The 69,272-nt window shown below is 43.2% G+C and overlaps 2 protein-coding genes across 5 annotated transcripts; both read left to right on the forward strand.

The window, feature by feature from the left end:
* The first annotated feature begins 4,310 nt into the window (after positions 1-4,310).
* Positions 4,311-42,902, forward strand: LOC129819778 (F-actin-uncapping protein LRRC16A). Of its 3 annotated transcripts, XM_055876359.1 has the most exons (39): positions 4,311-4,400; positions 4,558-4,773; positions 9,632-9,729; positions 12,686-12,736; positions 22,875-22,934; positions 23,028-23,149; positions 24,178-24,275; positions 24,378-24,448; positions 24,712-24,785; positions 24,898-24,973; positions 25,530-25,618; positions 26,480-26,574; positions 26,788-26,874; positions 26,959-27,062; positions 27,357-27,434; positions 27,855-27,931; positions 28,102-28,206; positions 29,943-30,012; positions 30,297-30,378; positions 30,470-30,569; positions 30,667-30,721; positions 30,825-30,997; positions 31,113-31,181; positions 31,292-31,385; positions 31,543-31,641; positions 33,113-33,241; positions 33,551-33,685; positions 34,051-34,226; positions 34,776-34,863; positions 35,063-35,203; positions 35,329-35,395; positions 35,543-35,733; positions 35,847-35,965; positions 39,266-39,638; positions 40,565-40,607; positions 40,914-41,051; positions 41,222-41,338; positions 41,660-41,812; positions 42,146-42,902. In XM_055876359.1, exons 2-39 carry the CDS (start codon positions 4,734-4,736, stop codon positions 42,325-42,327), a joined length of 4,119 nt encoding a protein of 1,372 aa, XP_055732334.1. In that variant the 5' UTR covers positions 4,311-4,400; positions 4,558-4,733; the 3' UTR covers positions 42,328-42,902. The 3 variants fall into 3 exon arrangements, with proteins under 3 accessions (XP_055732334.1, XP_055732333.1, XP_055732335.1); XM_055876358.1 differs by having other exon boundaries at positions 4,355-4,773; XM_055876360.1 differs by lacking the exons at positions 4,311-4,400; positions 4,558-4,773; positions 9,632-9,729; ... (3 more) ...; positions 24,178-24,275; positions 25,530-25,618 and having other exon boundaries at positions 24,432-24,448.
* A 7,680-nt stretch (positions 42,903-50,582) lies between these two features.
* On the forward strand, positions 50,583-60,849 carry LOC129819779 (secretagogin-like). Of its 2 annotated transcripts, XM_055876361.1 has the most exons (11): positions 50,583-50,853; positions 51,041-51,111; positions 51,451-51,543; positions 52,089-52,178; positions 52,331-52,387; positions 55,531-55,608; positions 56,825-56,880; positions 56,984-57,029; positions 57,184-57,243; positions 58,696-58,764; positions 59,070-60,849. In XM_055876361.1, the coding sequence occupies exons 1-11, from the start codon at positions 50,784-50,786 to the stop codon at positions 59,196-59,198; spliced, it is 819 nt and encodes a 272-aa protein (XP_055732336.1). In that variant the 5' UTR covers positions 50,583-50,783; the 3' UTR covers positions 59,199-60,849. The 2 variants fall into 2 exon arrangements, with proteins under 2 accessions (XP_055732336.1, XP_055732337.1); XM_055876362.1 differs by lacking the exon at positions 58,696-58,764.
* Positions 60,850-69,272: the final 8,423 nt, after the last annotated feature.

A 69,272-nucleotide genomic window follows, 5' to 3' on the forward strand; every position in this document is an offset into this window, starting at 1 on the left:
ACATGTAACATATTACATGTAATCCATTACTCCACAACCCTGGCCATTGTATTCACAGCCCTCCTTTAGGACTGCACATTCAGCAAATGACCAGCAGAGGTAGTTCCCTTTGAATCCATTTTCAGATTTACTGTGTTGGTGGTGCCCATAAAACAAATCATACCTTCAAAATTAGCAGAGAGCCCACTCTGGAAATGCGATGTACTTGTAGAGTATATTGGTCCAAACAATATGTCTTAAAATTAACACAATCAAAATGGGTACTTTTGAGATATTCATATTTTTTGTGAATGTGAATTTTTTTATTTCAGAATCAAGACATACTCCATATTTTAGAGCACACTGTGACTATAAGGAGTAAAATGACATCAAGATGTCTGTTTCACGTATGGTTCACAGATTATAGGGTTTTACAGGAAGCATGTATAGGTCAAAAAAGGGTTTAAAATGACCAATCACCCCCCCCCCCCCACCATAAAAACTGTTATTTGTCGCACGCTTCGTAAACAACAGTTGTAGACTAACGGGCCCTACTTATGGGCCCTTTCCACCAATGCAGAGAAAAATAATCTAAAAAATAACAAAGAATAAATACAGAATGAGTACGATAACTTGGCTATATACACAGGGTACCACTACAGAGTCGATGTGCAGGGGTACGAGTTAATTGAGGTAGATGCTGTACATATACTGTAGGTAGGGGTAAAGTGACTAGGCAACAGGATAGATAATAAACAGAATCAGCAGTGTATGTGATGAGTCAAGAGTTGTGCAAAAAGGGTCATTGCAGATAGTCCGGAAAGCTAGTTGGTTAACTGTTTAGCAGTATTATAGCTTGGGGGTAGAAGTTTTCAGGATCCTGTTGGTTCCAGACTTGGTGCATCAGTACTGCTTGCTGTGCAGTAGCAAAGAGAACCGTCTATGACTTGGGTGGCTGGAGCCTTCCTTTGACACTGCCTGGTATAGAGGTCCTGGATAGCAGGGAGCTTGGCCCCAGTGATGTAGTAGGCCGTACGCACTACCCTCTGTAGGACCTTGCGGTCGGATGCTAAGCAGTTATCATACCAAGCGCTGATGCAGCCAGTCAAGATGCTCTCAATGGTGCAGCTCCAGAACTTTGAGGATATAAGGGCCCATGGCAAATAATTTCAGCCTCCTAAAGAGAAAGACGCATTGTCGTGCCTTCTTCATGGCTGTGTTGGTGTGTGTGGAGTGGACCATGTTAATTCCTTAGTGATGTGGACGCCGAGGAACTTGAAACTCTCTCGACCCGCTCCCCCTACAGCCCCGTCGATGTGGTTGGGGGCGTCCTCAGCCCTCTGTTTCTTGCAGTCCACGATCAACTCCTTTGTCTTGCTGACGTTGAGGGAGAGGTTGTTGTCCTTGCACCACACTGCCAGGTCATTGACCTCCTCCCTATAGGCTGTATCATCGCCGTCTGTGATCAGGCCAACCACTGTTGTGACGTCAGCAAACTTAATGATGGTGTTGGAGTCGTGAGCGGCCACACAGTTGTGGGAGAACAGTGAGTACAGGAGGGGGCTAAGCATGCAGCCCTGAGAAGCCCCTGTGTTGAGGGTCAGCGTTCATCATGATTTTCATTTTTTAAAATTGTGATACAAATGTAAAAACCATGTCAAACAAATTAAGTTTCTATTTGAGAATTGCCAGAACAATCTGAGATATCAAACATATTTTCAGGCTACGGTGGCATGGAATCCCCCAAGGACTATGGAAGTGTAGTTAATAATTGTTTATGTAAAAATGTCGCTTGAATGTTTGTTGTATGGTTATATATAATATTCATACATTTTTTAATCTAATAAAAACACACAAATCCCTAGGTAACAATATGCTTTTGCTCATGGGTGTGGGAAGGTGTGTCACTTTCTATTCAATGTCATTCTATTCAATGTCAAGTCCATGGAGAATAAGAGCACCTCCTCCCAGCTGCCCACTGCACTGAGGATAGGAAACTCTGTCACCACCGATAAGTCCACTAAAATTGAGAATTTCAATAAGCATTTTTCTACAGCTGGCCATGCTTTCCACCTGGCTATCCCTACCCCGGTCAACAGCGCTGCACCTCCCACAGCAACTCGCCCAAGCCTTCCCCATTTCTCCTTCTCCCAAATCCAGTCAGCTGATGTTCTGAAAGAGCTGCAAAATCTGGACCCCTACAAATCAGCCGGGCTAGACAATCTGGACCCTTTCTTTCTAAAATTATCTGCCGAAATTGTTGCAACCCCCATTACTAGCCTGTTCAACCTCTCTTTCGTGTCGTCTGAGATCCCCATAGATTGGAAAGCTACCGCGGTCATCCCCCTCTTCATAGGTGGAGACACTCGAGACCCAAACTGCTACATCTATCCTACCCTGCCTTTCTAAGGTCTTCGAAAGCCAAGTCAACAAACAGATTACCGACCATTTCGAAACCCAACGCACCTTCTCCGCTGTGCAATCTGGTTTCAGAGCTGGTCATGGGTGCACCTCAACCACACTCAAGGTCCTAAACGATATCCTAACCACCATCGATAAGAAACAATACTGTGCAGCCGTATTCATTGACCTCGCCAAGGCTTTCGACTCTGTCAATCACCACATCCTCATCGGCAGACTCAATAGCCTTGGTTTCTCAAATTATTGTATCGCCTGGTTCACCAACTACTTCTCTGATAGAGTTCAGTGTGTCAAATCGGAGGGCCTGTTGTCCGGGCCTCTGGCAGTCTCTATGGGGGTGCCACAGGGTTCAATTCTTGGGCCGACTCTCTTCCCTGTATACATCAACATGATGTTGCTCTTGCTGCTGGTGAGTCTCTGATCAACCTCTACGCAGACGACACCATTCTGTATACCTCTGGCCCTTCTTTGGACACTGTGTTAACAACCCTCCAGACAAGCTTCAATGCCATACAACTCTCCTTCTGTGGCCTCCAACTGCTCTTAAATGCAAGTAAAACTAAATGCATGCTCTTCAACCGATCGCTGCCTGCACCTGCCCGCCCGTCCAGCATCACCACCCTGGACGGTTCTGACTTAGAATATGTGGACAACTACAAATACCTAGTTACACATATACCTAGTTACTCACACATGCTGCCAAACATACCCTCGTAAAACTGACCATCCTACCGATCCTCGACTTCGTCGATGTCATTTACAAAATAGCCTCCAATACCCTACTCAATAAATTGGATGCAGTCTATCACAGTGCCATCCGTTTTGTCACCAAAGCCCCATATACTACCCACCACTGCGACCTGTACGCTCTCGTTGGCTGGCCCTCGCTTCATACTCGTCGCCAAACCCACTGGCTCCAGGTCATCTACAAGACCCTGCTAGGTAAAGTCCCCCCTTATCTCAGCTCGCTGGTCACCATAGCAGCACCCACCTGTAGCACACACTCCAGCAGGTATATCTCTCTGGTCACCCCCAAAACCAATTTTTCCTTTGGCTGCCTCTCCTTCCAGTTCTCTGCTGCCAATGACTGGAACAAACTACAAAAATCTCTGTAACTGGAAACACTTATCTCCCTCACTAACTTTAAGCACCAGCTGTCAGAGCAGCGCACAGATTACTGCACCTGTACATAGCCCATCTATAATTTAGCCCAAACAACTACCCCTTCCCCTACTATATTTATTTATTTATTTTGCTCCTTTGCACCCCATTATTTCTACTTTGTACATTATTCCACTGCAAACCTACCATTCCAGTGTTTTACTTGCTATATTGTATTTATTTCACCACCATGGCCTTTTTTTGCCTTTACCTCCCTTATCTCACCTCACTTGCTCACATTGTATATAGACTTATTTTTCTACTGTATTATTGACTGTATGTTTGTTTTACTCCATGTGTAACTCTGTGTTGTTGTATGTGTATAACTGCTTTGCTTTATCTTGGCCAGGTCCCAATTGTAAATGAGAACTTGTTCTCAACTTCCCTACCTGGTTAAATAAAGGTGATATAAAAAAACATTTAAAAAACATTTCTGTACAATATTTCTGTCCATGTTGGACCCGTTTTGCCCCAAAAGCACTCCAAGAGGCAAACGTTGTGTATAGCCTGCAACTGTAGCCTATAACTTCGAAGTTGTATTTAAATGTCGGCTGCATATGACAGTGTGTCAGATATTGTGTTTTGAGCATTATTGCCGACGTAAACGTAATAAACCATTAATGGAAGTTGTTGAAGTAGTAATCCGCTGTTGTATTAACCTACTCTAACAATTTAACTGTATTTGTGGTTGCCTTCTCTTTAGTGGTCTTTTAACTGTTACCTGCACAGTAACACAGATGTTGTATAATGCCACCAGGTGTCACATGTTTCTTACTTGACTTCGTTGAGTAGCCTACCTTTTTTGAGGGCGAGAGGGATCATCGATGAGTTTACTGAAGGTATGTGCTTCTTTCTGCAACAGACTCGTTGAGCTGGCTAATCCTTGGCATTTAAAAACGGTGTATTTTTTTCTGCAACAGACTCGCATAGTGGGCTAGTTTTAGCATTTAAAAATGGTGTCTTCAATTTCCTCGTCATTTTATTCGTTCATTTCAGAGCTTGAGCTCCAAGACTGTTGAGATGCGTCGATAAAGGGGCATTGCTCTGACGCACTCGAGGATGAATGGAGAAAGTAGAACCTGGACTAGGCTACTCGTCGCTGGATTACATTTTAATCCATGTCTTTGTTGTTGTGCCTTTTTAACTCTACACAACTCTCCTAATTCTTAAACATGGCTGAAGAAAATACGGAGTTTCCTAACGAGTTGCTGGGTAAGAAACGTTTTAACAGTAATGTTATTTATTTTGGTTAAAATGACTACTCTTGCATTGAAATTGTTCATTTCAAATTGATTAATGACTATTGGAAAAACGTGTGTCTACTGTGCTCAAATTTGAGGTGCACCTGATAGAGCCCCACAGTGGAGGTGTCATAAAACCTAGCGGTCAAACAGGGAAATGGTTCCAATCGTTTTTCCACCATTCATTTTTTCCCACGGGGGATTTTAGAAGCCCTTAAAATAAGGGCTGTGTAGGCTTATCCTGGTGTGACATTTTCATAACCATGTAAATCTCTCTCAGGCAAGGTGACCTTTATGAATATATTCAGCTCTATTTACTCTGATTCGAAAATGCTAATTAGCATCAAAGTAGACATCATGCAAAACTACAAATCCCGGCAAGCTCCCGCACATCATCTCCAGTTGACACCTTACAACAGGTATGGTTCATTTAAAACTTGCACAAGACAGTTCATAGAATTGTCCATTTAAATAAATGTGACCGATTTAGTCATTACTACACTGAACAAAAATATAAACGCAGCATGTAAAGTGTTGGTTCCATGTTTCATGAGCTGAAAATAAAAGTTCCCAGAAATGTTAAAATATTCACAAAGCTTATTTATCTTAAATATTGTGCACACATTTGTTTAGTGAGCATTTCTCCTTTGACAGGATAATCTATCCACCTCAAAAGTGTGATATATCAAGAAGCTGATTAAATGGCATGATCATTACACAGGTGCGCCTTGTGCTGGGGGACAAGAAAAGGCCACTCTAAAATGTGCAGTTTTGTCACACAGGGACAAAACTGAGGGAGTGTGCAATTGACATATTGACTGCAGGAATGTCCACCATAGCTCTTGCCAGAGAATTTATTGTTCAATTCTCTACCATAAGTTGCCTCCGACGTAATTTTAGAGTATTTGGCAGTACGTCCAACTGGCCTCACAACCGTATGCCCACATGTGTGGCGTCATGTGGGTGAGCAGTTTGCCGATGTCAACGTTTTGAACAGAGTGCCCCATGGTGGCCGGTGGGTTATGGTATGGGCAGGAATAAGCTACGGACAACAAACACAATTGCATTTTATCTAGGGCAATTGGAATGCACAGAGATACCGTGACAAAATCCTGAGGCCCATTGTCACTAGACATTTTGGGATGCTCTGGATCGACGTGTACGACAGCGTGTTCCAGTTCCCAGGAACTTCGCACAGCCATTGAAGAGTGGGACAACATGTGTAATCTTTATTTACCTAGGCAAGTCAGTTAAGAACAAATTCTTATTAACAATGACGGCCTACCTCGACCAAACCTGGATGACGCTGGGCCAATTGTGTGCCACCCTATGGGACTCCCAATCATGGCCGGATGTGATGCAGCCTGGATTCGAACCAGGGACTACAGTTACGCCTTTTGATGCAGGGCCTTATACACTCGGGAACATTCCACAGACCACAATCAACATCCTGGTCAACTCTATGTGAATGTAACAGATGTGAAATAGCTAGCTAGTTAGCGGTGGAGCGCGCAAATAGCCTTTCAATCGTTGTCACTTGCTCTGAGACCTTGAAGTAGTGGTTCCCCTTGCTCTGCAAGGGCCGTGGCTTTTGTGGAGCGATGGGTAACGATGCTTCGTGGGTGACTGTTGTTGATGTGTGCAGAGGGTCCCTGGTTTGCGCCCGGGACGGGGAGAGGGGACGGACTAAAGTTAATACTGTTACACGAAGGAGGTATGTCACTCTGCATGAGGCTAATGGTGGTCACACCAGATACTGACTGGTTTTCTGATCCACGCCCCTACCTTTTTTTCTTAAGGTATCGGTGACCAACTATGCATATCTGTAGTCCCAGTCATGTGAAATCCATTGATTAGGGTCTAAGGAATGTATTTAAATTGACTGATGTCCTTATATGAACTGCAACTGAAATTGTTGCATGTTGTGTTTATTTTTGTTCAGTATGCATTTAGCTGACATTAGATAATTCATCCAGAGATTCTTACCTTTGCCTCAATTCAGCAGTCTCATCCAGATCATCAGGGCATTTGTATTTCTTTATGATAGCCACATTAGCAGCTAATTAGAATTTCATTTTTTGGGGGGGGAGGGGTAAATATAGGCGAATACAGTGCATTTAGAAAGTATTCAGACCCTTTGACTTCCACATTTTGTTACGTTATAGCCTTATTCTAAAATGGATTTTAAAAAATCCTCATCAATCTACACACAATGACAAAGCAAAAACAGGTATTTGGTATTTTAAAATACCAATCACATCATATTTACACAAGTATTCAGACTGTTTACTCAGTATTTTGTTGAAGCATCTTTGGCAGCGATTACAGCCTTGAGTCTTCTTGGGTATGACACTACAAGCTTGGCACACCTGTATTTGGAGAGTTTCTCCCTTCTCTGCAGATCCTCTCAAGCTCTGTCAGGTTAGATGGGGAGCGTCGCTGCACAGCTATTTTCAGGTCTCTCTAGAGATGTTTGATCGGGTTCAAGTCCGGGCTCTGGCTGGGCCACTCAAGGATATTCAGAGACTTGGCCCAAAGCCACTCCTGCGTTGTCTTTGCTATGTGCCTTGGGTCCTTGTCTTGTTGGAAGGTGAACCTTCGCCCCAGTCTGAGAACCTGCTCCAGAGTGCTCAGGACTTCATCATCTGTACTTTGCTCCGTTCATCTTTCCCTCAATCCTGATTAGTGTCCCCACAGCATAACATCCCCACAGCATGATTCTGCCACCACCATGCTTCACCGTAGGGATGGTGCCTGGTTTCCTCCAGACATGACGCTTGGCATTCAGGCCAAAGAGTTCATTCTTGGTTTCATCAAACCAGAGAATCTTTTTTCTCATGGTCTGAGAGTCCTTTTAGGTGCCTTTTGGCAAACCAAGCGGGCTGTCATGTGCCTTTTACTGAAGAGTGGCTTCCGTCTGGCCACTCTACCATAAAGGCCTGATTGGTGGAGTGCTGGAGCTCTGTCTGAGTGACCATTGGGTTCTTGGTCACCTCCCTGACCAAGGCCCTTTTCCCCTGATTGCTCAGTTTGGCCGGGCGGCCAGCTCCAGGAAGAGTCTTGGTGGTTCCAAACTTCTTCCATTTAAGCATGACGGAGGCCACTGTGTTGTTGGGGACCTTCAATGCTGCAGAAATGTTTGGGTACCTTTTCCCCAGATGTGTGCCTCAACACAATCCTGTCTCTGAGCTCTATAGACAATTCCTTTGACCTTATAGCTTGGCTTTTCCTCTAACATGCACTGTCAACTGTGGGACCTCACAGTATATACTGTAGACAGGTGTGTGCCTTTTCAAGTTAAATCCAATCTGTTGAATTTACCACAGGTGGACAATTTGACAAAATGTATAAAAATAACATGTTTTACTTTGTCATTAGGGGGTATTGTGTGTCGATTGATAAGGACATTTTTAAAAAAAATCAATTTTAGAATAAGGCTGTAATGTAACAAAATGTGGGGAAAAGGAAGGCGTCTGAATACTTTCCAAATGATAAGTCACCTTGTCCTAGAGAAATTTAGACGGTTATCAAAACATCACACCAGGGTAAGCCTACACAAAACAAAATCCCCTATAGGGAAAAACAAATGGTGGAAAAACCGTTGAAACCATTTCTGGGTTTATGGGTATAATGACTCGTACTCTATACCCACATACTTCTTCTGTACACAAAGTTTGGGAGAAGAACTGGAGGCGTGTCTTGCGGAATTCCCTCAAAGTGGGATGACAACCAATGCTGCGTTCAAACCAACTCGGAACTTAGATATGTCTAACTTCAGTGTGTTAAAGACAACTGGGAAAAAACGACTGGGGAAAAATTGTTTTGAGCGGTCATCCAATTCGGAATTCTAACTCTGGCCTCTTTCTTGAGCCCTGACTTTCCGAGCTGAAGATCACTGACGTCATGATTTGAGAGTTCCCAGTTGTCTTGAATGCACCAACTCAATGGGCCTCCTCTAGGATAGACCAGTGTATGGATGGACCATTGTCATATTATGTAAAACCCAGGACATGCAGTACAACAAGCTTAAACAGACATGTTCATTTTTTTCATCACAGTTCTTTCAAAATGTATCATTTTTGTTTTGAGAATGTACACTGATAAAGTTATGGAACCACCACAAAAACGATAACAACTGCAACAAACTGTTTTCAGAAATGATTATTTCAGAGAACTGTGGATACATAAATAGATGTTGTTCAAAGCAGTCTGGGCCACATTTGGAAATCTCCCTCTGTAAGTGTTTTGATCTCAGTTGTCCAGAGAGTGGAGATTTCCAGATTGATCTCAAGAGTTTCCCCCACTCTTGCCAGGATTCCATGAAAAACAAGACTACACAAATTAGAAGTGACTCACCAAAACAGACCGCCTCCCTCTTAATATAAATTTGACAAGTCATGAAAACTGTAAGAGGCCGGAAGCTAACAAAAGCTGTGTTTGGCATGAAATTAAGCAATAATATTACACTGACTGCTACTAGATGGGAGAAAAAGTGCACCAATGTTGAATTACTAACCACCCTGACACTGCCATATGGCCAGGTGGAAACCTACTGCCTATGGAATGTGTGGTATTTTGACTACTTATGAGGATTCTGAGTGTGGTGCTGACATTAGGTCCACACTTGATGCAACAACTGTTTGAAGAACACCCCAAAGCAGGCAAAATGTATCCCAAGTTTGGTTGTTTTCCTCTCAAAAAGAAAGACCAGGCATACATGGGTTATATTTTGAATTGTAAAGGCCTCCAATAATCCAAGCCCTGCACATGCACTAGACGAAACGATAGCATACTCGTATCAGTGCTAATCTTCCCAATGTTCCTTCTAGAGAGTGTAAGAGATGCCGTGGGAGGGAAGATCAAGCTCACCCTGAAGAAGAGGGTGAAACTGGAGGTCAAAGGTGACAAACTGGAGAACCGAGTCCTGGTAAGACATCAGGCTTGCTTTCTTGGCACTCATATAATTGGTTTCTCATTGTGCAGTTCCTTAAATGTGCAGACACAACACGACCCTTTTATTTAGGAGAAAATCAACTTGTCTTTCCGAGCACCCCAGTGTTTGTCATTTTCCTCATTCTCTCAAGGTTCACATGCTTCTCAGCAAAACCTTGTTCCCGTGCCTCATTCGCATAACAGGAAGCCTGCAGTCGACTAGTCGACTGGTTGACAATAGAAAGTTTGAAACAGCCTCACCACTTTCTGCGTACTTGACAGACCGAAATGTATTGACTTCCTGAAACCATTTGTTGTCTGCTGAGTAATATTCATGTTGCGTTGTATGCAGAGTAATAGATTTTGAAAGTTGAATGTTTATATTGTAACATTTAAAATGTGACCCTCCGCAACTGTCTTAATTTTGTTAGCAGCCTCAGATTCCCTTCAAAAGGTAGCCAAAACTTATTGGGTTTCAATTGGAATGTCAGTTGCCTCCATCAAACCTATTTTTGGAGGATCAAGGAAGAACAGACATTTTCCAAACAAACTTCTTTATATGGTGTTGGTTCTTCTTTAACCCTGAGCCCTGGGCAGTGTTTATTAGGCATTGAATGGAAGAAAACAGACTGAAATGGGGAGGGACTAACTGGACTTGTCCAATAATAATAAAACATTTTGGTGTGTGTCTTTCAAGATACCCAAGGACACTTACCAAATTTTAATTGTCCATTGTAAAACGTTTTCCATTGCATGGCCTGATGAACACAGCCCTGTATACAGAGGCTATTCAGTCTTGGGTTCTGGGGCCCCTATTGGACACACTGTGGGTTCTGGGGCCCCTATTGGACACACTGTGGGTTCTGGGGCCCCTATTGGACACACTGTGGGTTCTGGGGCCCCTATTGGACACACTGTGGGTTCTGGGGCCCCTATTGGACACACTGTGGGTTCTGGGGCCCCTATTGGACACACTGTGGGTTCTGGGGCCCCTATTGGACACACTGTGGGTTCTGGGGCCCCTATTGGACACAGTGTGGGTTCTGGGGCCCCTATTTTCTTTGTAAAGTTCCACAATTTGGTGGTATTTATGTTTACTGTCTCCTTTCTTGACTTGACAGAACACTTCCCCACAGGGCACTGACTGAGAGCATCAGACACTGATAAACACATTCCTAGGCCTTGCTAGAGTAGAGATGTAATCTGTCTATATTAATCGACCAAACTCAGTAGTCAAAATTTGGTTAAGCAGTCTTTATCCGTTAGACACAATGGATAAGTGGGCTTTACCTGTAGGAACTATTATGGGATTGTGAAATGTCTGTCTGTTTCTGTGTGTGTACGCGTGCATGATTTGTGTGTGTGTGAACATACAATACCCCTTCCCCTCTTTTTACACCTGAGATACTATAAAATAAAATGCAGGAACAGATTGTCCAGAGCAGAGAGGGGCGGGGTCTCCTGTCTCACACCCAGCCATTGGTTGACTTAGCCATTGGTTGATGCTCATATTTGGCCTTGAAGAGTGACCTCACTCCACACAAAAAAACACATACCACAGCTATCTGATCCACAGTCAGTTTTCTCTCTTTGTCCTTCCAGCTATAACTGTGTGTTCATCTGTACTCACCATGGTACTATTACATGTCTCTTTTTAAATAGAAATTAATTAGCTACTACTGTGTGATTTACAATTGAGTTTGCACCTGTGTCATTGATAATGGAAAGGTTTAAAACAGATAAATGAAAGCAAAGACATTAAACAATGTTCATAACACAATTTCACTGCAAACCTCTAAACCTTTGCCCCACATGTTGTATATATATTTTTATTTTATTTACCTAGGCAAGTCAGTTAACAAATACTTATTCACAATGACGGCCTACCCCGGCCAAACCTGGATGACGCTCGGCCAATTGTGCGCCGCCCTATGGGACTCCCAATCACGGCCGGATGTGATACAGCCTGGATTCGAACCAGGGACTGTAGTGATTCCTCTTGCACTGAGATGTAGTGCCTTGCCTTAGACCGCTGCGCCACTCGGGAGCATGTTCCTTCCATACCAATAACAGCTGCAAACCGCTGGTGGAACGGATTAGTAACTTTGTCAAGTTTGATTTGGGCCCAAATCAACCTACACTGAACAAAAATATAAACACAACATGTAAAGTGTTGGTCCCATATTTCCTGAGCTGAAAAAGAAGATCCCAGAAATGTTCCATATGCCCAAATTTCTCAAGTGTTATGCACAAATTTGTTTACATCCGTTAGTGAGCATTTCTCCTTTGCCAAGATAATCCATCAACCTGACAGGTGTGGCATATCAAGAAGTTGATTAAACAGCATGATCATTACACAGGTGCACCTTGTGCTGAGGACAAAAGGCCACTCTAAAATATGGCACTTTTTAATCTCAAATAGAATATTCTATAATTGTGGTACAACAAAGGTAAACTATTTTAACCAATGGCTAAGTCAACCAATGCCACAATTTACTAAAGTTTGAAGCGTGCAATTGGCATGCTGACTGCAGAAATGTCCAACAAAGCTGTTGCCACAAGCTGCCTCAAACATTGTTTTAGAGAATTTGGCAGTACATGCAAACGGCCTAACAACCGCACACCACGTGTATCCAAGCCAGCCCAGGACCTCCACATCCGGCTTCTTCACCTGCGGGATCGTCTGAGGGGTGCAGAGACTATTTCTGTCTGTAATAAAGCCCTTTTGTGGGGGGAAACAAATTCTGATTGGCTGGGCCTGGCTCCCCCACTCATGGCTGCTTCCTTACCCAGTCATGTGAAATTCATAGATTAGAGCCTAATGAATTTATTTCAATTGACTGCTTTCCTTCTATGAACTGTAATGCGTGTTGGGTTTATTTTTGTTCAGTACACATAGTACAGTTTGTTGACTTCGTTATGTCTCTCTGATCTGTTGCTCTCCTCTACAGGCTTTGGCATCCCATCGGGGCTTTCTGCTTACTGTGAGGGTCCCCACCAAGGTAAGAAGTGAGAGTGAGTACATGCACATGAGACACTGTGTGTGTTTGATTGTGTGTGCTATTGTATATCTTGATCTTCCTATGAATCAAATGTTCTATGTATACAAATATATGTGGAAAACCTTTCAAATGAGTGGATTCAGTTATTTCAGCCACACCCGTTGCTGACAGTTGTATAAAATTGAGCACACAGCCATGCAATCTCCATAGACAAACATTGGCAGTAGAATGGCTCACTGAAGAGCTCAGTGACTTTCAACGTGGCACCGTTGCAGGATGTCACCTTTCCAACAAGTCAGTTTGTCAAATGTCTGCCCTGCTAGAGCTGCCCCGGTCAACTGTAAGTGGTGTTATTGTGAGGTGGAAACGTCTAGGAGCAACAACGGCTAAGCCGCGAAGTGGTAGGCCACACAAGCTCACAGAACGTGACCGCCGAGTGCTGAAGCGCGTAGCCCAACCTGTTGAGGACAGAGGGCGCTGTTTTCACTTTGGGGAAAATCGTGCCCAATTTAAACGGCCTCGTACTCAATTCTTGCTCGTACAATATGCATATTATTATTACTATTGGATAGAAAACACGCTCTAGTTTCTAAAACCGTTTGAATTATATCTGTGAGTAAAACAGAACTCATTTGGCACAAACTTCCTGACCAGGAAGTGGAAAGTCTGAAATCGAGGCTCTGTTCTAGGTCCTGCCTATAAATGGGCATGATACCTATTAGTATACATGCATGTCATACACCTTCCCCTGAATGTCAAGAGGCAGTGAGAGAAGAAATGGAGTGTATCTTAGTCTGAAGTGGAATAAATCCTCTTGGAATGACGTGTCACCCATTTCCTGTTTTCAGGAAGGCGCGAGAAGGAACCGGGGATTGCCTTATGAAAAGCTGTCGTTATAGGCGACTACTATCTCCGGCTTTGATTTTATTTGATACATGTGACCATATCATCGTAAAGTATGTTTTTGCAATATAGTTTAATCAGATTATTGAAATTTTTCCGGGAGTTTTGCCGTGTTCCGTTCTCTTCCGTTTGTTGACATGGAGAGATTCGTGCCACTTGGCTAGTGTGCTTGCTAAATCGAGAGGGAAAAAGGCCGTTCTAAATCCAAACAACGATTGTTCTTGACAAAGGACCCCTTGTCCAACATTCTGATGAAAGATCAGCAAAAGTAGGAAACATTTTATGATGCTATTTCATATATCTGTCGTACATGTGAACTAGTCGTTGGCGCCCAGCTTTTGGGTACTCTCTAGCTATACCGAAGCTGGATGTCGTAATGAAGTTATTTTTAGAATTCTAACACGGCGATTGCATTAGGAACTAGTGTATCTATCATTTCCTATACAACATGTATTTTTTAGTTATGTTTATGAATAGCTATTTGGTCAGAATATGTGTGTCAGGAAAAAGTGTCAGAAAAATATCCGGACGTTGTCGGAAAAAGTAGCTACGTTAGCACAATGTATAACCACTGATTTCAGCTCTAAATATGCACATTTTCGAACAAAACATAAGCGTATGTATAACCTGATGTTATAGGACTGTCATCTGATGAAGCATATCAAGGTTAGTCAAAAATGATATATCCTTTGCTGGTTTGTTACGATCGCTAACTTTTGCTACTGGGAAATTGCTTGTGTTTCTGGCTATTGTGGTAAGCTAATATAACGCTATATTGTGTTTTCGCTGTAAAACACTTAATAAATCGGAAATATTGGCTGGAATCAAGATGCCTGTCTTTCATTTGCTGTACACTATGTATTTTTCAGAAATGTTTTATGTCTGAAATTATTATGGCTGCTTTCGTGCAATTTCTGATTGTAGCTGCAATGTAAACTATGATTTATACCTGAAATATGCACATTTTTCGAACAAAACAGATTTATTGAATAACATGTTAGACTGTCATCTGAAGTTGTTTGGTTGGTTCTTGGTTAGTTAGGTTGGCTTTGTGCATGCTACCTGTGCTGTGAAAAATGTCTGTCCTTTTTTGTATTTGGTGGTGAGCTAACATAAATATACGTGCTGTTTTCGCTGTAAAACATTTAAAAAATCGGACATGTTGGCTGGATTCACAAGATGTGTACCTTTCATTTGCTGTATTGGACTTGTTAATGTGTGAAAGTTAAATATTTCTAAAAAATATATTTTGAATTTCGCGCTCTGCCTTTTCAGTGGAATGTGGGAGGAGTTCCACTGGCGGAACGCCAGAGCAGTACAGGTTAAAAACCGTCTGTCCTTAGTTGCAACACTCGCTACCAAGTTCCAAACTGCCTCTGGAAGCAATGTCAGCACAAGAACTGTTCGTCGGGAGCTTCATGAAATGGGTTTCCATGGCTGAGCAGCCACAAACAAACCTAAGATCACCATGCGCAATGCCAAGCGTCGGCTGAATCTGGGTTTGGCGGATGCAAGGAGAACGCTACGTGGCTCGATGCATAGTGCCAACTGTAGACTTTGGTGGCGGAGGAATAGTTGTCTGGGGCTGTTTTTTTACGGTTCGGTATAGGCCCTTAGTTCAAGTGAAAGGAAATCTTAACTCTTCACAGTGGGGCCTCCCGAGTGGCGCAGTGGTCTAGTGCCCCTAGAGGTTCTGGGTTCGAGTCGGGCTCTGTCGCAGCCGGCCGCAACCGGGAGACCCATGGGGCGGCGTACAATTGGCCCAGCGTCGTCCGGGTTAGGGGAGGGTTTGGCCTGCAGGGATGTCCTTGTCCCATTGCTCACTAGCAACCCCTGTGGTGGGCTGGGCGCAGTGCACGCTGACACGGTCACCAGGTGCACGGTGTTTCCTCTGACACATTGGTGCGGCTGGCTTCCGGGTTAAGTGGGTATTGTGTTAAGAAGCAGTGCGGCTTGGTTGGGTTGTGTTTCGGAGGACGCACGGCTCTCGACCTTCGCCTCTCCTGAGTCCGTACCGGAGTTGCAGCGAAGAGACAAGATTGTAACTACAAATTGGAAACCACGAAATTGGGGAAAAAAGTAACAAAAATGTATAATAAACTCTACAGCGTACAATAACATTCTAGATGATTCAGTGCTTCCAACTTTGTAGCAACAGTTTGGGGAAGGGCCTTTCCTGTTTCAGCATGACAATGCCCCCGTGCAGAAAGCAAGGTCCATACAGAAAAGGTTTGTCGAGATCGGTGTGGAAGAACTTGGCTGCCCTGCACAGAACCCTGACCTCAACACCATCAAACACCTTTGTGATGAATTGGAAAGTCAACTGTGAGCCAGGCTTAATCACCCAACATCAATTCCCGACCTCACTAATGCTCTTGTGGCTGAATGCAAGCAAGTCCCCGCAGCAATGTTCCAACATCTGGTGGAAAGCCTTCCCAGAAGAGAGGAGGATTTTGGAATGAGATGTTCGACTTTTGGTCGTGTAGTGTATCTTCGTACTACAGTAGTTTGAAGATTAGCTTACCAGTGTACTGCATGGTGCTACATTTGTTAATACTAATATTACTAAAGGACAATTAAGTTATTGTGAAGTTGAAATCACTGCAGTCACTGTTACTCCCTTTTTATGTGCGGTGTAATAATGTAATGAAGATGACGGACAGGAAATTCACTCCATTACAACACATAGAAAGTAGAGGTTTGAGTATGGGATGACTTCTGTCTGGATGCATTGAGAACTTAATTAGACTGACTGTCTTCCTATGGCCCCCAGTCATCCCAGATGGTCCTCCTTGGGAATGTTTGGTTAGTCAATCTCCGGGCGTGCCCCAGCTTGTTTTCGAGGACCGCTTCTGGAATTCTTTCTGGTAGAGTGGCTGGCCCAAGGAGCAAGTCCCTGCAGATTTTTCTCTCCCTTAAGGTTTAGGTTTTTCAGAAAGTATTGACTGTTTTTCTTTCCTTCAGGCTGTGTGTTCACAGCTGCATTGTGGGTAGAAATATCAAATGTCATGGCATATGGTGGGACCTGCTCACTTGTTCCGGGCGGTAATGTACTGGTTAATGAATACCAGTAACTGCACATTTTATGAATGGGGTGATTTGCAAATATAGTGACTTCAGAAAGTATTCACACCCCTTGACTTTTTCCCACATTTTTGTGGGATTCAAATGGATTTAATTCTCATTGTTTTGTCAACGATCTACACAAAATGCTCAGTAATGTCAAAGGGGAAGAAAAATTTGAACATTTGTAAAACATTTACGAAAAATAAAACACTAATAGGGCTCTCGAGAGGCACAGCGGTCTAAGGCACGGCATCTCAGTGCAATAGGTGTCACTACAGTCCCTGGTTCGAATCCAGGCTGTATCACATCCGGCCGTGATTGGGAGTCCCATAGGGTGGCGCACAATTGGCCCAGCGTCGTCCAGGTTTGGCCAGGGTAGGCTGTCATTGTAAATAAGAATTTGTTCTTAACTGATTTGCCTAGTTTAAAAAAATATATATATGTATACAGTATACACTATCGTTGAAAAGTTTGGGGTCACTTAGAAATGTCCTTTTTGAAAGAAAAGCAATTTTTTTGCACATTTTTAAAATGACATCAAATTGATCAGAAAAACAGTTTGTTTTGATATCTTAATAGACTTAAAAATAAAAAATAAATTAAACAAGGACCCCAAACTTTTGAACGCTAGTGTGTGTGTGTGTACATACATACATACATACATACATACATACATACATACAGGGGGGCAAAAAAGTATTTAGTCAGCCACCAATTGTGCAAGTTCTCCCACTTAAAAAGATGAGATACCTGTCATTTTCATCATAGGTACACTTCAACTATGACAGACAAAATGAGAAAAGAAAATCACATTGTAGGATTTTTTATGAACTTATTTGCAAATGATGGTGGAAAATAAGTATTTGGTCAATAACAAAAGTTTATCTCAATACTTTGTTATATACCCTTTGTTGGCAATGACAGAGGTCAAACGTTTTCTGTAAGTCTTCACAAGGTTTTCATTTACATTTTTAGTCATTTAGCAGACGCTCTTATCCAGAGCGACTTACAGTAGAGTGCATACATTTTATTACATTTTTTACATACTGAGACAAGGATATCCCTACTGGCCAATCCCTCCCTAACCCCTAACCCGGACGACGCTATGCCAATTGTGCGTCGCCCCACGGACCTCCCGGTTGCGGCCGGCTGCGACAGAGCCTGGGCGTGAACCCAGAGACTCTGGTGGCGCAGCTAGCACTGCGATGCAGTGCCCTAGGCCACTGCGCCACCCCGGAGTTTTTCACACACTGTTGCTGGTATTTTGTCCCATTCCTCCATGCAGATCTCCTCTAGAGCAGTGATGTTTTGGGGCTGTTGCTGGGCAACACGGACTTTCAACTCCCTCCAAAGATCTTCTATGGGGTTGAGATCTGGAGACTGGCTAGGCCACTCCAGGACCTTGAAATGCTTCTTACGAAGCCACTCCTTCGTTGCCCGGGCGGTGTGTTTGGAATCTGGGATCGGTTTTCACTCAAAATCTCACGATACATGGCCCCATTCATTCTTTCCTTTACACGGATCAGTCGTCCTGGTCCCTTTGCAGAAAAACAGCCCCAAAGCATGATGTTTCCACCCCCATGCTTCACAGTAGGTATGGTGTTCTTTGGATGCAACTCAGCATTCTTTGTCCTCCAAACACGACGAGTTGAGTTTTTACCAAAAATGTATATTTTGGTTTCATCTGACCATATGACATTCTCCCAATCTTCTTCTGGATCATCCAAATGCTCTCTAGTAAACTTCAGACGAGCCTGGACATGTACTGGCTTAAGCAGGGGGACACGTCTGGCACTGCAGGATTTGGGTCCCTGGCGGCGTAGTGTGTTACTGACGGTAGGCTTTGTTACTTTGGTCCCAACTCTCTGCAGGTCATTCACTAGGTCCCCCCGTGTGGTTCTGGGATTTTTACTCACCGTTCTTGTGATCATTTTGACCCCACGGGGTGAGATCTTGCGTGGAGCCCCAGATCGAGGGAGATTATCAGTGGTCTTGTATGTCTTCCATTTCCTAATGATTGCTCCCACAGTTGATTTCTTCAAACCAAGCTGCTTACCTATTGCAGATTCAGTCTTCCCAGGTTGGTGCAGGTCTACAATTTTGTTTCTGGTGTCCTTTGACAGCTCTTTGGTCTTGGCCATAGTGGAGTTTGGTGTGTGACTGTTTGAAGTTGTGGACAGGTGTCTTTTATACTGATAACAAGTTCAAACAGGTGCCATTAATACAGGTAACGAGTGGAGGACAGAGGAGCCTCTTAAAGAAGAAGTTACAGGTCTGTGAGAGCCAGAAATCTTGCTTGTTTGTAGGTGACCAAATACTTATTTTCCACCATAATTTGCAAATAAATTCATTAAAAATCCTACTATGTGATTTTCTGGATTTTTTTCTTCCTCATTTTGTCTGTCATAGTTGAAGTGTACCTATGATGAAAATTACAGGCCTCATCTTTTTAAGTGGGAGAACTTGCACAATTGGTGGCTGACTAAATACTTTTTTGCCCCACTGTATGTATATGTGTATGTATGTACAGTTGAAGTCGGAAGTTTACATACACCTTAACCAAATGCATTTAAACTCAGTTTTTCACAATTCCTGACATTTAATCCTAGTAAATTCCCTGTTTTAGGTCAGTTAGGATCACCACGTGATTTTTAGAATGTGAAATGTCAGAATAAGTGGAGAGAATGATTTGTCAGCTTTTATTTCTTTCATCACATTCCTAGTGGGTCAGAAGTTTACATACACTCAATTAGTATTTGGTCAAACGTTTCGGATAGCCTTCCACAAGCTTCTCACACTAAGTTTGGTGAATTTTGGCCCATTTCTCCTGACAGAGCTGGTGTAACTGAGTCAGGTTTGTAGGCCTCATTGCTCGCACACGCTTTTTCAGTTCTGCCTACAAATCTTCTATAGGATTGAGGTCAGGGCTTTGTGATGGCCACTCCAATACCTTGACTTTGTTTTCCTTAAGCCATAACTTTGGAAGTATGCTTGGGGTCATTGTCCATTTGGAAGACCCATTTGCGACCAAGCTTTAACTTCCTGACTGATGCCTTCAGATGTTGCTTCAATATATCAATATATAGCCAGCAGCATACCACCCTGCATACCACTGCTGGCTTGCTTCTGAAGCTAAGCAGGGTTGGTCCTGGTCAGTCCCTGGATGGGAGACCAGATGCTGCTGGAAGTGGTGTTGGAGGGCCAGTAGGAGGCACTCTTTCCTCTGGTCTAAAGAATATCCCAATGCCCCAGGGCAGTGATTGGGGACACTGTCCTGTATAGGGTGCCGTCTTTCGGATGGGACGTTAAACGGGTGTCCTGACTCTCTGAGGTCATTAAAGATCCCATGGCACTTATCGTAAGAGTAGGGGTGTTAACCCCGGTGTCCTGGCTAAATTCCCAATCTGGCCCTCAAACCATCATGGTCACCTAATAATCCCCAGTTTACAATTGGCTCATTCATCCCCCTCCTCTCCCCTGTAACTATTCCCCAGGTCGTTGCTGCAAATGAGAACGTGTTCTCAGTCAACTTACCTGGTAAAATAACGGTAAAAAAAAAAAATTATAATAAAAAAAAAAAAATATCCACATAATTTACCTGCCTCATGATGCCATCTATTTTGTGAAGTGCACCAGTCTCTCCTGCAGCAAAGCACCCCCACAACATGATGGTTCTTCACGGTTGGGATGGTGTTCTTCGGCTTGCAAGCTTCCCCCCTTTTTCCTCCAAACATAACGGTGGTTATTATAGCCAAACAGTTCTATTTTTGTTTCATCAGACCAGAGGACATTTCTCCAAAAAGTACGATCTTTGTCCCCATGTACAGTTGCAAACTGTAGTCTGGCTTTTTTATGGCGGTTTTGGAGCAGTGGCTACTTCCTTGCTGAGCGGCCTTTCAGGTTATGTCGATATAGGACTCGTTTTACTGTGGATATAGATACTTTTGTACCCGTTTCCTCCAGCATCTTCACAAGTTCCTTTGCTGTTGTTCTGGATTGATTTGCACTTTTCGCACCAGAGTACGTTCATCTCTAGGAGACAAGCGGTATGACGGCTGCGTGGTCCCATGTTGTTTATACTTTGTACTATTGTTTGTACAGATGAACATGGTACCTTCAGGCGTTTGGAAATTGCTCCCAAGGATGAACCAGACTTGTGAAGGTCTTGGTGGATTTCTTTTGATTTTCCCATTATTTATTTATGTATATGTATGTAAAAAGTTCTTCAAGCTCTGTCAAGTTGGTTGTTGATCATTGCTAAACAGCCATTTTCAAGTTTTGCCATAGATTTTCAAGCCGATTTAAGTCACAACTGTAACTAGGCCACTCAGGAATATTCATTGTCATCTTGGTAAGCAGTACTGTGTTTTAGGTTATTGTCCTGTTGAAAGGTGAATTTGTCTCCCAGTGTTAGTTGGAAAACGGACTGAACCAGGTTTTTCGATTTAAATTTTGCCTTTGCTTAGCTCTTCGGTTTATTTTTATCATAAACTCCCTAGTCCTTGGCGATGACAAACATACTCATAACATGATGCAGCCATCACCATTCTTGAAAGTACTGTGTGAAAAGTGGTACTCAGAGATGTGTTGGATTTGCCCCAAACATAACGCTTTCTATTCAGGACATAAAGTTAATTTCTTTGCCACATTTTTTGCAGTCTTACTTTAGTGCCTTTTTGCAAACAGGATGCATGTTTTGGAATCTTTTTATTCTGTACAGGCTTCTTTCTTTTCACTCTGTCAATTAGTTTAGTATTGTGGAGTAACTACAATTGACAGTGTTGTAGATCCCATCCTCAGTTTTCTCTTATCACAGCCATTCAACTCTAACTGTTTTAAAGTCATCATTGGCCTCATGGTGAAATCCCTGAGTGTTTTCCTTCCTCTCTGGCAACTGAGTTAGGGAGGACGCCTGTATCTTTTTAGTGCGTGGGTGTATGAATGCACCATCCAAATTGTAATTAACTTCACCATGCTCAAAGGGATATTCAATGCCTGCTTTTTAAAATGTTTACCCATCTACCAATAGGTGCCCTTCTTTGCGAGGCATTGGAAAAACTCCCTGGTCTTTGTGGTTGAATCTGTGTTTGAAATTCACTGCTCGACTGATGGACCTTACAGATAATTATACGTGTGGGGTACAGAGATGAGGCAGTCATACAAAAACCATGTTAAACACGCAACGTATGTTATGCAACTTATGTTATGCAACTTATGTTACTTCTTATTCAAATGTTTACTCCTGAACTTATTTAGGCTTGCCATAACAATTCCACTTTGACCTTATGCGGTATTGTGTGTAGGCCAGAGACCAAAAAATCCAATGTAATCTATTTTAAATTCAGGCTGTAACACAACAAAATGTGGAAAATGAAAGGGGTGTGAATACTTTCTGAAGGCACTGTACTTCTTCAATTGCTAGTCATTAAAACCCCTTAAAGCACTTAAAGAGAAGTTACAGTATTTTCAGAGCCCTAAAACAATTTATGTTATTTCCTCTTTCTCCTGGATTTTAGTGTTACACTCGTAACCTCTGAAAAGGTACAACACTGAGGTGATTTTGCTAACACTAAGCTACATGCTTATTTCAAGTTATACACTTAATCATAAAGCATTCCTTCAGGCTGAAGTGTTACCATTTATTGTTCCTGTATCCTGTAGTAAATGCAAGATAAAGTGTGTTTAGATTATTATACGCTCTGGTCTGTGTAAGACAGAGGCTCAGTTTTTCCTGGGAGTAAATTTTGCCTGTGGAATTCTGGGTGCCGAGCGAAGACAATGGAGGGATTCAACAGCTGGAGGGGGAGGCTTTCTCTTTAACCCTGGGCCTTTGGCGTCAGGTTGATAGCAGCTCTGGATTAGTTTGACCTCTTTACCCTCTCTCCCCTGTCATCCTGCCAGCTGTGTATGTGTTTTTGTGTTGGGTTATTTTGGGGGTTTGTCCATCTATTGCAGGGCTCGTTTGTGATTTTGTGTTTGTCTGTGTTCGTGTTATAGCTGTGAAAGACAGTGTCCTTGTGTGTGTCATTTTTTTTTTTTTTTTATCAGTATGTTTTCCAACATGTTCAGATTTGGATTAGACGATGTCCACCGTTTTTATGATTCAATACCTTTTCTATTTCTGGTGGAGTATAGTGCAGATATTTTTTTTGTGTGTGTGTTGTTTCAGATTGAACAGACCTTCAATTACCTGGATATACAAGGGATCACTAGTAACAAGCCCACTCAGGTAAGATAGTCCTGGCTTTAAACATGAAACAACCTCTGTTCAAGCCAAACATGTTACAGACTGTGTCAGTTGTCACTGTTGCGCCCCCTACAGTTGTTGTTGAAGTATGACCGAGGCCAGCTGTCCCTGAAGCTTGGCTCTGTGGAGGATGTGGATGAGGTGGTGGCCCACATTGGGACCTGTCTACACAGGATCTGTCCAGGCCTGTCCCCAGTGTAGGTCCCCTCTGTCCCTCTCTCTTTGTTAATGGTAGCTAGCGAACTTCCGTACATTGCAGTGTTCTGTACACTTGACCTTATTTTAGTCCCCATAAAATGTAATATTTCCAGGTATTTAAAAAATGGCGGAGGGGGAAGCTACTGAGTGATAGTGAAAGGGGAGATATGTCGTGTGGGGAAACGGCTTTTTCACACGATTTGTCCAACTTATCACCTCTAAAATGTAAATGAAACACTATAAAGAGTTTATATAATGTCTCATTACTACATCCCTCTTTGAAGGTTTGTGTCGTATTTGAATAGGGGTTGTAGTTGTCGTCACAAATAAACCGCTGCTGTCACGGCTGTTAAGCGTCCTGACGGCTAGCAATGATGACGCGAAAAATTTAACTATTGATTGAATGAACTATTGATGAACTCCCGAGTAATTAACTTTAATCTCACCGTTACACTCACCATTGATCATTTCTTGTTTTTAATCTGCGTGAGAAGCGCTACCCCTGGTGTAAAGAGGCTGTACAGCACACAATGAGTTGCATCATGCGTGCCGTACGTTACGTTGTGACACGTCACGATGTAACATACCGCATCAGAGGGGTCAAGTTGGTTTTTTCCCCCCATGTTTTCTCGAATACTATTAGACCATTACCATGTCAATCAACGCTTGAATAGAAACGTAGTTCACACCCCGGATTTTGAAGTCAACACAGTCGCTACAGTCCCATTTAGTTTTCGTTGCAGCCTCGTTTGAATGCCGCGGTTACTCAAAATGTGTACGGAACAGTATTAGTTACCAGTGCTTTCTTTATTGTCAGTTCTTTATTCTTTCACTCATCCAGGCACATGTATTAGCGACTGACTCGTTCACTCACTTGTGTACTTCAGTCGGTCATTCCCTCTCACTTTACTCATGTCCGACATGATAAAGTGACAGTGTGTGCTTTGTCCTTTTGGGATGACACGATAGTGACCGAAGATGACCTGGTAAAGTGACAGTTTGTGGTGTGTCCCCTGCACTGTGAAAGGAAGGCGATGAAGAAGTTAACCCTGATGCCTCCTGAGAGGACGGCCGCCCTACAGTCTCTCTGGGAGGACCAGGCCACCACAGACCTAGGACCATGTGGTGACGTTATAATAAAGAGCTTATTACACACAAAAAAAATAACAGAAATCCCATCTATAACATAGTTGACTTTCTGTCTTCATCTCTCTCATTCTCTCGTAGGTGGTTTCTCCCACATGTACTGGTGTCTCTGCGACCAGCTGGGTCTGCCATTCAGAGAGGAGGTGCAGTGGGTTAGTATACACAAATGTAGTCTCCTTCCATTTCAGTTAATATTGCTAATTTGATTATAATGTAGCAGGGGTAGTTCATAGAGCTACAGTAGCTTGAATTTCCTTTCGTGTAGACCGGAAACTTTAGCTCAGATGCCTAACATGGTCTTTCTTGAAATATGTTGACCTGGATTTACATCGTGTCGGTTACTTTAGCTATATCAACTCTACTTTTGCCATTGTTTGAATCATTCCAACCTTGGGTTCTCCATCTTGCCCAACAGGATGTGGACACAATCTATCAAACCCAGGACACCAGAGAACTGAACCTGCAGGATTTCGTACATCTTGAGAACAGGTACCTTCACTTTTCCTTTTTTCACAGCTGCCATATTTCTAAATTGTGTGAACAATAGTGTCTTTATACCATTCTATTTTTGATAATCCAATGCTATTTCCTTCTTCTTTAGAGATGTGGTGGCCATCATTCTGGTCCTGGAGTATAACCAATGGTTTACTAAGCTCTCCTCAAAGGACTACAAACTGGTACATTTCATTCTGAACCATACTGGTGACAAAATGTTCCATTTTAGGTTACACTTGTGAAGGGAAGAAATATTTGTAATCTTACAGTTCAACTGAGATACATGAATTGGAGAAGCAGGCATGCCACCCGTGGAGAAAGGTGGATGAGTTAGATGAAAAGTGTAGGAACTTAAAACCTGTACTGTGGGTATAATGCATTGAAACAGTTCTTTATTAAATAACTTCCACTGTGCTCGAGGAGTGACCGAACACTCTTTGTAAAGGGCACACTGGCCGCCGCAGGAAGAGGACAGCTGTGTGTGTGTATAAAGGAGTGTGTGTTCTGGTGGTGGCAGGGAGAGAGGAGGCATGAGATGTCAACAAGCGCTTTATTAGTCAGGGATGGTGTGACAGCTGCTGATACTTAGTCATAGGAGGTGTGTGTGTGTTTGCTCAAGCACTGTGTGTGTGTGTTTATGCGTTTACAGGTTCGACTTTTTTTTGCACAGTAAGTTATGCATCTGTGTTTACACAAGCCTGAGCTTGCTGCTTTTCACACTAAAGTGTTTGCTTGCAGTCCACAGATGTATGTGAACAAATCCTGCGAGTTGTGGCCCGCTCTAGTCGCTTAGAGGAGATGGTTTTAGAGAATGCAAGTCTCAGAAGGTGAGCACTAAGCACTGGTAATAGGTTAGACTGGGTTCATCTTATCCACCACACACACCCAGATGAGGGTGCGCACACACACACACACACACACACACACACACACACACACACACACACACACACACACACACACAGTTTCATAATGAATTATGCTCTCGACCGCAGCTACATTCCATACATGCTGTCCAGTGTGAAATTAAGGGAGCAAGCTCGCGCGGTAGTTAAACACATGACTCTGACTATTATCAGAAATGCACTTCCTGTTGAAAATCCTGAGGTAACTTGAGTAGAGCTGTGGAAAAAATATATACCAAAACACCCTTCAGCCCAATTGAAAAAGGGTGTATCAGGTGCTCGACTGAGGGACCCCAAAACATACCTTACCCCAGGATACTACTGGTGACTATCAGCAGAATAAAGAAAAAGGAGCACTCTGTTGCTGTGTAAATCTGATTGATTTATTGACGGGACAAACAAGGCTTTCAATAGGCTCTGAGGTAGGGGATTCATGCCGAAATGTAAGCCTATTTGTTTGTCCTGTCAATAAATCAATCACATTTATTTATAAAGCCCTTCTTACATCAGCTGATGTCACAAAGTGCTTTACAGAAACCCAGCCTGAAACCCCAAACAGCAAGCAATGCAGGTGTAGAAGCACGGTGGCTAGGAAAAACTCCCATGAAAGGCCAGAACCTAGGAAGAAACCTAGAGAGGAACCAGGCTATGAGGGCTGTCTACTGGCCACCCCAAATCGATCAGATTTACGCAGCAACAAAGTGCTCCTTTTTCTTTATTCTGCCGAATAGTTACCAGTTGAAGTATTTTTGAGAGCTGTGTCTTTTTTTGATATTTTCACAGTGATTTTGCACAGAAGTTAGCCAACGCTCTGACCTGCAACCCTGCCTCTGTACTTCACACCCTCAACCTCACAAACAACTCCCTGGAGGACAAGGGTACAACAAACTCCCTGCTTTCAAAAAATATATTTAAAGATTTTCAGTGATATTCAATGATACAGGATACTGCACTAATCTAGAATTCTAGCTTCTAGTATTCTGTCCTACATTGGCATGGATCGTATCAATGGCAAAATGTGCGTCTCAAAGCTTCAAGTTCATGAGAGGTTATACGTTTGTTCATAAGTATGTGATGTATTTTTTTCCTAGGTGTATCTGCTCTCAGTGCACAGCTAGCCAAACTCCCAATGGGTCTCAAGCATTTGAACCTCTCAAAGACCTCCATATCACAGAAAGGTATTGTAAATTCATGACCAATTTACTTGCCAACTGACATGTGTGATGTCACCTCCTCTGAACTTCCTGTGTTTGTGTGGTTAGGGGTTAACAGTCTTGCCCAGGCGCTGAGTGCCAACCCTGCTGTCCCCACTACCCTCACACACCTGGACCTCTGTGGGAATTCATTCCGAGGAGACGACCTCCCAGTATGTACCTATCCTGGTAGAAGTTGCTAGGCACAGATCAAGGATCAGCTAACCCTCCACAAAGCCTAACCTTAATCAAGGGAGGGAGTGCAAAATTGATCTTAGATCGCTGTTGTATTGGCAGCAACATCAAACACTTCAACGTTCTGTCCTGGCTTTCATATGTTTCACACAGGCCACAGAACTGGTGTGAAATAAGATTTGAAATATTAACTGAAATCCATAGATCTAATTCCCCCTTCATTGTACTCTGTGTTTTCTGTTGTTCTCCATAATTTCTGACTCTTTTCACAGAATCTGTACAATTTCCTGGGTCAACCTAACAGTCTAGCACTTCTGGACCTGTCCCACAGCGACTGCTGTCTGGACCAAGTGAGTGAACCCTCATCCAATGCTAAGACAAATTCACACTGCTATCGCTAGGCAATGATTGGACTTTAACCCTCTTTATGGGCACATTATACAGCTATTCCTAACCTAACCAATAATCGACATTAACTAGATTAGTATAATTGTAATAATATGCATGAAAGTGAACATATCATGTCTGGACATCATGTGAGCACTGTTTTATAAGTAGCATACCGTCTGCTTTTGATATCACTATTATTAAATCGGGAAATAACATAATTTAAATTAGCTTTTTATACAGTTATATTTGTGGAGCTTGTCGTTATAGTTGTTGCTAAGCAAATGGCCAGTCCCTTTCATAAGATATTGTCTTTAGCTCTCTAGACTGAGATGTCACTTTGCTGGCCTATGTTATTCAAATGCTCAACTCCTGTCTTCAAGGTCTGCACTTCACTTCTACGAGGTTCTCTCAAGCACCTCTCAGTGCTCAACATGTCTAAGACCGTTTTCTCTAGCAGGTGATCCATACAACAACAAAATCACTTGCTTATGCTCAATAGTTGTGGCTCAATAGTTTCTGTTGATTTCTATGTCTATGTGTCCTGTACAGCTCAAAGTATCTGAGTGAGAACTCCTGATAACTCCAGAAGACATAACCAAAGTGCTGGTTTTCTTTTAAAACCCACAGGAGAAGTAAAGATGTGCCGCATTCCTTCAAGCAGTTCTTTGGCACTGCCCTGGCTCTGAGAAGTGTCAACCTGTCTGGAACCAAACTCCCCCTGGAGGCGCTCAAGTGAGCTTGCAGTGTACTCCATTCATGGCATTTGCTCCAATTAACTGTATTATACCTAGAATGAAAATATGATATAGAAAACTGGAGAATATTCCTGTAGAAAATGTACAGTACCAGTCAAAATTTTGCACACACCTACTAGTTCTTTATTTGTACTATTTTCTACATTATAGAATAAGACTAAAGACATCAAAACTATGAAATAAGACATAAGGAATCATGTGGTAACCAAAGAAATGTTAAACAAATCAAAATATATTTAAATGAGATTCTTCAAAGTAGCCACCCTTTGCCTTGACGACAGCTTTGCACACTCTTGGCATTCTCCTAACCAGCTTTATGAGGTAGTCACCTGGAATGCATTTCAATTAACAGGTGTGCCTTGTTAGGGGTGGTATGCAGAAGATAGCCCTATTTGGTAAAAGACCAAGTCCATATTATGCCAAGAACAGCTCAAATAAGAAAGGAGACACGACAGTCCATCATTACTTTAAAAGTTTCTTCAAGTGCAGCAGCAAAAACCATCAGGCGCTATGATGAATCTGGCTTTCATGACGACCGCTACAGGATAGGAAGACCCAGAGTTACCTATGCTGCAGAGGATAGGTTTATTAGAGTTACCAGCCTCAGAAATTGCAGCCCAAATTAATGCTTCACAGAGATCAAGTAACAGACAAATCTCAACATCAACTGTTCAGAGGAGACTGCAGCAATTTAACCATAAAGGCCTGATTCACACAGATAAAGGACACCCATAAGAAGAAGAGGGTCAAGAAACTTGGGCCAAGAAACACGAGCAATGGACGTTAAGCTGGTGGAAATCTGTCCTTTGGTCTGATGAGTCCAAATTTGAGATTTTTGGTTACAACCGCCGTGTCTTTGTGAGACGCAGAGTAGGTGAACGGATGATCTCCGCATGTGTGGTTCCCACCGTGAAGCATGGAGGAGGCGTGGCGGTGCTTTGGTGGTGACACTGTCTGTGATTTATTTAGAATTCAAGGCACAATTAACCATTATGGCTAGCACAGCATTCTGAAGAGATATGCCATCTCATCTGGTTTGCACTTAGTGGGACTATTATTTGTTTTTCAACAGGACAATGACCCAACACACCTCCAGGCTGTATAAGGGTTATTTGGCCAAGAAGGAGAGTGACGGAGGGCCACATCAGATGACCTGGCCTCCACAATCACCCAACCTCAACCCAATTGAGATGGTTTGGGATGAGTTGGACCGCTGAGTGAAGGAAAAGCATCCAACAAGTGCTCAGCAACTTCTTCAAGACTGTTGGAAAGGCATTCCAGGTGAAGCTGGTTGAGAGAATGCCAGGAGTGTGCAAAGCTGTCATCAAGGCAAAGGGTGCCTTTATATTTTGATTTGTTAAACACTTATTTGGTTATTTCATTGTTTTGATGTCTTCACTATTCTACAATGTAGAAAATAGTAAAAATAAAGAAAAACCCTTGATTGAGTAAGTGTGTCTAAACTTCAGACTGGTACTGTACATATCTATAAATGGTGATGTATATTTTAGACAGGATGTCATAGTTGTTCAGTAATTATTTTTGTTGCTTCGTTTAAAAAAAATAATTAAGTAGTTATAGAATCATTACTTAAAGATGCTGTGAACAAGAAAGCAATATAACCACACCAACTCTGTACGGCCTGCATACTTCAGTCTGCTTTGTTCATTTAACTGAATAGAAAAGAAGCTTAATGAATGTCTTTCGCCTCAGGGCACTTTTACTAGGTCTTGGCTGCAATCCTAATCTAAGTGAAGTGTCACTGGATATCAGCAGCTGTGAGGTAAGAGACTGAACTACTGCCTAGATCCTGGCATTTCTCTCTGAGGAAGAAATTAAAAGGGAAGTCTACTCTGAAATACAATTCTAAAATATGATGTCTTGACACCCCTTTATTATTTGGGCTGATGTTCTGAATATACTGATTTTAAAACTACTTAGCTTGACTTATGTGCCCTGAATGGCAATCAAATAAATCAACAAAATACATGTATGGATATTATCCTGGATTGCAATTGCTATCCTTTCTCTAAATGTTTTTGTTTTTATTTCTCCCTTTTACTTCAGCTAAGATCTGGAGGTGCTCAGATTCTGGAGGGCTGCATAGCTGAGATTCCCAACATCTCCAGGCTGGACATCTCAGACAACGGTGAGGCCCGAGTAGACACTGTTTTTACAGTGATTTTGAACATTGTATACCTTGATTTTGACTTGATGTTGTGTTTATATTTTATGCTCAGGTTTGGATTCAGACCTGACCACTCTCTTAGTGTGGCTGGCTAGAAATCGCTCCATCCGCCACCTCTCACTGGGCAAGAACTTCAATAACATCAAGTCCAAGTACGGGTCTTACTTACCTTGTAATTAGAAAAAATGTAAATTAACCATATCCTCCTCTCTGTCTGGAATGTAATGAAGTGTGCATGTCTTTCCACAGAAATTTGTCTCAAGTCTTGGACAACCTGGTGCACATGATACAGGAGGAGGAATCGGTGAGTCGGCTGTTATGGTGACACTTAGCCATAACAGCTTTGCATAAACAAAATGTGTCTAGCCATTCATTACCATTGTTCAACTAACCTGTTTGTCACGTAGCCCCTGACGTCCCTCTCCCTGGCCGACTCCAAGCTCAAGGGGGATCTGTCCATCGTACTGAACGCGCTGGGCAGCAACACCAGCCTGACCCGGGTGGACATCAGCGGCAACGGCATGGGAGACATGGGGGCCAAGATGCTGGCCAAGGCCCTGCAGATCAACACCAAGCTCAGGTAAGAGGTCAAGGCTCAAGAAGATGCCCACTAGGGTCAACTGCTCATGTTTCAATATTGTTTAATATTGATTCTACTGTGTTCTATTGCTCTTTATTGTAATGCGTTTGTACAGGACGGTTATGTGGGACAAAAACAATGTCAGCCTACAAGGCCTCCAGGATGTGGCATCTGCTTTAGAAAAGTATGTATCTGTGTGTGTCACAATTCATTCTATTCATACTCTTCTTCACATGGATATTTTGATTAGGATATGTGAGTAGGCATACACTTAACTACATGTGTCTCTTTCAGGAACCAGACCATCCGCTTCATGCCTATCCCCATCATCGATGCTGCCCAGGCACTCAAGGCCAGCCCTGAGAAAACAGAGGATGCCCTACTAAAGGTTAAAAGTTCACATTTGGCTGCATGGTAGATATTAACTGATGACAGAATTTGAGATCAATTCTCACTGATAACAATGCATCGATAGCAGGGTCAAATGCAAAAAAACGTCACATTTCCTGTATAAACTTTTTTTATTTTTTTATTTATCTCTACAGATGGAGCGGTATGTACTAAGGAACCACGAGACTCGGAAATACCTCCAAGAGCAAGCTTACCGTCTCCAGCAAGGCATTGTCATGACCACCACACAACAGGTGACCCGTCTGTTTAAATGTTTGACCTGTAACTTTAATTTTCATGTATCAGCACTTGTTTGGATAAATGTTTCCACTGGAGAAATGAAAGTTGCATACAGTGTCTTCGGAAAGTATTCAGACCCCTTGACTTTTTACACATTGTGTTACGTGACAGCCTTATTCTAAAATTTATGAAATTGTTATTTTCCTCTCGTCAATCTACATACAATACCCCATAATGACAAAGCAAAAACAGAAATATCACATTTGCATAAGTATTCTGACCCATTACTCAGTACCTTGTTGAAGCACCTTTGGCATTGATTACAGCATAGAGTCTTCTTGGGTATGACACTACAAGCTTGGCACACCTGTATTTGGGGAGTTTGTCCCATTCTTCTCTGCAGATCCTCTCAAGCTCTGTCACGTTGGATGGGGAGCTTTGCTGCACAGCTATTTTCAGGTCTCTCCAGAGATGTTCGATCGTGTTCAAGTCCGGGCTCTGGATGTGTCGCTCAAGGACATTCAGAGACTTGTTCCGAAGCCACTCCTGCGTTGTCTTGGCTGTGTGCTTAGGGTCGTTGTCCTGTTGGAAGGTGAACCTTCGCCTCAGTCTGAGGTCCTGAGCGCTCTGGAGCAGATTTTCATCAAGGATCTCTCTGTACTTTGCTCCGTTTATCTTTGTCTCGGTCCTGACTCCCAGTCCCTGCCGCTGAAAAACATCCCCACAGCATGATGCTGCCACCACCATGCTTCACCATAGGGATGGTGCCAGGTTTCCTCCAGACGTGACGCTTGGAATTCAGGCCAAATAGTTCAATCTTAGTTTCATCAGACCAAAGAATCTTGTTTCTCATGATCTGAGAGTCTTAAGGTGACTTTTGGCAAACTCCAAGCGGGCTGTCATCTGCCTTTTTTCTGAGGATTGGCTTCCGTCTGGCAACTCTACCATAAAGGCCTGATTGGTGAAGTGCACAGAAATGGTTGTCCATCTGGAAGGTTCTCCCATCTTCACAGAGGAGTTCTAGAGCTCTCAGTGACCATGTTCTTGATCACCTCCCTGACCAAAGTACCCTTCCCCAGATCTGTGCTTCGATGCAATCCTGTCTCGGAACACTACGGACAATTCCTCATCTCAAGGATGATCAATGGAAACAGGATGCACATGAGCTCAATTTTGAGTCTCTCAGCCAAGGGGCTGAATACTTATGTAAAGAAGGTATTTCAGTATTTTAAATACATTTGCAAAAATTCTCAACCTGTTTTTGAGTTGTCATTAATGGGTATTATGTGTAGATTTTGGATATTTTTTATTTAATTGAATCCATTTTAGAATAAGGCTGTAATGTAACAAAATGTGGAAAAAGTCAAGGGCTCAATACTTTCCGGAGGCTCTGTACCACATCTTTTAAGTGTTGAATGACCATAAACCATTACATGACCTCTCCCATTGAATAGTGAATGACCTCTGACCCCTCCTGCTGCTCAGATGATGGACAGGATCTGTGTGAAGGTGCAGGACCACCTAAACTCCCTGAGGTATACGGAGACCGATGTCGTCCAGGAGGACATGAAGGTGGCCAAGAACCTCATGAAGGACGCCAGGAACTCCAAAAGAGTGAGCTGAGAACCACACATATTGTTCTCATAGAACCGCTGGAACAAATTAACTTAGAAAAGATAGACTGTGGATGTCAAACTCTGCGCTAGGAAGAAAAAAAAAGTGATCAACATTAACCTCAAATTCTACATGGGACTTCCTGGTTAAATAACATTTTGAAAAACATGAATACAGAAAGGGAAAACCTCCAACTCAAATGGTTAGATGAGAAAAGAGCACAGTCTAATCTTTTCTCCATTTTTTTCCTCTTCCCTGTTTTCTCTTTCTCTGTCTGTCCCTCCTTCCATACCCTGCTCATCTATCTAGCTACTGCCCAACCTGTACCACCTGAGGGGATCTCCTAGTGGCATGGGCGGCCCCCCTGACATGGGCAGCCCCATTCAGGACAAGCTGGAGTCCATGGCTGGAGAGATAGCCAGGGTCATGGATGAGCAGCTACAGGTACACAACAGTCAACACAGCAGTAAATGCATGATGTATTTACTGTATTTTAACAGTATTTTTCGAACCAGATATGTTGATTTACCTCTGTGAATAACATGGTCTAGTGTTTCTCAACTCCAGTCCTCGAAGTTGGATGTTTTTGCTTTCGTCCCGCACAAGCACACCTGATTAAACGGATCATGAGCTTGATGATTATTCATTGAGTAGTTGAATCCGGTGTGCTTGGACTTGAACAAAACTGTGCAAGTAAAAAAAAACTGCCCTAGTCCTTAAAGCAACTGTGAATTTGAATAACAAGACAACATAAGAAGCTAGTGCAATGCTCTTGCCTACCATTCTTTCTCTCGCTCTCTTTGGTCCAGACGTTGTTACAATCTATGGTTGACACCGCTGAGGGCCTCTGTCCCCACGTGATGAAGAGGAGCAACCTGCATCAGGAGCTGATGAAGGCCGGTGCAGGCAAGATGACCGTCCCCCATAGCTTCATCACCACCACGTTATTGGAGCAGTCAGGAGTCGACATCCTCAACAAGATCAGGTAATCACCGCATGGGCCTGGTCAAGACGGGCCTGGTCAAGATAACTAGCTGACGTTCTCATCCAGAGTGACTTACAACAAGTGCATTCAACTAAGGAAAGGAAAACGACAAAACAAAAGTATCTCCAAAAACAAAGTTCAAAGATTCATTCTGGGGTCTGGTCCAATGAGAGTCCTGCTGATCCCGGACTACGCAATGCCTGCTTGGTGCCTGTCACAAGTGACCTTCAACAGTCGGGCTGGGGGGGGTCTGGATTGGAGGAGCACTTTTAAGACCTAATCAGTAAATTCTTTCAAATGTAGATGTTATCAGTTGATCATGTGAATTCAAACTGAATCGTTCATTGTGATCTGCTCTGTGTATGATGTCCTAGACCTAGTGAAATAATTTATTATGATTAGGTCACATAGCCTCAGCTGCTAACCGTGCAGTGTACGTAAACTTCACTCTCAGAAAACTACTGCAACATATATATGCAGCCCGGTCTTGATACAGTTCAGATAGTAGAGAGGTAGTCTTTGGCTCATGTTCTCCTCTCTGTCACACAGTGAAGTGAAGCTCAGTGTGGCGTCCTTCCTCTCAGACCGTATCGTGGATGAGATCTTGGAATCTCTGTCCCGTTCCCAAAACACTCTGGTCAGTACTGTATACTACAACAGACTCTTTCACTCTATATTTATCTTACACACACACACACACACACATACAAACAATAATGCATTTTTGCTTCAATTGCTTGTAATGCCGATTTAGAGCACTTCTGCCCCACATAAAAAAACAAATACTGGTGAAGGAACACTACCACTATATGCCTTTTCCTCCCTTCCCACACCAGGCAGAACACCTGACCAGGAAAGCGCAGCCTCTTCTTCACCAGGAGCCCAAAGAGACAGAGGTGCTGGATGAGACGGTCCTCCAGCCTGAGGCCCAGACTAAGGAGCCTGCTGAAAGTCTGGAGGAGATTGACACCTGTGTGGTAACTAAGACTAGTCCCTTCTGCTATGAGGGTTATGATTTGGGTTTGTGGTCCTGATCTGCTGTACTGAAGCATAACTCACTGACTGACTGACTTTTTTTTTTGACTGTGTTTGTGACCTGCAGATGACACCCAAGTCCAAGAGGAAGAGCATTCTCTCCAGGATGCTGCGGCCTGTCTCTGTGGCCTTTGGTGAGTTGATGTTCTACATCCCGGGTACAGTAGATCTGGTCAAATAGATTTAAACTACAATACAGTAGTAATGTAGTATTTCAGCCTCTTGGAATGAGATGGGTTTAGGTTTTACCTCGTCTATTGACGGTTGTTCTTGTCCATCAGAAATGGAGTTTGACTTGGACAAGGCCCTGGAAGAAGTGCCTATACACGAGGAAGACTCGCCCCCTCCTCCCCTATCGGACAAGATGCCGACGTACTTTGGCAAGCTGCCCACTATGGAGGCCCGGAAGCTAGAGCACCACACCAAGCTCCGTCCCAAACCAAAAAAGAGGACCAAACCTAGCCGAGCACCAGTAAGGCCTTCCACTCTTTCTGCCATCTTTCTCTATTTCTACATCTAGCTACTATACTCTATGATATTGAGTATGTCATGACGTAGACGTACATATTTTTTTGGTGTTTTCAGCGGGATTCAATCTGCACCTCTCCACCACCAGAAGAAGTGGAGCAGAACCGCCTCCTGGGAAAAGTGGATGAGGGTGTTGATGAATTCTTTCACAAGAAAATCACCCAACTTAGTTTTAAGTGAGTCCTAATTCCTTTTATGGTGAACTCTTTCCAAAAAGTAAATGGAATTACTTGACGTTTAGAACAAATGACTCTAGTTTCGACAAGATTTAAATCACAAGCATGCAGCAGTAAGCTATGTGTAACTACCTACAATGTCTAACTACCTACAGGTAAATGCCTGTAGTTAGGGTCGCCACGAACCACCAGAAGAGCTTCAGTGCGCGTTGGCATAAATTCTACAAGTGTATCAAATTGTATTTGTCATATGCGCAGAATACAACAAGTGTAGACTTTACCGTGAAAAGCTTACTTACAAGCCCTTAACCAACAGTGCAGTTCAAGAAGAAGAAAATATTTACCAGATGACTAAAAGTAATAATAAAAGTAACACAATAACAATAACAAGGGGGTACTGGTACTGAGTCAGTGTGCGGGGTACAGGCTAGTTGAGGTAATCTGTACATGTAGGTGGGGGCAAAGTGACTATGCATAGGTAACAAACAGCGAGTGTACAAAATTGTCCGGTGTCGATTTTATGAATTGTTAAGCATTCTTATGGCTTAGGGGTAGACGCTGTTGAGGAGCCTTTTGGTCCTAGACTTGGCCCTCCGGTACCGCTTGTCGTGCGGTCGCAGAGAAAACAGTCTATAACTTGGGTGACTGGAGTCTCTGACAATTTTATGGGCTTTCCCCTGACACTGCCTATTATATAGGTCCTGGATGGCAGGAAGCTTGGCCCCAGTGATGTATTGGGCCGTTCACACTACCCTGTGTTGCTCCTTGCGGTCAGATGCCGAGCAGTTGCCATACCAGGCGGCGATGCAACCAGTCAGGATACTCTCGATGGTGCAGCTGTAGAACCTTTTGAGGATCTGAGGACCCATGCCAAATCTTTTACAATCTCCTGAGGGGTAAAAGGTTTTGTCATTCCCTCTTCACGACTGTCTTGGTATGTTTGGACCATGATAGTTCGTTGGTGATGTGGACACCAAGGAACTTAACTCTCGACCCGCTCCACTACAGCCCTGTCGATGTTAATGGGGGCCTGTTCAGCTCGCCATTTCCTGTAGTCCACAATCAGCTCCTTAGTCTTGCTCACATTCAGAGAGAGGTTGTTGTCCTGGCACCACACTGCCAGTTCTCTGACCTCCTCCCTATAGGCTGCCTCATCGTTGTCGGTGATCAGGCCTACCACTGTTGTGTTTTCAGCAAACTTAATGATGGCGTTGGAGTCGTGTTTGGCCACGCAGTCATGGGTGAACAGGGAATACAGGAGGTGACTAAGTACAAACCCCTGAGGGGCCCCAGTGTTAAGGATCAGCGTGGCAGACGTGTTGTTGCCTACACGTACCACCTGGGGGTGGCCCGTCAGGAAGTCCAGGATCCAGGACTTCCTGACGGGCATCCGGGAGGATGCTGTTGAAATGAGCCATGACCAGCCTTTCAAAGCACTTCATGACTACCTTGAGTGCCACGGGCGGTAATCATTTAGGCAGGTTCCCTTCGCTTCCTTGGGTACTGAGACTATGCTGGTCTGCTTGAAATATGTACGTATTACAGACTCGTTCAGGGAGCGGTTGAAAATGTCAGTGAAGACACTTGACAGTTGTCCGCGCATGCTTTGAGTACGCGTCCTGGTAATCTGTCTGGCCCCCCAGCAGCTTTGTGAATGTTGACCTGTTTAAAGGTTTTGTTCACATCAGCTACCAAGAGCGTTATCACACAATCATCCAGAACAGCTGGTGCTCTCGTACATGCTTCAGTGTTGCTTGCCTCGAAGCAAGCATAAAATGCATTTATTTAGCTCGACTGGTAGGCTCGCGTCACTGGGCAGCTCCAATCTGGGTTTCCCTTTGTTGTCCGTAATAGTTTTCAAGCCCTGCCACATCCGACGAGCATCAGAGCCGGTGTAGTAGGATTCAATCTTAATCCTGTATTGACGCTTTGCTTGTTTTTGTGGTTCATCTGAGGGCATAGCGGGATTTCTTATAAGCATCCGTATTAGTCTCCCGCTCATTGAAAGTGGCAGCTTCAGCCTTTTAGCTCAATGCGGATGTTGCCTGTAATCCATGGCTTCTGGTTGGGATAAGTATGTACAGTCACTCTGGGGACGACGTCATCAATGAACTTATTGATGAAGCCGATGACTGAGGTTTATTCCTTAATGCCATTGTATGAATCCCAGAACATATTCCAGTCTGTGCTAGCAAAACAGTCCTGTAGTGTAGCATCCGCATCATCTGACCTCTTCCGTATTGAGCGAGTCACTGGTACTTCCTGCTTTAGTTTTTGCTTGTAAGCAGGAATCAGGAGGATATAATTATGGTCAGATTCGCCAAATGGAGGGTGGGGGAGAGCTTTGTATGCAATTTTTCCCTGGTTGCACATGTGACATGCTGGTAAAAATTTGGTGAAACTGATTTAAGTTTGCCTGCATTAAAGTCCCCGGCCACTAGGAGCGCTGCTTTTGGGTGAGCATTTTCTTCTTTGCTTATGGCCTTATAGAGTGGGTTGAGAGCAGTCTTAGTGCCAGCTTCGTTTTGTGGTGGTAAATAGACGGCTACAAATAATACAGATGAGAACTCTCTTGGTAGATAGTGTGGTCTACAGCTTATCATAAGGTACTCTACCTCAGGTGAGCCATACCTCGAGACTTATTTAATATTAGACATCGGGCATCAACTGTTATTGACAAAAAGACACACACCCCCACCACTCGTCTTACCAGAGGTAGCGTCTCTGTTCTGCCGTGGCATTGAAAATCCCGCTAGCTCTATGTTGTCCAGCCATGTCTCGGTGAAACATAAGATGTGACAGTTTTTAAAGTCCCATTGGTAGGATAATCTTGATTGTAGGTTTGGAACTCTATTGGAGGGAGGCGACACCATTCTTACGAGAAATTCCATAAGTTGGTGTTTTGTTGATGGTGGTGCAAAACCAGGCTCCAGAATCTCCCATAAGTGTTTAATTGGGTTGAAATCTGATGACTCAGACCAACACACTTACAGACACCCTTTAAATCCCCTATGCTCCTTTGAGACCCCTCTTTCAAAGTCACTGAGAGCTCTTCTAGCCATGGTAGCCAAAATAATGGGCAATTGGGCCCAAAGCATGATGGGGATAATAATTGCTTAATTATCTCAGGAACCACACCTGTATGGAAGCATCTGCTTTTAATTTGTATCCCTAATTTACTCAAGTGTTCCCTTTTTATTTTTGCAGTTACATGCACCTTCATTCACGTATTTAGAAGTTGTTAATTATAGAAGTTGTGAGTCTGTACTGTACAGCAAAATCATTCTCTAACATTTCCAGACGACCCACCCTGAGGGGCTCCCCCAACATCCAGGAGGGTTCGGAGAAGAAACGGGAATCCCGGAAAAGTGGCTTCCTTAACCTCATCAAGTCTCGCACCTCCAAGTCCGAGAAGAGCCATGGAGCAGCCGCCATCACCACCCCGGCTTCTGCGACCGTCAGCACTGTGACAGAGGTGCACCTGTCCCCCAAGCCTCCGTTGCGGGACCACTCGGAAATGTCTCCTGACCGCTCAGAAAAGCCGCCAACCCATGAACCCACTGTGGAACAGCACTCGGAGAGTGACAGTAAGGGGGGTGGCTGGCACTTTGGGGTCAGCATGGACCTCCTGGCAGAGATGAGAAAAATGCATGGGAAAATGGCCGCCCATAAGGTGGGTAAACTGACCAGTTTTTGCAGCTTTTGACTGCTAAATCTATGAGCCCGTAGAACCCATTAGCATCACTGAACTACTGAATAATTACTTTCTTACAGTGTAACACACAACCTCCTCTGAAAAAGGTTTTTATTTATTTATTTATTTATTATTATTTTTTCTCCCCTTTTCTCCTCAATTTTTGTGGTATCCAATCGCTAGTAATTACTATCTTGTCTCATCTCTACAACTCCCGTATGGGCTCGGGAGAGACGAAGGTCGAAAGCCATGCGTCCTCCGAAGCACAACTCAACCAAGCCGCACTGCTTCTTTAACACAGCGCGCCTCCAACCCGGAAGCCAGCCGCACCAATGTGTCGGAGGAAACACCGTGCACCTGGCCCCCTTGGTTAGCGCGCACTGCGCCCGGCCCGCCACAGGAGTCGCTGGAGCGCGATGAGACAAGGATATCCCTACCGGCCAAACCCTCCCTAACCCGGACGACGCTAGCCCAATTGTGCGTCGCCCCACGGACCTCCCGGTCGCGGCCGGCCTCCGACAGAGCCTGGGCGCAAACCCAGAGATTCTGGTGGCGCAGTTAGCACTGCGATGCAGTGCCCTAGACCACTGCGCCACCCGGGAGGCTGAAAAAGTTTTTTAAAGTTGAATGTACACTGTATTTGCTGTCTTCAACCTTCGATCTGCCAATCATTTGGAAGCCTATAGATCATCATGAGTGGATAACTGTGTGAAGGTGTTGCCCTATAGTGGCTCTGTATGGAACATCCATGTCTCTGCATGGTTCAGACTGTTGAATACGGTCATGCACGAGAGCCCTCGTAGAGCCATGCAGCGGAAAACACAATGGTGCCTATAAAAGCAGGTCAAAGGTCAAACTGAAGACATTGTCCATACTGAAAAGATGTTTGTTTGTTCTTTTGACAGTCTGACTCATCTTCCTCTTCAGACAAGGCAGATGGTAAACAAGGTGAGTGGCCTCTATATCCCAATCAGATAATGATATGTTTTATTCCATTTAGTGATATTTAATCTTTTGTGTACACAAAGATGTCCCAACTCAGTTATGCCACAACGTCTGTCTCGCCGTTCATCTTGCCAGCTGCCATGTGGTGCAATCAAATTAACAAAATGTTGAATTACATTACACTGCTAGATAACACTTTGTTTAGACAGTCCCTTGTAAAAGCTCAATGAACCATCCACACGTTTGCTGTGCATTCTGTTTCTAAGAAGTGTCCGATATGGGTCTTCTTTGTTATGTCTCGCTCTGTAGGAAAGCCAGAGAGTCAAACATCGTCGATATCGCCCAGGTCTAAGCCCACCAGTGTTACACCCAGACTCCCAGCACCCCCGGGCACCAAGCCCCACCTGGGACCTCTGAGCCCTCACACCAGCAGCAGCCACAGCCCAGGTAGGCATATGAATAAGTATACTTTACTGATAGTGATATGGAGATGGGAAATAAGGCCATCAGAATCTAAAATGGATCAAGAAGAAGATTACATTGTTTATTGTGATTTTTGGCTTAATTTGTCCTGTTGTCTGTAACCACTCTTTATTTGTTAATTAATTCACCCTCAGATGACACCCCTGACTCCCCTCTTGGAAACGTATCCCCAAAAGGACCACTTCCCGCCCCTCGCCTGAAGAGGGCGCCGTCAGACTGTGAGAGGGAGGGGGGGACTAGCCCCATTAATGGTAGGTGTATGTATCTATTACCCGTGTACCCTCCACCCAGAAGAACTGTCTTAGGTACAGCTCACGACAGTCCAAAATGTTGATATTGAGAGTTGAGGAATAATCAAAGCTATTTTGCTTCACGTAAAGACAAAGGCATTCATTTCAATTAACTGAGAACATAGTATGTTATACAAATTGTTACTGTGTGAGTTTGGTAGAATTGAAGCATAAAAGGATATTTCACCCTCAGTATGAAAATGTATCCACTGACTACTGTAAGTCCCTCTGGATAAAAGTGTCTGCTAAATTACTGAAATGTAATCTCTCTCTCTATGTCAGTTGAACTCACAGGAGACTCTAGCCCATTTGACTTAGACCATGAGACGGACAGGTCTGTTATTGGCGGGAGACAGTGGTCCTCCCTGAAGAGTTCCACTTCTGTGGTACAGGAAGTAGAGGGTCGAGAGCGCACCAAGTCCCTCCCTGCATCTGGTTAGACTAATTACCTTCTCTCCTTCAGGTCTTTTTTAAACTTAAGACATGTACAGTGTTGTAGTGTAGTTTTGCATCTAGCAACAACTAATGGCAGTAATGTAAGTTTTGGCAGATCCAATTGTGGCCGTACCTTTTGAATAACATGCAATTCTCAGTAATAGTAGTTGTTTGGGTTTCTCCAGGAGCTCTTGTTGTTGGTTTATTAGTACTCACAACTGTGACGTGTTTGTAGTACCAGTAGTACCAGTGGTTATGGTTACCAGTTGTAGCTTCCTCGTTGTTTAGTACCATATCAGCTCACACCGCTGTCTTGTGTCACTGTCCTTGCAGAGAGACCTTCGTCCATGGTGGACGCTGCCCACTGCCAAAGCACTGGCGTGTTTGATGAAGACAACACGGAGGAAGACTTCCCTCCTTCCCCTGACACGGACCAAAGACAGAACCTTATGCCTGACAGCATAGAGGAGGAGGAGGAGGAAGAGGATACCATCAATGACATCGTCCCAGTGTAGAGAGAAAAGATACATCTAGTTTCTCCATACTTTCCTCAAAGTGTTCCATGGAGTGTCCAAGTGCACACTTCGGGAGAATTGTGGAGAATCGTAATTCAGACAAATAGCAAAAACAAAAAAAGCTTATGGACAACCTTACAAATATCGTATTCTTAACAAAGACCATTGATTGGCTTATTCAATCAACCAATAAGCAGTGTTGTGTTCCTATGTCTAATATGCATATAATGTATATTTGTCAATATCTATTAACATACTGAAAGAGATATATGGATGTGTTGAAAAATATGTATGAGATTTACATTGTAGCATGGGCAAATTGATCAAGTAAACCTTATTAATGACAGGCATAATAACTTTGATATATCATGATTTATATGAAATACATTTATTGCGGGGCTTGGTGATTGTTTCCAGTGTTAGGTTTATTGGTTCAATTGATTTATGCTGAAAATACACAAACTCATTTTTCAGGTTTTTTGCAATGTATTGTAACAAAATCCTTTACATGTAACATCAAGTTTGTGTATAATCCTGTATTTGTATATTTGTAACAATAAATAAAAAATATTTCTACTGGCATACTGCCATGCATGATCTATTTTGCCTTCATATAGACCTAATTCATAAAAGGTATGTGTTTTGCATAGGCTTACCCTTGCGTGACGTTTTGTTAACCGTGCAAATATCTCTCGGTCAACATAACATTTTATCAATATATTCGCCTGTAATTACCCCCCCCACCCCCCCCCAAAAAAAACAAAATGCTACCTTAGCATTTTTTTATACCCTCTCCCTGGCCTTTGTACTAGCTAACCTTAGGCCTCTGTCGATCAGAAACAGGGATGGTTTTGTGCTATGTACCGGATTGTAACTACTACTCCGATAAACATTTATAGATTTGGGCTACTACATGATACTCAAATTTTCCCTATAATGAGGTTGCTACAACCTAGCCTATGGATGAAGTTTACAACGTCGACACAGGTCGATTAGAAATATTTGAAATGACAGACCGTGACTCCTGGATAGACAGTGACACATTCAATACCGCCTTGCACACTCTTGCCTGATCTAGGGTGTAATCATTAGTCCAACAGTTGCAAACCAGAGTTTCTATTGGGCGAATACAGGTATGTTATCCCAGTTTTGTTCCATTTATTTCCGTTTAAGAAACTTTTTCAACAGAATCGGTGGAATGAATACACCCCTGATCACACACAAACAGTCCACTTTCAAAGCCACATACAAACAGCTCGTATTCCTTCTCATATCTACGCACTCTCCTCCTCTCACCTTTTCCCTTCGATTGTGGACTTCAATGCAAAACCCATCAGCTGTATGTGACCAGGTGAAAAAACCTTTCCAATCCAAATCATATCATAACCGCTACACACAGGCTACATTCTTGTCACCATATTAACTAAAGTAACATCATAGCTAGTATAACTAACGCGTTAGTAAACCAGCTACAATCATGCAGTACAGTGTACAGTCAGCAAGCAGTTTAGCATCTACACCGGCAGACCCCGGTGGCAATAAATTAGTAAAACCAAAAGCTTACCTTGACTTGGAAGAGTTCCAGTGTTGGATAGTCATAGCCAGCTAGCTAACATATAATCCCTCTATTTGAGCCAGGTGTTTGAGTAGGCTAAACTAGCTAGCGGCATTTGCTAGGTAAGTAAGGGAAATTACGAAATATACTGAAGCTCGCCCTTTCTCTATCTGTTGCTCCTATTTCATTTTTTTAAAGAAATTAATTTGTTCAAAACTGTTCAACTATTGTCTTTCTCTCTCTTTGCATCGCCCACTCACCACATTTTATGCACTGCAGTCCTAGTGAGCTGTAGCTTATCCTTTCAGTACTAGACTAATTCTGTAAACCTTTGATTGGGTGGAGAACAAGTCAGTTCATGTTGCAAGAGCTCTGATAGTTTAGAGCACAGGTGTCAAACTCATTCCACGGGGGGCCGAGTGTCTGCGGGTTTTCGTTCCTCCCTTGTACTTGATTGATGAATTAACATCACTAATTAGTTAGGAACTTCCCACACCTGGTTGTCTAGGGCTTTATTGAAAGGAAAAACCAAAAACCTGCAGACACTAGGCCCTCCGTGGAATGAGTTTGACACCCCTGGTTTAGAGGATGTTCTCCGGAAGTTGTCATTATTACTGTGTTAAGTCTATTAAAACTTCTCTAGGATAGGGGGCAGCATTTTCACGTTTGGATGAAAAGCATACCCAAATTCAACTGCCAGCTACTCATCCTCAGAAGATCAGATATGCATAGTGTTAGTAGATTTGGATAGAAAACACTCTGAAGTTTCTAAAACTGTTTGAATCATGTCTGTGAGTATAACATAACTTATTTAGCAGGCGAAACCCAGAGGACAAACCATTCAGATTTTTTTTTTTGAGGTCACTCTCTTTTCAATGAGTTTTCATTGGGAAACCAGATTTCTAAGGGACCTGCTTTCAGTTCCTACCACTTCCACTGGATGTCAACAGTCTTGAGAAATTGGTTGAGATTATTCCTTTATGTAATGAAGAAGTACGGCCATCTTGAACGAGAGTCACATGAAGTGTCTTGTTAGATAGAAGCGTGTGACCAGAAAGCTAGCTATAGTTGGTTTTAATCCTGTATTGAACACAGATCATCCCGTCTTCAATTGTATCGATTATTAACGTTAAAAAATACCTAAAGTTGTATTACAAAAGTAGTTTGAAATTTTTTGCCAAATAAACTTTGAGATATTTTGTAGTCACGTTTGAGCAAGTTGGAACCGGTGTTTTTCTGGATCGAACGCGCCAAATAAATTGACATTTAGGATATTTATCGACGGAATTAATCGAACAAAAGGACAATATGTGATGTTTATGGGACATATTGGAGTGCCAACAACAGAAGCTCGTCAAAACGTAAGGCATGAATTATATTTTTATTTCTGCGTTTTGTGTCGCGCCTGCAGGGTTGAAATATGCGTCTCTGTCTTTGTTTACTATTGTGCTATCCTCAGATAATAGCATTGTTTGCTTTCGCCGAAAAGCCTATTTAAATTCTGACATGTTGGCTGGACCAGTGTAGCTTTAATTTGGTATCTTTCATGTGTGATTTAATGTTTCATCCGGTTTGGAGCGAGCGGTCGCATTTGCATTCGCTCTGCAGGTAGTATAACTTTTCATTACATTTCATTATAGTACAACGGTTTAATTTGTCTAACCTTAGCAATTTCTTCTTAGCTAGCTACTTAGCCGTCTGTGTATAAAAGATAATTGCGTAATTATCGTATTCCGTCGTCTATCGTAGTCCACACTGCTATCTGCCCAGCAGCTAGCAAACGTCCACCGTCTACCGAATAGTAGTATAACTTTTCATTACATTTCATTATAGTACAACGGTCTGATTTTCATTTTCATTACAGTACAACGGTTTGATTTGTTTGATCTTAGCTAGCTACATAGCCGTCTTTGCATCAAACATAACTGTGTAGTTATTGAGGTTCGCCAGCCAGCTATTTTCGCCCTAACGTAACGCAACGTAGCCAACACTGCTAGCTAGCCAGCTTGCCACCGAATAGCAGCATTGTAGAAACGAGTGCATTACAACGGAACGACTTGATCAGTGTAGTGTTGGCTGACTACACAGTTGTCTTTGCTATCTTTGATTTGTATTTGTTCGATCTTAGCTAGCTACTTAGCTGGCTACATAGCCGTCTTTGTATCGGTGATAATTGTGTAGTTATCAAGGTTCGCTGAGGTTCGCTAGCCAGGTATTCTCGCCCTAACGTAACGCAACGTAACGTAGTCAACCCTGCTAGCTAGCCAGCTAGCCACCGATTAGCAGCACTGTAGAAACGATTACATTACAACGGAACGACTTGACTTGTGTAGTGTTAGCTAGCTACATAGTTTTCTTTGCTATCTTTGTATCTAAGATAATTGTGTAGCTTTGAGTAATTATCGGTTAGCTAGCCGCTATTTTTCGCCTGCCGCGCTGCCGTCCTCCTACCTAGCCAACACTGCTAGCTAGCCAACTTCTACCGAATAGCAGCACTGTAGAAACTTACATTACAACGGAACGACTTGATTAGCGTAGTGTTAGCTAGTTGTCTTTGCTGTCCCTGTATCCATGATAATTGTGTAGTTTAGAGAAATTTAGTGAAATTGTCGAGGTTACCTAGCCAGCTTCACTTTCAACAACGTAGCCACTGCTAGCCAGGCTACTTCACCAGCCAGCAGTACTATATCATTTTAGTCAATAAGATCTTGTATTTTATTTTTATTTTTTTTGCAACGTAGGCTTAACTTTCTGAACATTCGAGACGTGTAGCCCACTTGTCATTCTAATCTCCTTTGCATTAGCGTAGCCTCTTCTGTAGCCTGTCAACCATGTGTCTGTCTATCCCTGTTCTCTCCTCTCTGCACAGACCATACAAACGCTTCACACCGCGTGGCCGCGCCCACCCTAACCTGGTGGTCCCAGCCCGCACGACCCACGTGGAGTTCCAGGTCTCCGGTAGCCTCTGGAACTGCCGATCTGCGGCCAACAAGGCAGAGCTCATCTCAGCCTATGCGTCCCTCCAGTCCCTCGACTTCCTGGCACTGACGGAAACATGGCTCACCACAGATAACACTGCTACTCCTACTGCTCTCTCTTCGTCTGCCCACGTGTTCTCGCACACCCCGAGACCTTCTGGTCAGCGGGGTGGTGGCACCGGGATCCTCATCTCTCCCAAGTGGTCATTCTCTCTTTCTCCCCTTACCCATCTGTCTATCGCCTCCTTTGAATTCCATGCTGTCACAGTTACCAGCCCTTTCAAGCTTAACATCCTTATCATTTATCGCCCTCCAGGTTCCCTTGGAGAGTTCATCAATGAGCTTGATGCCTTGATAAGCTCCTTTCCTGAGGACGGCTCACCTCTCACAGTTCTGGGTGACTTTAACCTCCCCATGTCTACCTTTGACTCATTCCTCTCTGCCTCCTTCTTTCCACTCCTCTCCTCTTTTGACCTCACCCTCTCACCTTCCCCCCCTACTCACAAGGCAGGCAATACGCTTGACCTCATCTTTACTAGATGCTGTTCTTCCACTAACCTCATTGCAACTCCCCTCCAAGTCTCCGACCACTACCTTGTATCCTTTTCCCTCTCGCTCTCATCCAACACTTCCCACACTGCCCCTACTCGGATGGTATCGCGCCGTCCCAACCTCCGCTCTCTCTCCCCCGCTACTCTCTCCTCTTCCATCCTATCATCTCTTCCCTCTGCCCAAACCTTCTCCAACCTATCTCCTGATTCTGCCTCCTCAACCCTCCTCTCCTCCCTTTCTGCATCCTTTGACTCTCTATGTCCCCTATCCTCCAGGCCGGCTCGGTCCTCCCATCCCGCTCCGTGGCTCGACGACTCATTGCGAGCTCACAGAACAGGGCTCCGGGCAGCCGAGCGGAAATGGAGGAAAACTCGCCTCCCTGCGGACCTGGCATCCTTTCACTCCCTCCTCTCTACATTTTCCTCTTCTGTCTCTGCTGCTAAAGCCACTTTCTACCACTCTAAATTCCAAGCATCTGCCTCTAACCCTAGGAAGCTCTTTGCCACCTTCTCCTCCCTCCTGAATCCTCCTCCCCCTCCCCCCCCCTCCTCCCTCTCTGCAGACGACTTCGTCAACCATTTTGAAAAGAAGGTCGACGACATCCGATCCTCGTTTGCTAAGTCAAACGACACCGCTGGTTCTGCTCACACTGCCCAACCCTGTGCTTTGACCTCTTTCTCCCCTCTCTCTCCAGATGAAATCTCGCGTCTTGTGACGGCCGGCCGCCCAACAACCTGCCCGCTTGACCCTATCCCCTCCTCTCTTCTCCAGACCATTTCCGGAGACCTTCTACCTTACCTCACCTCGCTCATCAACTCATCCTTGACCGCTGGCTACGTCCCTTCCGTCTTCAAGAGAGCGAGAGTTGCACCCCTTCTGAAAAAACCTACACTCGATCCCTCCGATGTCAACAACTACAGACCAGTATCCCTTCTTTCTTTTCTCTCCAAAACTCTTGAACGTGCCGTCCTTGGCCAGCTCTCCTGCTATCTCTCTCAGAATGACCTTCTTGATCCAAATCAGTCAGGTTTCAAGACTAGTCACTCAACTGAGACTGCTCTTCTCTGTATCACGGAGGCGCTCCGCACTGCTAAAGCTAACTCTCTCTCCTCTGCTCTCATCCTTCTAGACCTATCGGCTGCCTTCGACACTGTGAACCATCAGATCCTCCTCTCCACCCTCTCCGAGTTGGGCATCTCCGGCGCGGCCCACGCTTGGATTGCGTCCTACCTGACAGGTCGCTCCTACCAGGTGGCGTGGCGAGAATCTGTCTCCTCACCACGCGCTCTCACCACTGGTGTCCCCCAGGGCTCTGTTCTAGGCCCTCTCCTATTCTCGCTATACACCAAGTCACTTGGCTCTGTCATAACCTCACATGGTCTCTCCTATCATTGCTATGCAGACGACACACAATTAATCTTCTCCTTTCCCCCCTCTGATAACCAGGTGGCGAATCGCATCTCTGCATGTCTGGCAGACATATCAGTGTGGATGACGGATCACCACCTCAAGCTGAACCTCGGCAAGACGGAGCTGCTCTTCCTCCCGGGGAAGGACTGTCCGTTCCATGATCTCGCCATCACGGTTGACAACTCCATTGTGTCCTCCTCCCAGAGCGCTAAGAACCTTGGCGTGATCCTGGACAACACCCTGTCGTTCTCCACCAACATCAAGGCGGTGGCCCGTTCCTGTAGGTTCATGCTCTACAACATCCGCAGAGTACGACCCTGCCTCACACAGTCTGGATTACTGCAACTCGCTGTTGGCTGGGCTCCCTGCCTGTGCCATTAAACCCCTACAACTCATCCAGAACGCCGCAGCCCGTCTGGTGTTCAACCTTCCCAAGTTCTCTCACGTCACCCCGCTCCTCCGCTCTCTCCACTGGCTTCCAGTTGAAGCTCGCATCCGCTACAAGACCATGGTGCTTGCCTACGGAGCTGTGAGGGGAACGGCACCTCAGTACCTTCAGGCTCTGATCAGGCCCTACACCCAAACAAGGGCACTGCGTTCATCCACCTCTGGCCTGCTCGCCTCCCTACCACTGAGGAAGTACAGTTCCCGCTCAGCCCAGTCAAAACTGTTCGCTGCTCTGGCACCCCAATGGTGGAACAAACTCCCTCACGACGCCAGGACAGCGGAGTCAATCACCACCTTCCGGAGACACCTGAAACCCCACCTCTTCAAGGAATACCTAGGATAGGATAAAGCAATCCTTCTGTCCCCCCCCCCCTTTAAAAGATCTAGATGCACTATTGTAAAGTGGCTGTTCCACTGGATGTCATAAGGTGAATGCACCAATTTGTAAGTCGCTCTGGATAAGAGCGTCTGCTAAATGACTTAAATGTAAATGTAATGAAAGTTAGATTTTTATAGTAATTTTCATAGTAATTAATTTGAATTTGGCGCTCTGCATTTTCTCTGGCTTTTTGCCAAGTGAGACAGTAGCGACCCTCAGATTTTTGGATATAAATATGAACCTTACCGAACAAAACATACATGTATTGTGTAACATGAAGTCCTATGAGTGTCATCTGATGAAGATCATCAAAGGTTAGTGATACATTTTATCTCTATTTCTGCTTTTTGTTACTCCTCCGTTTGGCTGGGAAAATGGCTGTGTTTTTCTGTGGCTATGTACTGACCTAACATAATCGTTTGGTGTGCTTTCGCCGTAAATCCTTTTTGAAATCAGACATGTTGGCTCGATTCACAACAAGTGTAGCTTTAATTTGGTGTCTTTCATATGTGATTTCATGAAAGTTAGATTTTTATAGTAATATATTTTAATTTGGCGCTCTGCATTTTTACTGGCTTTTGGCCAAGTGGGACATTAGCGTCCCACATATCCTAGAGAAGTTTTAAAGGATGTGAGAACCATGAACCTCTTAGATTTTGTAATGAAGTCAATGTACCTAGAGGAGGACGAAAGCTAGCTGTTCTCCGGCTACAACATGGTGCTAACCTACAGAGTGCTGTTGAGGCTACTGTAGACCTTCATTACAAAACAGTGTGTTTTAATAAATGATTTGGTGACGTGAATATATTTTGTATAGTTTTATCTAAAAAGGATAACTTTTTAAATGTTTATCTATTTAAATGTTTTATGAAATTAACTGAGGAGGATGGTCCTCCCCTTCCTCCTCTGAGGAGCCTTCACTGTTGCACACCTACTTGAGCATCGTAGTCAAGTTGGTCTCCCTCGTTTGTGTTTGGTGGAGTTTAAACTGAACTACAGGGAGGAAACATCATCAATAAACGTCTAGAAAACCTCATCAGTCTTTGCGAGAAATAGACTTATACACACGGATAAAACTCTATCTTTTCACAACTAACATTTTGGATTCACGCTGGTGTATTGGGCACGCATTACCATGGACAGCGCTTTTGACAACCTGGATGCTGCAGGCTTCCTACACATATGGCAACATTTCGATGTTGACAGTAAGATCTTACTCTTGAATAGTTATAACTATGTAGCCTTTTGATTACTATTCATATTAATCTTAGTTTATCAGGCAAGGCTTTCATCGGAATTCAGACTCTGAACTTTGCACCATGTCTTGAAGATAAAACAATACGGCCATTTTTTATATATATTTTTTTATGTTATGCATTTATTTGTTTTTAGATAATGGTTATATTGAAGGAAAGGAGTTGGATGACTTTTTCAGACACATGATGAAAAAACTTGGGATGAGTGTAAGTAAGCTACTGTTCCTTTACCTTGTCATGGCTAATGCATAATGTGTACGTTCAGACCCCCCCCCCCCCCCCCCCCCCCCAAAGAAAAATACTACAGTAGGCTTAGGAAAGTAACATTCTAGAATATTCTAATCAGACCTACTTTGCTGACCTTTGTTGACGGCATTCAACTGGTGTCAAAATTAGATAACCTCTCTGAATCCAATCATCAGTCACGTTTTGTCTTTCATTGAAATGGAATGAATTCCCGAAAGGGATTTTGCACAGGTAACACTGAATGAAATACACAAATAAGTGTAACGAACATGTTCAAAGGTCACTGTGTTGTTCCTAAAGGATGAAATAACGGATGACAAAGTTAGAAGAATGAAAGAAAGGTTCATGTCAGCTTATGACACCACAGCTGATGGTCGCCTGCAAATCCAAGAGGTGCGTTTACTTGTATTCCCTCAAACCTACCTCCTTCCCCCTTTATTCGTCTATATAGTTCATGTAGTATTAAGTATACTTAGAACCCTGCAGGTGTGTTTGTGTCAGAGAGAGAGAGAGAGAGAGAGAAACTGATCAAACAACAAGTGGTAATTGGATTGTAATCAAAATGCCCTAACAACACCTTCTGTGTGGGAAGCAGCCTTGAAACTACATAATTGTTCTGTCATTTGCATCATGTTATTGCCTTGCTTCATCTAACAACATGCAATGAATTAGAATGAGTTTATGTCGAAAATGTAATTGAATTGCATCTCATTTCATCTTTCACATTTCGTTTTCTTTGTCCATAGACTGTATTTCCTTAAATGTTATGTTGACACAGGAGTAAATGCCCGTTGAAGCTGAATGGACACGTACCACCTTAATTCTATCAATTTGTAGGAAGAAAACACACAAGATTTAGTTTGACAAAACATTTCCCATCAGTGACCGAATAATGCCTGTCTGTGAATGTTGATTTTGATTGAACATAAATGTTCCAGTTGGCCACCATGATGCTACCGGAGGAGGAGAACTTCCTACTACTGTTCCACAGAGAGACACCATTGGACAACAGTGTGGAGTTCATGAGGGTAAGGTCAAAGATCACATATGAAGCGTTGCGGTCCAAAAACCTTCAACATAAATGCGAAAAAATACAATCCTATTATTGGTTGGGTAGTGTGTCCTGTATTCTCTAGAACACTTTCATCAAAACTAAATCTGCCTCTCACTCCCCCCACAGTTCTGGAGAAACTATGACACTGACAGCAGTGGATACATATCAGCTATAGAACTCAAGGTACAGTTGAAGAATGCCCTTCTACTAATTTCCATGCGTTCAGTGAGACCACTGCCATGGCCCTCTCAGAGACATTGTCTTAGATAGTTGTTCTAGTTGGTCTTAGCTAGTTGTTTCTAAGTAAACATCAATGAGTGGCTAGAGTTGTTCATGTTTACACAGTTGCTCTAGGTCTATGTTGACACGTGTTGCCTTAAGGGTCTTTCAGAAGGATGCCCCCTGTCCTCTTTTGTGGACAAGGCAATAGGGTTGGGCCTAATCAAAACGGAGACGCTTGGTAAACATGGCCTTGGTCTCCCGTGTCAGTTTTATCAGTTAGTTTATATCAATATGTTGAAAATGAAGTCCAAATGAATGAACTAAGTCTTATTGTTTGCCACGCTAAGGTTATTTAACTAGAATGTGACTATAGTATCGTAAATAAGCACAAATATTGCACTGTCTGGAATAATCTAGCAATTATCGACGCGAAACCATTACATTGGATATCGCGATATTTGGAGCAGCATATCGTAGAAGAATATTGCACCAACCCACAAGGCAAGGCACAAGCACTTTTCTTAGAATTTCCAAACAAACACATGGTTTATAATCCACAGTACATTTACTGAAGAGTAAATGGACAGGATGTACATACAGTACATTATACTATTTGTGAACACTTTGATTCAGAATAACAGACAAAAGTGTTATGGCACACATTTCTCCCCTTTTTTTATTCGGAGTGGCTGCAGATCCGACTTCTCTGTACCCCTCTTCCAGACAGCTAAAGGTCAGAAGCTTCTACGCATTGCAGGATTCTCTACTTTACGCATAGTCTCCACTCTGCTTGTTTAATAAAGCTAGATCAAAGCTGAATCAATGTCTGCAAAATCACGTAATGATAGTATTCTACATACTATATAATGACAGTACTCTACATAACAGAACTGAATATAATAGCATAGTATAACATTACTGTAAGTAAAAAAACACCACCTAATTTCTTATGAGATTTGTGTGAACCGTCGCATTCTTCTCTCATGTGGCCAAAACTCAAAAGTGTACGACACTAGCCAAAACATGTATTTTGATTTAAACTTAACACAGGTATGCTACATTTGTACGTGAAGTAGAGGTGAAGTAGAGGTAAAGAAACAATTGAGCAGAGTGTAATTCAAATCTTCAACTCTGGGGACAAGGGTTCCAGGGAGTAGGACGGGGCGGTTACCTACGGATTTGCAACATCTGACTTTTTTATTTTGTATCTATTTATCCTTTATTTGACCGGGTGACGTCATCTTGAGAGACCACCTTTTTTCACGGGAGACCAAGGCCATGTTTACCAAGCGTCTCCGAGTAGTAGGACTACTTACAGTATCCAGCATCGGTTTTGTCTTTTAGATTATAATAAATGAATCCTAGATCAGGATACTATACAGTTGAAGTCGGAAGTTTACATACACCTTAGCCAAATACATTTAAACTCAGTTTTTCACAATTCCTGACATTTAATCCTAGTAAAAATTCCCTGTCTTAGGTCAGTTAGGATCACCTCTTTATTTTAGGAATGTGAATTGTCAGAATAATAGCAGAGAGAATTATTATTTTCAGCTTTTATTTCTTTCATCACATTCCCAGTGGGTCAGAAGTTTACATACACTCAATTAGTATTTGGTAGCATTGCCTTTAAATTGTTTAACTTGGGTCAAACATTTGTGGTAGCCTTCCACAAGCTTCCAACAATAAGTTGGGTGAATTTTGGCCCACTCCTCTTGACAGAGCTGGTGTAACTGAGACAGGTTTGTATGCCTCCTTGCTCGCACACGCTTTTTCAGTTCTGCCCACAAACTTTCTATAGGATTGAGGTCAGGGCTTTGTGATGGCCTCTCCAATACCTTGACTTTGTTGTCCTTAAGCCATTTTGCCACAACTTTGGAAGTATGCTTGGGGTCATTGTCCATTTGGAAGACCCATTTGCAACCAAGCTTTAACTTCCTGACTGGTGTCTTGAGATGTTGCTTTAATATATCCACATAATTTTCCTTCCTCGTGAGCCATCTGTTTTGTGAAGTGCATCAGTCCCTTCTTCAGCAAAGCACCCCCACAACATGATGCTGCCACCCCTGTGCTTCACGGTTGGGATGGTGTTCTTTGGCTTGCAAGCCTCCCCCTTTTTCCTCCAAACATAACGGTGGTCATTATGGCCAAACAGTTCTATTTTTGTTTCATCAGACCAGAGGACATTTCACCAAAAGGTACATTATTTTTCCCCATGTACAGTTGCAAACTGTAGTCTGGCTTTTATATGGCGGTTTTGAAGCAGTGGCTTATTCCTTGCTGAGTGGCCTTTCAGGTTATGTCGATATAGGACTCGATTTACTGTGGATATAGATACTTTTGTACCTGTTTCCGCCATCATCTTCACAAGGTCCTTTGCTGTTGTTCTGGGATTGATTTGCTATTTTCGCACCAAAGTACGTTCATCTGTAGGAGACAGAACGCGTCTCCTTCCTGAGCGGTATGATGGCTGCATGGTCCCATGGTGTTTATACTTCTGTACTATTTTTTGTACAGACGAATTTGTACCTTCAGGCATTTGGAAATTGCTCCCAAGGATGAACCAGACTTGTGAAGGTCTACAATTTTTTTCTGAGGTCTTGACAGATTTCTTTTGACTTTCCCATGATGTCAAGCAAAGAGGCACTGAGTTTGAAGGTAGGCCTTGAAATACATCCACAGGCACACCTCCGATTGACTCAAATGATGTCAATTAGCCTATCAGAAGCTTCTAAAGCCACGACATCATTTTCTGGAATTTTCCAAGCGGTTTAAAGGCACAGTCAACTTAGTGTATGTAAACTTCTGACCCACTGGAATTGATACAGTGAATTTTAAGTGAAATAATCTATAAACAATTGTTGGAAAAATTACTTGTGTCATGCACAAAGTAGATCTCATAACCGACTTGCCAAAGCTATAGTTTGTTTACAAGAAATTTGTGGAGTGGTTGAAAAACACATTTTAATGACTCCAACCTAAGTGTATGTAAACTTCCGACTTCAACTGTACCTATCCTAGATCAGCACTCCTACTCCGAGACGCTTGATAAATATGGGCCCAGGTTATCTCATCGGCTGTCTTCCTCTGTGTCCTCCTAACAGGGTTTCCTGCAGGACCTGTTCCTCCAGCACAAAAAGACCATCTCCCCCAACAAACTGGAGGAGTACACCAACACCATGGTAACAACAAGCCCCAGCTCCTTTACTCTGTGCCTCCATCTGAGGACTCTTGAACTGTTGTCTCTCAAATGAGTATATGCTACCTTGTTCAATGGGCAATTACATTTGGATGTTAAACTGATTTGTAATTTAAGTTTATTTTCTCGAAAAGGATGATTGGGAGAGCTATACACTGAGTGTACAAAACATTAGGAACATAGACTGACCAGGTGAATGCAGCTGAAAGCAATGATCCCTTATTGATGTCACCTGTTAAATCCACTTCAATCGGTGTAGAGAAAAGGGAGGAGACAGGTTAAAGAAGGATTTTTCTGCCTTGACGCAATTTGAGACGTTGCGTTTGTGTACCATTTAAAGGGTGAATGGGCATGACAAAATATTTAAGTGCCTTTGAACAGGGTATGGTAGTAGGTGCCAGGCACACCGGTTTGAGTGTGTCAAGAACTTCAAAGCTGCTGGGTTTTTCACACTCAACAGTTTCCTGTGTGGATCAAGAATGGTCCACCACACAAAGGCCATCTAGCCAACTTGACACAACTGTGTGAAGCAATGGAATCAACATGGGCCAGCTTTGGACAGCCTTGTAGAGTCCATGCCCCAATGAATTGAGGCTGTTCTGAGGGCAAAAGGGGATGCAACTCAATATTAGGAAGGTGTTCCTAATATTTTGTACACTCAGGGTATATTGTAATGCTACTATGCCAGTCAGTGTAGATAAGGAGTGCACTAAATGAGTTATTTATCATTGAAGCATGTCATTGGCTGTAATAATCTTGCCTATGAATCCCCTCAATAGAATTAGTAATTGGATGGTACTAGACTGTGATGGAAGATGATAAGCTCTGTAAAGATATTCAGAAAGTGATGTGATTTTCACTGTCTAACCATTGTCATTAATTGTGGACCCTTAATTAATTACCTGAGACTGAGAGAAAGTTTGTGTGTGTGAGCACTTTTATATGTCAATGTCCTGTTGAGTTTGGTGTGTACAACATGGGAAATACACAGGAATCATTTGATCTCATCATCTCATCATCATCTTCAGTACTGTTGTACAGTGTTACACATGACGTGTCCCCAAGTAAACCGATCAAGTAAAATGCTGAGTATGTGTAAATGTACTTGGTGAAGAAAGGTGATTCTGATTCTAATGTGAATGTGCTTTGACAAAATGGCTAATGATTCTGATGCTTTATTCTGTTCATTTTCCCAACAGATGGAGATGTTTGACAAAAACAACGATGGCAGGCTGGATTTGAATGACCTAGCCAGGTACTAATTATCAAGCAATTGTATCCCCCACATTGCTAGGTGGCTCTTACTGTGTTTCTAATGGTTTGTGAGTCACGGAGCCCAACTGTTTTCCTTCCCCCAGAATCCTGGCTCTAAAAGAGAACTTCTTGCTGAAGTTTGACATGAATGTAAGTATAAAAATGTTTGATGAATTTCACTGATAACTTTCAGTCAGATAAGACGTTGTCAATTCACACTCCATCTTCAAATACTTACTGCAGTCCTCACTGGCTTGAATTAGAGGAACTAAATTGTGGGTGTTGTGGTACCACTCTGTTTCAGGCTTGCAGTCAAGAGGACCGGAAGAGGGACTTTGAGAAGATATTTGCTCACTATGATATGGTAAGTCATTATACAGTACGTTTAGCCACAACATAATTGCCTTCAACTTCAATTGGAATTGTACGGTTTATTGTGATAAGCATATTTCATGAAATTACAATGCTTATGATTGTTCTTGTTGTTGTGATGCTTCATTGGCCTTAATTATAAAATATAATATCAGTATAAATGAGATACAATCCAGATGTGTATTCTAACGGCTTTCGTTGGTGGAAGGAGAGGGGGACCAAAATGCAGCGTGGTACGTATCTATAATATATTTTAATAAGAATGAATACTAAATACAAAAGAACAAGAGAATAAATGAAAACCGAAACAGTACCGAATGGTGCAAACACTGAAACGGAAAACAGGAAACAATCACCCACACCACACAATGAAAAACAGGCTGCCTAAATATGGCTCCCAATCAGAGACAACGATAAACAGCTGCCTCTGATTGGGAACCACACCAGGCCAAACACAAAGAAAACAAACAACCTAGAAAAAAGAACATAGACTGCCCACCCCAACTCATGCCCTGACCAACCTAACACAAAGACATAAAAAAGAAACTAAGGTCAGAACGTGACATGGATTGAAAGTGGATCAGTACAGGGGCATAGGCACGGGTGGGCCTGGGTGCCCACCCACTGGGGAGCCAAGCCCACTCACTCAGATTGAGCAACATTTAAAAAAAATCTTATCTTTTTACCAAAATATGCAAACACCATCAGATAGAATTCATAGCAAGCAGTGCACTGGTTTAGTCAGATTTAATTTAAACATAACAGAATAGATTACCTTGAATGACATTCACGCTCATGGGAGGGGTTGCCAAAAATGACTAACTGAAAGCCACACCCCCAATAAGCAATGTATATTACTGCATTGAGGCATAATATGTCACTGTGCTTGTGTGGATACATGAACCATGGCACTGCCTGTTTCATTTGTTCATTTGGCAAACAAGACAGCTCATCTAGTGCCTTTATCACAGTCAACACATGCTACATTTTCTCTCAGCCTTTTTGCAAAATATGTAGAATAGCATGAGATGAGCTATAAAACTGCACATTTTCCTCTCTGCCCCATGGCAAAATGTGTATAATTGCAGGAAATTACCTTTAAAACAGCAACATTTTTTCTCAGCCTCATGGCATAATGTGTAGAATAGCATGAAATTAGCTACACATTTCTGCAGGTCCACCCACCAACGAATTCCTGGCTACACCACTGGATCAGTACTAAGATGTATTCACACTACTTAATGAAGTGGTGGTCCTGTTGCAGTGTCATGCTCCTCTGTGCTTCGTGATTGTGGATGTGTGATGTAGTACATTGTCCCATTTAATTAAAAAAATCTGAATTCTAAGCAGAATTGATATGCTGTCCACTTTATAATCTCCCAAGGCATACCAGGTGGTCGTTTTCATTGCTTTATCTGAGGTCAGCCATCTTTTTTGTTATCAGAGTAAGACGGGTGCTTTGGAGGGTCCGGAGGTGGACGGCTTTGTCAAAGACATGATGGAACTGGTCAAAGTAAAAAAAAACATATATATACTATACCTTATCCTACAAATGTAGTTTTGTTATATAAACGTATGTATTAACTAAGATATCTGATGCGGTTATATTGATTATGCATTATTGTAAGTTATGGTCTCTGAAGTGAGGCGTTGGTTCAGATCCCACTTCTGACACCTTGTTACTTTATATTTATATGGGTGAAGCAAAGATAATTGAGTCAAGGTAACAGTAGGTCCAACTGTATTAGACTGAAGGGTTTGAACAGTGATTGGTCTTGAACTAATGGTTTGAATATGCTTTCTTTATACCCAACATAGCCTACCATTAGTGGAACGGACCTGGACAAGTTCCGCAAGCTGCTCCTGGGTCACTGTGACATGAACGGTGATGGAAAGATCCAGAAGAATGAACTGGCCCTGTGCCTCGGCCTGAAATACTCCAGTTAATAGTACTCCACAGGAAGAATGACAGACATTTTCATTACCCTAGTTAGCACCACAGGCTAACCGCTAACTCACTGATAGCACGCCACAATGCAATAGCTCATACCTTTTGGACAACCCAAGAGCATTGCATGATGGATGGTTGGTTAAAAGGAAGTTGTTGCATAGAGTAGACCCATTGGGGAACTTGTTTTGTGATCCTTCATTTTGTTTGACTGGATCTGTTTTGATGACAATTATGATTAGCTTTGAGAGTGTTTGTGTGTGTGTGGTCCATGCACATTGCATACGCCTATAACTTGCAGAAATGTAGTGGTGATGTAAGTCTTTTGGGAAGGAAGTTGTATTGGGATATTTGTGGGATATATGTTGACTTTATTACCATGATGGCTGCATTTGCTTTTCAGAACTGTAATGTTTTTGATGTGCAAGAAAATATGATGAAAACAGCTGTCATTATGGTTTGACATTTCACCTAGTTTAAATGGTATTGGTAGACAACATGTAATGCAATACAGTGTATGATATGAACCACAATCCCTGTGTCCCTGGGCACCTGCATGTTTCTCCATTCTGTAAGAACAGTCTGCAATCATAAGCACATACAGTTCTGTTAATGAACAAACTATTTATATAACCATAACTCAATTAGTAGTACATGTCTGATGTATACCCATTGTATCAGAGCAGACAATGCTGTGAGCCTTGGGCACAAAGGAAATATTGACCCGCAGCCGTGATGATGCCCGGGCTTCCATTCTCCATGAGCTCAGTCCTTTCATGCAATAATGGATTTTCACAGAGTTTCATTGCCTTAATGCTTGGTAACCAGAGCATTTCAAAAGCACAACAGACAAAATGCTATGGAAACGGATTGAACAGCAACTCAAAGCACCCATGGAAGAGATATACAAAGCAAACACGGTCGGTAGTAAGTAGACCAGTATGGCTTTTAAAAGCTTTTCATGAGTTCATTGGGCACTGTGTTATTCTGTGAAACCATAGTACACTGTTATTTGTGTCTAGTTGTAGGCTGATGTCATTGCTAAAAGCCCCACCAGATGCCTGCATGATTATGGCAAGTGAAGTGTCTCTAACTTAACAGCTGCTCACCAGCAGGACAATTACAGAGGACTGCGGTCAAGAGAATAATTATTGTGCCACTTGCTGTGCCTTCTTTGAAACTTGCTGTGCCCTCTAAAATTCCCAACCACAGTATGTATTTTTTGCTCTTAATTCAGTAGGAATACATTAGTCGTGGTACTCAACAATACATGTATTTTGTCTCTTCTCTTAAATCAGTGCTTGTCCTGAGTGAAGAAGCTTTCGAAGCACTTAAAAGAAAAATGTCAACAAATAGATATCGGTCATAGAGATACTTTCTCCTAAAATATATAAATCAATGTACATAGACTGCTATTTAACGAGTCAGTTACTTGGTCTTGCCATTGTTAGAGAAGAGGCCAGCAATTGAGAAAAAGAATCCAGTTCAGATATTTGAGATGTATTCATTCATTACTTCCTGGTTAATCACATTGTGGTTATGCCCTGTTCTTAAGGTGACCCATAGCGGTTTGGCATGTGTGACCAAAGATTGAAACCTGAAAATATCATGTCACAACCCATTCCTTGGATGGATCTTCCACCACATTGCTAGTCAAGATTTTAATAGATTGTAATGGGTGGAATGTAATCGATGGAATGGAGCAAACACATACTGTACAACCAAAAGTTGTGTTCATAATTGTTTTTCCACACTAGAAAAATGAACACACAACTTTAATTTGCATGCGCTTGATACTGTTCTGTTCATTCCATTCCAGCCATTACAATGAGCCCGTCCTCCCCATTGCGCCCTTCAGCCTCAGTCAGTCCATTCTCTCTCCCCCGTTGTCATTACAGGTGATTTCCCCATACAGTCACCTGATTCCTGTTATTTCCTTCAGCCCAGCCGGCACTGAGGGTAATGACACTGTGTGCTCCCTCTCCTGGTGCCTCCCCTTCAGACTAAGCCATTCTCCAATGTATCGGAAGCCTGTGCCAACACAAATCAGCCATAGAGGAAATGAAGACAGCCTCTAATCAAGATGTCTGTATCAAGGGATGATGGGAGGATTATTGGCACGTATTTGGAGTTGAGAGGAAAGAGGGGGATGCCAAAAGAGGGTTGCTGGTTGCAGGCTCTGCAGCTGAGCCACAGAAGAAACAGAGTTGGTGGGGTCTGATGGCTAAATTAAAGACTATGTAATATTCGCTGATGGCCTATAGCCTGGAGCTAATAATGTGCCCTTAGGTTCTCTGGGGTTCATAATCAAACCGCCCCTTTTCACATGATTGTCGACCTCTTGCCAGGGTCCTGTTTATATGTGAAGATGCTCCAAAACTATTCAAACCTGTCCAATAAGGAGTGTTTCATGTAGAAAAACATTTTTGCTACAGTGTGCATTAATGAACAGAACCAGGTGTTGGGATACTGACTTTCAGAGGGTAGTCTGAGTGTATATTGATCACACATTTCCTGCTGTGAGATAAGTTGAGTTATCTGTCTGAGTCATACACTATAGTTATACACTAAGTGTACAAAACATCTGCTCTTTCCATGACATAGATTGACCAGGTGAATCCAGGTGAAAGCTATGATCCCTTATTGATGTCACTTCAATCAGTGTAGAGGAAAGGGAGGGGCAGGTTAAAGAAGGATTTTTAAGCCTTGAAAGAATTGAGACATGGATTGTGTATGTGTGCCATTCAGAAGGTGAATGGGCAAGATACAAGATCTAAGTGCCTTTGAATTGGGTATGGTAGTAGGTGCCAGGCGCACCAGTTTGTGTCAAGAACTGCAACGCTGCTGAGCTTTTCATGCTCAACCGTCCCATGTGTATTAAGAATGGTCTACCACCCAAAGGAAATCCAGCCACTTGAAACAACTGTGGGAAGCATCAAATCAAATCAAATTGTATTGGTCACACATACTTGTTCGGCAGATGTTATTGCGGGTGTAGCGAAATGCTTGTGCTTCTAATTCCGACAGTGCAGCAATATCTAACAAGTAATATCTAACAATTTCACAACAAATACCTAATACACACAAATCTAAGTAAAGGAATGGAATTAAGAATATATAAATATATGGATGAGCAATGCCAGAGCGGCATAGACTAAGATACAGTAGATAGTGTAGAGTACAGTGTATACATATGAAATGAGTAATGCAAGATATGTAAACATTATTAAAGTGACATTATTAAAGTGACTAGTGTTCAATTTATTAAAGTGGCCAATGATTTCAAGTCTGTGTATGTCGACAGCAGCCTCTCTGCTAGTAATGGTTATTTAACAGTCTGATGGCCTTGAGATAGAAGCTGTTTTTCAGTATCTCCGTCCCAGCTTTGATGCACCTTTACTGAACTCGCCTTCTGGATGATTGTGGGGTAAACAGGCAGTGGCTCGGGTGGTAGTTGTCCTTGATGGTCTTTTTGGACTTCCTGTGACATCAGGTGCTTTAGGTGTCCTGAAGGGCAGGTAGTTTGCCCCCGGTGATGCGTTGTGCAGACCTCACCACCCTCTGGAGAGCCCTGCGGTTGTGGGTGGTGCAGTTGCCGTACCAGGTGGTGATACAGCCCGACAGGATGCTCTCAATTGTGCATCTATAAAAGTTTGTGAGGGTTTTAAGCCTTTAAGGTGACAAGCCACATTTATTCAGCTTCCTGAGGTTGAAGAGGTGCTGTTGTGCCTTCTTCTCCACACTGTCTGTGTGGGTGGACCATTTCAATTTGTCAGTGATATGTACGCCCGAGGAACTTAAAACTTCCCACCTTCTCCACTGCTGTCTCGTTGATGTGGATAGGGGGGTGCTCCCTCTGCTGTTTCCTGAAGTCCACGACCATCTCCTTCTTTTTGTTGATGTTGAGTGAGAGGTTATTTTCCTGACACCACACTCCGAGAGCCCTCACCTCCTCACTGTAGGCTGTCTCGTTGTTGTTGGTAATCAAGCCTACTACTGTTGTGTCGTCTGCAAACTTGATGATTGAGGTGGAGGCGTACATGGCCTCACAGTCATGGGGGAACAGGGAGTACAGGAGGGGGCTGAGCACGCACCCTTGTGGGGCCCCAGTGTTGAGGATCAGCGAAGTGGAGATGTTGTTTCCTACTTTCACCACCTGTGGGCAGCCCGTCAGGAAGTCCAGGACCCAATTGCACAGGGCGGAGTTTTGTGAGCTATAGTCAATGAACAGCCTTCCTACATAGGTATTCCTCTTGTCCAGATGGGATAGGGCAGTGGGATGACAATTGCATTGTCTGTGGACCTATTGGGGCCTTAAGCAAATTGAAGTGGGTCTAGGGTGACAGGTAAGGTGGAGGTGATATAATTCTGACATGATGTCTCAAAGCACTTCATGATGACAGAAGTGAGTGCTATGGGGCGATAGTCATTTAGTTCAGTTAACTTTGCATTCTTGGGTACAGGAACAATGGGTGGCCATCTTGAAGCATGTGGGGACAGCAGACTGGGACAGTGAGAGTCAACATGGGCCAGCATCCCTGTGGAACGCTTTCAACACCTTGTAGAGTCCATGCCCCGACAAATTGAGGCTGTTCTGATGTTTTTTACACTCAGGGTAGTACCTGAATGTACTAATAATATTTTTTTAAAGCTGGGAGTGAAAATATAATCAGATACAAAATGGAGTAAATAAATGTTATCACACCTGGCTTGATGATATAAATCATGGCACATCCAGTAAGAAATTCAACGTGTTATTTTCTAGTCACAGAACTTGACTGTGAATATCAGAATATTCATCAGGCCTTGAGGCTAAGATGCAGTAAATAGCAGACTACTATGTAGAGGCTGTGAGGTGTTCCACGAGTGTTAATTTGATTGAATTACATATTCCTGAGGGAATTGGCTATATACTTTTCTTATTCAATTGCATTTTCCAAATGTCTGATTTCTGATTTCTCAGCCGCAATGTGTTTCATTGTCAATATTGCATGCCTGATGTGATTTATTGTGAGGAAAATAAAGTATCTCTTGCAACCTATGCCATTTTTGCAGTCATGTGAGGACCTCTTGTGGTAGTCTGTAGTACAGTATAATTAGTACCTTCCCTCATTCATAACCAATTAGAACCACAATCCTAACTCTAAACTTAACTCTAGCTTAACTCTAGCTTCATGTCCACATTCATGTCCACATCCCAGTTCAACCCTAACATCAACCACAACCCTACCCCTAACCCTAGCTTCATGTCCACATCCCAGTTCAACCCTAACATCAACCACAACCCTAACCTTAACCTTAGCTTCATGTCCACATTCCGGTTCAACCCTAACCCTCAACCACAACCCTAACCTTAACCTTGGCTTCATGTCCACATTCCGGTTCAATCCCACGGGGGACTAGTATAAAAAAAAAAAAATGTATGCACTCACTACTACTGTAAGTCACTCTGGATAAGAGTGTCTGCTAAATGACGTAAATGTAAATGTAAACCCTAACCCTCAACCACAACCCTAACCTTAACCTTAGCTTCATTTATCCTACTTTATTCTACTTTGTATCCTACTTTTCTCTTTGGACCTGTAAGGTGCTAAAGCTCAGCTCTACCTGGCTCTCCCTTTGGCACTTGGTGTAAAAGGTCAACTCTGGGTAGCTCTGGGTAGCTCTGGGTAGCTCTGGGTAGCTCTGGGTAGGTCTGGGTAGCTCTGGCTCAGTTACATCAGTTCGGTGAAAACCTTTTTGGCGACTTCAGCTTATTTTTATTTTGATATGGAAACATGGCACTCTCGGCTACTTAGCACACATGCACTCACTCAAGCACACACATACACACATCCACTCATCCACTCATCCATCCATCCATCCATCCATCCACCCACCCACCCACCCACCCACCCACCCACCCACGCACCCACCCACCCACCCACCCACCCACCCACCCACCCACACACACACACACACACACATACTGTATATACATTTACGCTACACACACATCACAACTCTACCAGACTCTTATTGTTATTGCTAAATAGAGCACAATTTAAACACGTGCCCCCCAATCCACCCTTCCCCAAAACAAGTGTCAATATTGGACAATAAATTGTGCCTTTTTGTATTGTACGTATGCTAAAATGTTTATTCTATTCTATTGAGCCATTTACTTTATGTTCGTATTGTTGTTGTATTGTCGAGGATGATCCATTTCGTTGCACAATACATTGGTGCGTGTGTAAGATGTGTACCCTCCACATACAGTACGACTAATTAAACTTGAAACTTGATGGCGATAGTGTCAGTAAAATAACCACTAGGTGGCCATAGCTGCATTGGTTACACAGTACAGTACATTTCAACATAAATAGGATAGTGAAAACATTGCCCATCTTGGCAAGGGGTAATGAGGCCTGGTTTAGCTTTGTGTCAATTTACTATGATAAAGTATTATGGCTACAAAGAAGATGGAATTATATTTATTGCCATTTCCTAAAGATTGGAAAGCTGCCACGGTCATCCCCCTCTTCAAAGGGGTTGACACTCTAGACCCAAACTATTACAGACCTATATCCATCCTGCCCTGCCTTTCTAAAGTCTTCAAAAGGCAAGTTAACAAACAGATCACCGACCATTTCGAATCACACCGTGCCTTCTCCGCTGTGCAATCCGGTTTCCTAGCTGGTCACGGGTGCATCTCAGCCACGCTCAAGGTACTAAACGATATCATAACCGCCATCGATAAAAGACATTACTGTGCAGCCGTCTTCATCAACCTGGCCAAGGCTTTCGACTCTGTCAATCACCGTATTCTTATTGGCAGACTCAACAGCCTTGGTTTCTCAAATGACTGCCTCGCCTGGTTCACCAATTACTTCTCAGATAGAGTTCAGTGTGTCGAATCGGAGGGCCTGTTGTCCGGACCTCTGGCAGTCTCTATGAGGGTACCACAGGGTTCAATTCTCGGGCCGAATCTTTTTTCTGTATATATCAACGATGTCGCTCTTGCTGCGAGTGATTCCTTGATCCACCTCTACGCAGACGACACCATTCTGTATACCTCTGGCCCTTCCTTGGACACTGTGTTACAAAACCTCCAAACGAGCTTCAATGCCATACAACACTCCTTTCGTGGCCTCCAACTGCTCTTAAACGCTAGTAAAACTAAATGCATGCTCTTCAACCGATCGCTGCCCGCACCCGCCCGCCTGACTAGCATCACTACTCTGGATGGTTCTGACTTAGAATATGTGGACAACTACAAATGCCTAGGTGTCTGGCTAGACTGTAAACTCTCCTTCCAGACTCATATCAAGCATCTCCAATCCAAAATTAAATAAGGAATTGGCTTCTTATTTCGCAACAAAGCCTCCTTCACTCATTCTGCCAAACATACCCTCGTAAAGCTGACTATCCTACCGATCCTCGACTTTGGCGATGTCATTTACAAAATATCCTCCGACACTCTACTCAGCAAACTGGATGCAGTCTATCACAGTGCCATCCGTTTTGTCACCAAAGCCCCATATACCACCAACCATTGCGACCTGTATGCTCTCGTCGGCTGGCCCTCGCTACATATTCATCGCCAGACCCACTGGCTCCAGGTCATCTATAAGTCTTTGCTAGGTAAAGCTCTGCCTTATCTCAGCTCACTGGTCACCATAACAACACCCACCCGTAGCACGCGCTTCAGCAGGTATATCTCACTGGTTATTCCCAAAGCCAACACCTCCTTTGACAGGCCTTTCCTTCCAGTTCTCTGCTGCCAATGACTGGAACAAATTGCAAAAATCTCCCTCACTAACTTTAAGCATCAGCTGTCTGAGCAGCTTACCAATCGCTGCAGCTGTACACAGCCCAACTGTAAACAGCCCATCACCTACCTCATCCCCATATTGTTTTTATTTACTTTTTTGCTATTTTGCACACCAGTATTTCTACTTGCACATCATCTGCACATCTATCACTCCAGTGTTAATTTGCTATATTGTAATTGATTCGCTACTATGGCCTATTTATTACCTTACCTCCTTACTCCATTTGCACACACTGTATATAGATTTTTCTATTGTGTTATTGACTGTACTTTTGTTTATCCCACGTGTAACTCGGTGTTGTTTGTGTCGCACTGCTTTGCTTTATCTTGGCCAGGTCGCAGTTGTAAATGAGAACCTGTTCTCAACTGGCCCACCTGGTTAAATAAAGGTGAAATAAATTGGGGAAAAAACATACATTCTCTCCCCTAACCCAGTGTTTCCCAACCCTGGTCCTCGAGTACCCCCAACAGTACACAGTTTTGTTGTAGCCCTTGACAAACACACCTCATTCAACTCATTGAGGGCTTGATGATTATTTGACAAAATCAATCAGCTGTGCTTGTCCAGGGTTACAATAAAAAGGTGTACTGTTGGCGATACTCGAGGAAAAGGGTTGGGAAACACTGCCCTCACATGTTCCTCTTGATCTGCTCATCATCTTCTACTTGTTATACTCCCTCTCCAATCTCACAATAATAACATGCATTAATACCATTGTCTCATAGGCTTCACATTACTTAGGTTACAGTATTACAAGTATAAGTGATCACATGTAGAAAAAAGGAGGGAAGCGCTGCTAAGGTACACAATAGTAGGTTTCTGTAGACAGAAGGGGCTCTTTGGTAAAAGGGGTAAATTGGTCATCAAAAAGAAAGGAAGACCAAGGCACTTCATATAATTAATTAAAATGCCTTTATTTGTATGGCATGTTCAATGTTTAAAAATTCCGATGTGTTTCGGCTGCATGGTCTTCGACAGGGAGTAAATAAGTGTTCACATATTTCAAATGAGCCTACTAGTTTTACAAATTAGGCTGCTGACAATGGCTAGAGGTTTATGGCTCTGTTTGACAGAATACACATTGTTGTTGGACATGATGTAGGCCAGGGTTCCCCGCAAGTTTATATATAAGACTGTTGTAAAAGCATTCCAGGTGAAGCTGGTTGAGAGAATGGCAAGAGTGTGCAAAGCTGTCATCAAGGCAAAGGGTGGCTACTTTGAAGAATCTCAAATATATTATGATCAACACTTTTTTGTTAGTACATGATTCCATATGTGTTATTTCATAGTTTTGATGTCTTTACTATTATTCTACAATGTAGAAAATAGTACAAATAAAGAAAAACCCTTGAATGAGTAGGTGTCTCCAAACTTTTGACTGGTACTGTATATATACAGTGCCTTGCAAAAGTATTCATCGATGTAAGGGCTGTCTCTCTCCTCATCCTCGGACGAGGAGAGGAGAGAAGGATCATCAGACCAAAATGCAGCTTTCGGGAAATAAGCCATCTTTTTATTTACAACGACGATGGCAACACGAAACAAAACACTTTCAAATATACAAAACAAGAAAACGACGTTGACGAAACCTGAACATAAACTTACATAACTAAACGTAAACTCACGGACAAGAAACAGACGACATCAAAATAAATGAACAGCCAAACAGTCCCGTATGGTACATACATTCGACGACACAGGAGACAATCACCCACAAACAAACAGTGAGAACACCCTACCTAAATATGACTCTTAATTAGAGGAGAACGCAAAACACCTGCCTCTAATTAAGAGCCATACCAGGCAACCAAAACCAACATAGAAACAGATAACATAGACTGTCCACCCAAAACACATGCCCTGACCTAAACACATACAAAAAACATAAAACAGGTCAGGACCGTTACAGAACCCCCCCCTCAAGGTGCGAACGCCGGGCGCACCAGCACAAAGTCCAGGGGAGGGTCTGGGTGGGCAGTTGACCACGGTGGTGGCTCCGGCTCTGGACGCTGTCCCCACACCACCATAGTCACTCCCCGCTTCTGTCTTCCCCTCCCAATGACCACCCTAAAACTAACATCCCCTAAATGAATGGCCAGCACCGGGAGAAGGGGCAGCACCGGGACAAGGGGCAGCACCGGGACAAGGGGCAGCACCGGGACAAGGGGCAGCACCGGGACAAGGGGCAGCACCGGGACAAGGGGCAGCACCGGGACAAGGGGCAGCACCGGGACAAGGGGCAGCACCGGGACAAGGGGC

Source organism: Salvelinus fontinalis, chromosome 22 (genome assembly GCF_029448725.1).
Source record: "Salvelinus fontinalis isolate EN_2023a chromosome 22, ASM2944872v1, whole genome shotgun sequence".
NCBI lineage: Eukaryota > Metazoa > Chordata > Actinopteri > Salmoniformes > Salmonidae > Salvelinus > Salvelinus fontinalis.

Coding starts and splice junctions, on each gene's coding strand:
- LOC129819778 (XM_055876359.1), top strand. CDS start 4,734: ATGGCTGAAGAAAATACGGAGTTTCCTAACGAGTTGCTGG. Junction 35,396..35,542: donor GCCTGTCTCTGTGGCCTTTG/GTGAGTTGATGT, acceptor CTTGTCCATCAG/AAATGGAGTTTGACTTGGAC. Junction 41,813..42,145: donor CAAGTCCCTCCCTGCATCTG/GTTAGACTAATT, acceptor CTGTCCTTGCAG/AGAGACCTTCGTCCATGGTG.
- LOC129819779 (XM_055876361.1), top strand. CDS start 50,784: ATGGACAGCGCTTTTGACAACCTGGATGCTGCAGGCTTCCTACACATA. Junction 51,544..52,088: donor GTCGCCTGCAAATCCAAGAG/GTGCGTTTACTT, acceptor TAAATGTTCCAG/TTGGCCACCATGATGCTACC. Junction 58,765..59,069: donor ACATGATGGAACTGGTCAAA/GTAAAAAAAAAC, acceptor TACCCAACATAG/CCTACCATTAGTGGAACGGA.